Raw genomic sequence first — 72,089 nt, 5'->3', positions numbered from 1 at the left:
TAAAGCCCATAGACAAATGGTTCCAAGGGCAATCCGGAATGGGAAGAGGAAGTAAGAGTCCAGGAGTCTTGCTTCGAGTACAGGTCGAGCACGCATTAAAGAATTTGTCAATGTCCCTTTGAATGCCAGGCCACCAGAAAGTTCGTTTCACAAGATCGGTGGTTCTTCTGGTACCAGGATGTCCAGATGATTTGGAGGAATGACCCCATTCTAGAACTTTCCTCCGGAATCGTGGTGAGATAAAAAGGCAGCCCTCCGGGACTTTGAGATCCTCAGGGATACGAGATTGGCCTAATAGAATGTCGTCTAGTACATCAAACGTGTTGGCGGAGAGAATGTACGTAGAAGGAAGAATTATCTGAAGATCTTCAGATTTATCGTCCATCATGAACTGTCGTGAAAGAGCATCAGCTTTGACATTTTTGGAACCTGGTAAAAAGGAAATAATATAATTGAAGCGGGGGGGAAAAAAGCGACCAGTGGGCTTGTCGAGCACCTAGGCGACAAGCATCCTCTATGAAGAGCAGATTTTTGTGATCGGTTAAGATGGTAATCGGGTTCTCCGTACCTTCCAACAGATTTCTCAATTCTTCGAGAGCAAGCTTGATGGCCAGGAGTTCCCTGTTCCCTACGTCATAATTCTGCTCGGCAGAAGAAATTTTTTTAGAACAAAAAAGCACAAGGGTGAAGCCTGGCCTGAGGTGATCTTCTTTCTGATAAGATGGCTCCGGCCCAACATCAGATGCGTCTACCTCCAAGGGGAATGGAAGTTTGGGATCCGGATGTATGAGGATGGGGGCAGACACGAAGGCTCCTTTCAGGAGATCAAAGGCTTGAATGGCAATTGGCAGCCTGGAAGCAGAATCCACTCCTTTCGTGGTCAAGGTGGTAATGGGAGCTACCGTAGAGGAGAAATTCCGAATAAATCTGCGTTAATAATTCGCGAAGCCTAAAAATCGTTGGATGGCCTTAAGTGTAGTAGGGCGAGGCCAATCCAGGACTGCCTTTAGTTTGGCTGCATCCATGGTAAACCGGAGTCAGAGATGATATATCCCAAAAATGACGTAGAAGTTTGATGGAACTGGCATTTCTACAAAAAGATAATTTTCACGAAGGCGTAATAGTACCTGTTTGACATGGTTGATGTGTTCTTGGAGAGATTTGGAACAAATTGACGGATTAACAAGAATTTTTGAGGAAATCTCGTTATTTAATTTCTTCTCAAACTACAAAATAAACAACAAAAAATTAGAGGCTGGGAGGTGCATGCGTGACCTGGAAGGGAATGGAGGCATAATCCCGCTGATCCGCTAAAGCACGGCGCATTAACAAAAATAAAAGTATACACACCGGAATTCAAGACTCCAAACAGTGCACCTGAAAACACTAAGAACGGAGGATGACAACTAGGTCGCAACAAAAACGGCAGACTTTGGATCTAAAAGCATTTTTTCATGGAGAAATGCAGAGTCTATGTAAAGACCTTAATGGTATTGGTGAAAGCACTGATGTACTGGAGGAAAAATTAGAGTGCACAATTAGCGTGCACAAAGACACAGAACACAAGCTGGCCACCCTGAAGAAAAAGGTGGATGAGATAGCAGAAAGACAGGAGGACACAGAAAATAGGGAACGCGGTATCCCTGAGGCTGTCCTAGATGTTGAGGAGTAGGTGGGAAGATGGCTGTCTTTAATGCTACCTGATAAAACTGATGCAGAATTAATGATGGACCGGTGCCATAGGGCATTGCGCTTCAAACCTCTTCCAAATAACCCACCAAGGGATGTCATAATTCGATTGCATTACTTCAGAATGAAGGAAGAAATATCACAAATCACAAGGGCATCTTCCACAAATACTTTTGAGGGAATAAAAATATTGATCTTCCAGGACATTTCCCCGATTGCGCTGGGTAGGAGAAAGGCCCTTCAACCTATTACTAAGATCCTAAGTGAGGAAAGTATAGGTGGGCATTCCCTTCCGGTCTGCTTGCTATAAAAATGGCAGGGCCCATACCCGAATAGAGACCCTCCCTCGATGAGAGCTGGAGAAAAGTGAGGAGCCCTGCAAGAGAATGGAAAGACAAAAGTTGCTGATCTCAATCTTTCAATTATCCAATCAAGCGTTTAAAGGGACATGTCCACTTTGCTGCTGTACATAGTTTTGGCTCTTAAAAGGGCTACACCAGTTGTCATTGATGAACAGTTGTGATTGGTGAAAATCGATCGAAGATATACTCGATCCGGTTCTTTCAAAGACTTTGCTGAACTTTAAAGGGGAAATAATGAGAATAAAGAAAAAGACAAAAGAAGACGGTGGTTCCGCATGGCGGCTTGGCGGGAAACCAGCGGAAGAGATGCAGTGACCCAAGTTCAAAGAAGACAGAACTTCAAGACCCCGGAGAGAGCAGTGGAGCAAGTCCATGTCACAGAGGCACTCGATGGGGGAGTGTGTGTGTGTTTGTGGGACACGGACTCCCTGGCAGACTGCGGCCATACCGGCGGGACACTTTGGGATGCCAGTGAAACGGTGAAGGAAAGAGACCCCAGAGAGATGAATGGTGAGCATCCAGAGGCAAGAGACTGAGAATCGACTGACCTTCTGATCCTAGCAGGGGTTCGCGTACTCCTCTGTTGGGTGATGAGGGGGGGGAGAGGATGCAGTGCTGGGAATGGGGCTATCAAGTATGGGATCAGGGGCTGAAGAGAGGCGGAGGGGAATGGTTTCAAGTGGGTGAGGGGTGCGGAGGAAGGTGGCAGACTGGAGGGGTATGGTGGGGGGGATTAGTGAGGAAAGGCAGGAGAGATAGCGATGATTAATATACAGATAATGGAAGAGGAGGGAGAGTGGTAAGGGTCGAAGGAGAGGGTCAGAGCGGCAGAGGCTAGGGGAGAGGGGGGTTCGGCATATGGAAGAGGGGATATAGGACGAGTAGTTGTGAGAAAGGTAAGGGGTTGGTAGGGGACAGAGGGGAGAGAAGAGGCAGGAGATTTGGGGTTTTAGGTCCTAGACAGGGTACATAGGAGAGAGGGGGCAAGATACATGGTCACAAAGTTGTGGGCAGAATCCTACAGCAGGGAATTTGGGGGCAAGAGGTTAGGGCCTGAGGGTCTGCAAAGAGCCATTAGATTAAAAAGATTTGGGAATGTGGTTCTGAGAGGGGAAGGAGGTACAGGAATCAGGTACAGGTGAGTTCATTCTAGGTTTAAGAGGTGTTATAGATAAGATAGTTGGGAATGATAACAAGGAGTGAATAGGGTTCATTATAGTTTAACAGGTTGGGGGGTTTGTTGAGTGGGTGTTTTATACTGATAATAATGAGAGATGCGCCAGGGGTTAGGCGAGAGTGTCACCACCCTGACCGTCGACATGGGTTGGCAGCCCATTGTTGTGAGGCCACAGAGAAGGTGGTTTCCCTAGGGTAAATGAGCCAAGTCTTGCATGACCAAAAGAGGCTCAGTTAGTTTTGTATGTCTTTTCTCCCCTGTCCACCCTTTTGTGTGATCCTTTTCCCATCCCCTGTCCCAGTCAAGAGGGTGAGGAAAGTGTGGTGAGAAGTTCTCAGAAAAAAATGGATCTGGAGTTCCAGGCGGCATCAGAGGGTGAGTGTGAATTGGGTAAGAGAGACACGTAGTAGACATAAATGGCAGTACATTTTATTTCCCACAACGTTAAGGCCTTTAATAGCCCACACAAAAGGCGCATAGCTTTCTCGGAATACAAGACGCACTTTAGTGAAACAAATTCCCCTAAATTTTTGGGCAAAAGCTTCAGACATTTCCACCTAGCACCCGCTAAAGAGAAAAAGAGAGGAGTAGCTATATTGATTCATAAGTTACCCTTTCTGGTAGATAAAATCAGGAGAGACAAGGAAGGCAGATTTTTAATAATAGTAGGTACACTTCAAAGTAGTTGTCTTACACTGGCGAATATCTACGCCCCTTGTGAGAATGTCCACAATTCTTCAATTCCTTTTTCACAATACTGAGTAAGATAGCGGAGGGTAACATTGTTTTGGCAGGGGATTTCAACAAACCATTGACCCGACACTCGACAAAACATCTCCGAAAAAGAGGGGTAAGAATGAGGGTACTGTAGCGCTTCTCACAGGACTAAGAGACAGACAATTAGTCGACATATGAAGAGAACAGCATCCCGGAGAAAAACATTTAACTTTTTACTCACACCCACACAATAGTTACACTAGAATTGATTACATCTTTGTATCTAATAGACTGGTTCCACAGATCGCCTACTCTAGGATCCATGATATTTCATGGTCAGAGCACGCACCCATAGAGCTAAGGTGTCCACAAATTAGACTAGATAGTCCGGGAGCAAATTGGAAACTCAATGCATCAATGTTGCAGGGTACATGCAACTACACACGCGGGTTTCTTGACAAGGCTTATTTATTTAGCCTTAAAAGATATACAGCACACAAAACAAAAATAGCTATTCATCAGCAAACAAAAGGAAAAATGGCTTTTCATCAGCAAACAAAAGAAAAATGGCTTTTTCTTCAGTAGACCAAACAAAACAGTTTCTCTTTAGCAGACAGTCTAAAAATAAGGCAGCTACCCTTTTCTATGCAGGGGACAGAGAGTTCATAATTCATCTACTTTGCTCACAGACCTTGTATCAGTAATCTCTTCAGTAGCTTACTCCTCTCTCCTCAACAGCCAACACCCATGTGTCTACAGCCTGGGGTTTTAACACACCTTGATTAGGCAGCTGGGATCCAACTAATCGTCCTGAGGTTCCCAGCTGAAGTTAACCTAGTCACTGCTGCACTGCAGACTAGACATAGGTTTTCCAGGCATATAGCTGGTGGCTTTTATTTACCCTGCCACATTCCTTCCCTGTTAGTGTGTGGCTGGGGCTAAGCACGGCAGAAGCCCGACCATCCACCCCTTCTCTAGAAAAGAAGTCAGCATTTGCGTTCTCTTTTCCCGGCCTGTGCTGAATCTCAAATGAGAAGGGTTGGAGGGCCATATACCACCTAGTCAATCTAGCATTGGAATCCTTCATACTATTTAACCACTTCAGTGGAGCATGATCCGTCACCAAAGTAAAATGGACTCCTGCCAGGTAATGCCTCAAAGCCTCGATTGCCCAATTTACTGCGAGGCACTCTTTCTCAATCACTGAGTAGTTTTTTTCCCTCAGGAACAATTTCCTACTCAGGAAAAGGAGAGGGTGTTCAACTCCCTCAAACTGTTGTGACAATACTGCCCCTAGCCCTATCTCTGATGCATCTGTTTGCACTATAAAAGGGCTGTTGAAGTCCGGGCTTCTAAGGATGGGACCCTCTGATAGACACCTTTTTATGTCCTCAAAGGCTCTCTGACAATACCTTGACCATACCACTTGTGTAGGGGCACACTTTTTTGTGAGGTCCGTTAAAGGGGCTGCCACTTCCGAATAGTTGGATGAACCGCCGGTAGTACCCTGCTAAACCCAGCAGAGAGCGTACCTGCGTTTTTGTTTGGGGGGTCGGAAATTCTTTCAGGGCAACTACCTTGTCGGCTAGTGGCCTTACTTTTCCACCTTCCACTACATACCCTAAGTATTTAGTTTCCGCCTTACCCAAGGCACATTTCTTAGGGTTGGCTGTGAGCCCTGCCTCTCTTAGAGATTTGAGGACCGCTTTCAGCCTATTTAGATGGGCCCGCCAGTGTTTACTATAAATGACAATGTCATCTAGGTAGGCTGCGGCATAATTCCTATGGGGCCTCAGTACCTTATCCATGAGTCTCTGAAATGTGGCTGGGGCTCCATGCAGTCCAAATGGCATTGTCACAAACTGGTATAAACCCATGGGAGTGGCATAGGCTGTTTTGCATTTGGACTTTTCCTCTAAGGGTATTTGCCAGTATCCTTTTGTCAAGTCCAGCGTGGATATATATTCCGCGTAACCAAGGGCGTCTATTAATTCGTCCACCCTTGGCATCTGATATGCGTCAAACTTGGATACCGCATTGACCTTTCGGAGGTCCACACAAAATCTTACCTTCCCATCGGGTTTAGGGACCATAATTAGTGGACTACACCACTCACTGCATAATTCCTCAATCACTCCTAAGTGTAACATTTCTTGTACCTCCTTCTCTACCAGAGCCCTACGACTTTCAGGCAACCTATAAGGACGGGAACGTACTTTTACCCCAGGTGCTGTCTCGATCGCATGTGAAATTAAGTTAGTTTGCCCTGGTAAATCAGAAAAAACATCATGGAATTGTGTAATTATTGCTAACAAGTCCCCTTTTTGTTCAGAGGACAACTGTTTACCCATTGGGATTTTATCGTCACTCACAATGTTCTCCCGTGGAGGCTGAGGACCCAAGTCCGTTTCCTCCTCCACCGGGTGGATGAATAGAGACCGCTGCATCTTCCAGGGTTTCAGCAAGTTCACATGGTAAATTTGTTTACCCTTCCTGGACCCTGGTTGAGCGATCTGGTAATCCACATCACCCGTACGGCGGAGTACTTCGAATGGGCCCTGCCATTTGGTCAGGAGTTTACTCTCGCAACTGGGTAACAATAACATCACCTGGTCTCCTGGGTGAAAAACTCTCATGCGTGCATTCTGATTGTAATGTCTCTCCTGACTGTCCTGGGCTGACCTAAGATTCTCCCTGGCAAAATGGCCGACCACATCTAGGCGCTTCCTAAGGTCTAGTACATATTGCAGGGTATTCTTAGAAGGGGACCGCTGTTCCTCCCAGGACTCCTTTAGGAGGTCTAGGATACCCCGGGGTTGGCGGCCATAGAGCAATTCAAATGGAGAGAATCCCGTGGAGGCTTGGGGAACTTCCCGCACTGCAAACAGCAGAAAAGGGAGAAGTTCATCCCAGGCTCTCTTCTCTGAATCTACAAATTTCCTCAGCATCCCTTTTAGAGTTCGGTTAAATCTTTCCACCAATCCGTCAGTCTGTGTATGGTAGACCGATGTCCGAACAGACTTGACCTCTAGTAACTTTAAGACATCCTGCATCAATTTAGCCATGAAATTTGTACCTTGGTCTGTCAACATAACCTGGGGAAGTCCAACCCGTGAGAACAGTTACAACAACTTGTTGGCTACTTACTTCGCCGTTGCTGTTCTCAGGGGGAACGCCTCAGGATATCTTGTTGCATAATCAACTGTTACAAGAATAAACCTGTGTCCTTTCGCAGAAGGTTCTAGAGGTCCTACCAAGTCTACCCCAATCCTCTCAAAGGGAACTGACACCAAGGGTAGAGGAACCAAAGGGGCTGGTTTTGGTCCTTTTGGACTAGTTAGATGGCACTCCGGACATGCCGCACATAGCTTAGCAAAATCACTATGCATCCCTGGCCAATAGAATCGGGATGAAATACGGTCCAATGTTTTATCCCTGCCCAGGTGACCACCCCAATGGACAGTATGGGCTAGAGTGAACACAGATTTAACAAACGCCTTGGGAACCAATATCTGTCTGGTGACCTCCCCTGTTTGTGTCTGCCTATTCACCCTAGACAGGATATCATTTGATAGCTCAAAATGGGGGAATACTATCACCGCCTGTGCATCTACAATCTGCTCATCAATTTTCACCACCTTGTCATACTGTCTAGCAAGGACTGGTTCTTCCCTTTGCTTCTGGCGAAAGTCAGGGAGGTACAGGTCTGGTAAATCTCCAGGGCCCATATCCCCCTCCCTCTGGCCATCCCCAGCCATCACTTGTGATCTCTGACTACTAGAATGGTCACCTTGAGACCCAGATTTCTGCAACCAGTCCTGTTTGTCCGAGCGTCTTTGCTTCCGAGTCTTTTGAACCCGGTGTCTACTGGGAAAAAGGTCTGCCGAGAAGGGGAACAGTTTGCCAGGGTTCTCCTGAGACCTAGAAGGTGGCTCCTCGTGAAAAACTGAGGCCATTCGGTCCAAAAAGAAAGGCCAGTACCGACCGAGCACAACGGGGGCAGGGAGCCAAGGAGCAACTCCTACTTCGAGGTAAGCCTCCTGACCTTTTACCTGTAGCCGGATTTTGGCCGTCGGATAGCGTTTTACATCGCCGTGTATACATTCTATGCTCCATGGGAAGTCAAAAGAACACACGTTAGGCGGTAACAGTTCCTGGCGGACCAGAGTTTTCCAAGAGCCTGAATCTACAAGGGCCTGGACGGTTTTTCCCCCAATCAGGGCTGGAAGTAGCCAGGGCTTGTAATTTTCCCCAGTAAAGGCAGAGGCGACGGTTCTGCTGAATGAACAATCCATCTGTGGACAGTCCACATACCGGTGGCCTTGTTCTCCGCAGGTGGAACATGGAGAGGGTTCCCTCGCAGGAAGGGGCTGTGGATAGCGCTCCGCTGGACCTATTACTGGAGACCAGGCATCTGGTGGGTCCTGTGGGCGACATCCTCGGAAGTTCCTCTCATTTTGCGACGAGCCGACATCCGGAAGGATATGAGGGTCTTGGCGGGGACCAGCATTTGGACTCCGTCCTTGCTGGAACGACTGCTCCTTCCGTTGGACTTGGCAGTTGCGTATGAACGGGCCGTAGGTTCCCCATTGATCCGACCTCCCTCTTTGGGCATCCGCAAGTGCCGGTGGAGTCGGGTCCAGGACACTCTCCTGCTGCTCAGCCCCAAGGAAGTTCTCCACGAGTCGGACCGCCAAAGCTAGGGTTTCAGCAGCGTGGTGTTTTACCCACGAGCGTGCGGAAGGGGGTATTATTTGTAGAAATTGTTCCAAAACCACCTGCTCCAGAATTGCCTCCTTAGTGCACTCCTCGGGTTGTATCCAGCGCGTATACAAGTCCAATAATCGCTGAGCGAGGACCCGGGGTCTCATCTTAGCGGTGTAATTCATGTTCCGGAACTGCTGCCGGTAGGTCTCTGGGGTCAGACCTAAGCAATCCCGTATGGCGGCTTTTACTTGGCGGTAGTCCATTGCCTTATCTGCTGGGAGACCTTGATATGAGGCCTGGGCTTCTCCTATGAGGAGCGGGGCCAAAGCAGTTGCCCAGCGATCTGTAGCCCAGCCTTGAGCTTAGGCAACTCTTTCAAATGTCAGTAAAAAAGCCTCTGGATCCTCATTCGGCGCCATTTTCCTCAGGAGTATCGGGGGTCTGTTTGTAAGTTCTGGACTGGCAGACCCTTGGAAATGGGTCAGCAGCTTGGCAATCCACTCATCTTGTGCTGCCTGTAGTCTTTCATCTCTCTCCGCTTGCAGCCGGGCCTGCTCCTGCATTAACTGTCCCTGCTGTCTGGTCTGCTCAACACGTAAAGAAAAACCCGCACTGCTATAAATTAACCTGTGAGGTGCTGACTGGATGGAGACGTGATAGTATCTATTGGAGAAAAAGAACCCAGTCTTATAGCACTCATTCACAACAAAGTGTATAGTGATAAATTTAAAATACTTTATTAATAACTATGAATAAAAAATAGGGTGTTAAAACGTAATTAAATACTGTATAGAACAGCACGTGACTGTATCCTTTGGTGACCCACCTTAGTATAGGTGGGTGGATATGGTATGATCCCTGATTGATACTAGAGATCAGATGCTATGATTTATAGCCTCCTAAATATAGGAACGGAGCCAAAGAGAGCCCACCGGATTGACTGTCTTTAATAGAGTGTATCTAGACGTATAGTGCACTCTAAAAAGATACAATCATAGTGAAATGGCATGTACTGCGCTCAGTAAGACCTATAGATATCTCCCCCCCCCAAATTAGAGATTGCACTGGTTTCTGTGTATTTTCACCAGCACTATAAGAGCTAGATCTCTATTGGGGATAAAAGGTTCCTTGTTCTCTTAGGTGCAGACTATTGGGCAAGGTCTGTGATGTTGATGAGCTTAAAGCAGGCAAGTATCTGTATTTAAATTTTGCTGAGTAGCTTCTCAGCTGTCTATGTGCCTACACTTACCCATACAGTCAGCGCTACTATTACAATACCCACGCTACACTGTGGATGTTGCTCATACATTAGCCTCCACCTATTGCGCTCTATCTGACCCTGCTATGATAAGGGTGATTACTCCTGAGTGCAGAGTAGTTTTATGTGGCAGCTTAGCATTTTGTGCCTAGACTGTAAGGGGTACTGCACATACATTATAGCACAGCAGAGATCACCATCACCCCACTTACAGTATTAGAGGTGTTTTGGTGTTTTTATAGCTGCTTTAAGCTCATCAACATCACAGACCTTGCCCAATAGTCTGCACCTAAGAGAACAAGGAACCTTTTATCCCCAATAGAGATCTAGCTCTTATAGTGCTGGTGAAAATACACAGAAACCAGTGCAATCTCTAATTTGGGGGGGGGAGATATCTATAGGTCTTACTGAGCGCAGTACATGCCATTTCACTATGATTGTATCTTTTTAGAGTGCACTATACGTCTAGATACACTCTATTAAAGACAGTCAATCCGGTGGGCTCTCTTTGGCTCCGTTCCTATATTTAGGAGGCTATAAATCATAGCATCTGATCTCTAGTATCAATCAGGGATCATACCATATCCACCCACCTATACTAAGGTGGGTCACCAAAGGATACAGTCACGTGCTGTTCTATACAGTATTTAATTACGTTTTAACACCCTATTTTTTATTCATAGTTATTAATAAAGTATTTTAAATTTATCACTATACACTTTGTTGTGAATGAGTGCTATAAGACTGGGTTCTTTTTCTCCAATAGATACTGTCTGGTCTGCTCACACAGAAACTCTTTCAACATTTCTTCAATTCTTGTGTGTGTGTGTGTGTGGCCCTTTAACTGCAGGAGCCTTTTGAAAAAATCCCAGGACTTCTGAACACCATATGTTGCAGGGTACATGCAACTACACACGCGGGTTTCTTGACAAGGCTTATTTATTTAGCCTTAAAAGATATACAGCACACAAAACAAAAATAGCTTTTCATCAGCAAACAAAAGGAAAAAATGGCTTTTCATCAGCAAACAAAAGAAAAATGGCTTTTTCTTCAGCAGACAAAACAGTTTCTCTTTAGCAGACAGTCTAAAAATAAGGCAGCTACCCTTTTCTATGAAGGGGACAGACAGTTCATAATTCATCTACTTTGCTCACAGACCTTGTATCAGTAATCTCTTCTGTAGCTTACTCCTCTCTCCTGAACAGCCAGCACCCAGCACTGCAGACTAGACATAGGTTTTCCAGGCATATAGCTGGTGGCTTTTATTTACCCTGTCACAATCAATTATAAAGATCCCTGAGATAATAGAAAAGGAACATGAGTCCCTAATGGGGGGCTCAATCACTACACTCTGAGGGTGCAAAAGTGACTTATCCACTTAGACATGTGTGTGTAGGAACAGGTATTGCATGTATACAGTCTCTTTAAGTGGCACAGCGCCTATAAGCCCAATGATGTGTGGTGTGTGCGCATATTGTGTATTCATAGCAGACACCTTGAAGTATCCCTGAGATAACGCAAACTCTTGAATTAGTGCAAATTTTCAGGATTAATAGAGATAGCTTGAACTCTCACACAACCTTATGGGAGGCTCACAAAGCTACTCTTAGAGGCACATTAATTAATATAGCGGCCGGTAGGAAAAAGAAGAGGAGATGTAAAATTAAACGAGTTAAAAACTAAGCTTCACAAGCTCTATCCTATATAGCAGAAATGGTAGAGAGGAGTTAAAAGATGCAAGAATTGAACTTAACTTGCTCCTCACCTCCTAGGCTGAGACAATGTTGACTTGGTCAAAGAGGAATTTTTTTGAAAAAGCAAACAAGCCAGATACCAGGCTTGCTAACAAAATCCGTAATAGGCAACCAAATTATATTCACTCCATTAGTACCCACAAGGGAGACGTGATGTCTAACCCCAAACTCATAGTGGAAGAGTTTAAAACATACTATGAAAAGCTGTACAACGGGGAGAAGGTGATACGTAATGCAAATACGAGTAAAGCGCCAGAGAGTTTCTTGGTGGATTCGGCACTGCCGAGATTGAGTGGGTTGGAGCGAGAGATTTTACAGTTGAAGAGTTAGTAGAGGTAGTAAAGAATCTTAAACCCTCTAAAGATCCAGGCCTGGATGGACTCTCTAACCTATATTACAAAAAATGTATGGGGATCCTGGCCTCACACATTCTAAGGATGTTCAATTCAGTCCTAGCAGGGGCTCCGTTTCCGGATCAGATGCTCCAGGCGTCCATCTTGTTAAATCATAAAAAGGGTAAAAAACCCACAAATTGTCAAAGATATAGGCCGATTATCATTAATAAATTTGGATATTAAAATCTATTCAAAATGATTGGCCAACAGATTGAGCTCTATACTGCCTAGGCTGATTCACCCGGATCAAGTTGGATTGATTAGCGATAGACAAGCGTCCGACAATACTAGGAGAATTATTGATGTAATTGAGTTTATTAATGCCAACAAGATTCCGGGGATAGTGTTAAACTTAAATGCTGAAAAAGCCTTTGACAGAATAGATTGGTCATATCTAGATGCCATGCTTGGGGCGTTCGGTTTCGGGGAATAGAATCTTAAGGGCAATCAAAACATTATATGCTAAGCCAGCAGCGAGGGTCCTCCATCAAGGCTTTCCATCAGAGCTTTTCAGAATTAAAAGTGGCATGAGACAGGGCTGCCCGCTCTCGCCCCTGTTGCTCGCCCTATGCATGGAGCCACTAGCTGCCCAAATCAGGTGCAATCAGTACATATCGGGAATCCAAATTCAGTCGCAATCCCACAAAGTGGCGTTATATGCGGATGATGTTGTTCTGCCATTATCGCGACCTCTTATCTCTCTACCCAACCTCTTCTACCTGCTGGGGAAATTTAACAGGGTGTCGGGATTTAAAATTAACAAATCCAAATCGGCAGCCCTTAGTATAAATATCCCAAAAGATATGGAAAAATTAAGAGATTAATTTCAATCGGCAGCCCAAAGCTATCAAATATTTAGGGGTAAATATCACAAAAAGTGTTAAAATCACTTGTAAGGGACTCAAGGAGTTAAACTCCCGTGGCAAGCATTAGGATACTGCAATGGTGTCGGGTTTCCTACTTAAGCTGGGAGATGGATATAATTGACTCCTGATTGCACAGGGTTTATAAGACAGGAAGTAACTGCTTGTCAGAATCTCTGTTGGAGGCTCCGTGAGAAGATCACAGATCACAGAGCTCCCGCCCGCAGGGATCAAGGCCTTGTTGACCAGAAGGTTTTGCCTGGCAACAGTGGGGAACCAAACGCCCCAGATAAGAGAGAAGCCTGCACGAATAGGGCAAAGGACGTTCCTGACTTGCAGAAGGAGCTACATAGAGACACTGTGAAGGAATCCCTGCGACATACCAGATGAGATCTAAAAATATACTACTATGCCTAAAGACTGTTTTGTTTGCACACAATAGGACATGTTTTGGGGCTGACAACCAGCTTAGCTGACAGCCCGTTAGATAGGGCTGATGTAGTGAGTTAGTTTCCCTAAAGGGGATAGGTGTTGATTGTATGTTTTGTTTTGCCTTAAAGGGGAAGTAGCCCAAATGTTTTAGTTGTTTATGTGAGACTAAAATCATGCATTAAGATGGTTGACCTAGAAATGCATGTGTAGCCTTGTATCTAACCTCACCCATAGGCCGCTCCGTCAAATCGCTATATATGGCAAATTATCCTAAACTCTTGCAATCCTGGAGAAGAGATCTGGGGGAGCGGTCCTCATATGGAATCTCATGGATTGGAAGAATTTACAGCGATAAAATGAACCTTCTACCTCGTATCCTACATTTGTTTCAGACTCTTCCGATCCCTGTAGTTACCGCTGACATTTTGTCCATGGAATCTCAGATTTCAAAATGTATCTGGAGGAACAAGAAACGACGTATTAAAGAAAGAATTCTTCAAAGACCTAAGGCGGCTGGTGGGTTAGCGGTACCTTGCTCTCATATTACAAAGCGGCTCAATTATGTCAAATTATACACATATTATATATAATATATGCCATAGACCCTGGCATGCGGAGATGGGTGGCTTTAGAGAGCGAATTATGCGCCCCATTGGAACTTTGTAACCTAATCTGGTACCCCAAATTAAGACTTAAAGCACTAAACAAACCACTGTCCTTGATGCTCAATTCACTCGCAGTCTCATTTTTGTCTCATGAGGCATGGATCTGGCATTTATTTAAGAGAGCTCAGGTGACAAAATGTATGACTGTCTGTTATGCCTTAAGGAAAAATTCAATAAAATTTGAAGTTGGGGGAAAAAAAAAATTATAATAATTTTTAGAGGCCCTGGCATTGGGAGTGGAGACAAGGATGCTAAAATTGTTGAAGCTTAATTTTAACTTCAGATGGAAGGAGGACAGCATCAAATACTTGGGGGTGTACTTGACAACCAGGTATTCGGAGCTTAACAAACCCAATTATCCAGAGATGTTCTTGTCACTCAAAAGAGATCTGGAGAAGTGTAACAGGTATTGCATATCATGGATTGGTAGAATAACATCAGTTAAGATGAATTCCATCCCCAGACTGCTCTATCTGTTGCATAGCCTCCCGATCAATATCCCAATGAAAATCATGAATGATATGCAAAGCAAAATTCATTTGGGGTAAGAAAAAACAAGAATAAAAGTGTACTTGGCGCATTAAAGATAGATGGTGGTCTGGCCTTAACGTCATTAAATAAGTACTATGCTGCAGCACAATCGAGTCACTTGCCAGCCTAGCATAGACCCAAACAGGCAATCAAATGGGTGGAGATAGAAGTGGCTGAGATTCCTGTAAAGAATATGGATTCGCTGCTGTGGATCCCCAAAAAGAATAGAACTACAGAGGTGTATAACCATCTGGTCATTAAATTCACTTTAAATGTTTGGGATACCTGGGAGAAAAAGAAAAAAAAAGAGGTTAAGGGGACAACCCTCCCTCATGACCCCCTAATGGAGGAATGAGGAATGCCCACCAGGCTGTATACCAGGAAGAAACAATATCTGGATTGCAAAAGGTATAGTTAGGATCAAAGATGCCATATTTTTTGGTAAACGCAATACATTTGAAGAAATACAAGAGATACAATATTCTACCAGAACATTTCAGATGTTCAGACACAAATTAGTAATTTTATCTCCTCGAAATTCCTCCCACGAAGGGATACACAACCTACCTCATTTGAAGAGATTTGCACAGCACAAACGCATCAAAGAGGGCTGATCTCAAGTATATACTCTACCTCGAGTCTCCTGGATAAAAATGAAAAGCACACATATAGGACCCTGTGGGAGAAGGATATTAGAAAATAAATTCCTATAGAAGATTGAGCAGATATATGAGAGACTGCAGCACGCTCACCTGTCTGCACAATTATAAAAAAAAAACAGGTACAAGATCATAAGGAGATGGTATATAACACCAGACCACCAGACAGATTATCATATATATATATATAGTGGAGAATAAATGAGTTCTTCAGTATTCGGTGATACCTTTTTTATTGGACTAACAATTTATGTCATAGGACATAAATTGTTAGTCCAATAAAAAAGGTATCACCGAATACTGAAGAACTCATTTGTTCTGCACTATCGCAACTGGACTAACACGGCTATTTTCTGCTTTATATATATATATATATAATATATATATATATTGTGTAAAGGGGCAAGGTCGCTGTGCTGGAGAAATTGTGTCATAGGGGCACATTATATCATATATTCTGGACATGCCCAAAGGTCATTCCCTTTTGGGGAAGAATTAAGAGACAGCTCTCCAGAACACTGGGCATTGTTTTACCACTAGACCCCGTGATAATGATTCTAGGGAAACCTGTGCCAAACGTGTCCTATGCCATGAACAAATTAGTAGCACATCTTTTAGCAGCAGCAAGACGTACAATAGCGCTTCAATGGAAGCGGGTGAATATACCGTCTCATCAGATCTTCCAAGAAAAAGTTAGACATGTTCTAGAAATGGAAAAACTTACCACACTCGTAAACAACTCTATGATTACATTCGAGAAGACCCGAGTCCCTGGATAAGTGCCTTTCCAGAAGACATATCGACAATGCAAGGTATACAAATCTAAAGATATAAAGGGAATAGAAGTAGGTCCTTGAAAATCCTAAGGTTATTAACCACATTATATTGAAGGTACTGAAAAATGATTGCGACTGCTATTTCCTCTTCACTCCCCCTCATTTTATTATTATTATTGTATTTTTTATTTATGTATGTTGGCTGTTCTATTACTCTTTACCCAGCCTGTGATTTTTTATTTCTGTATCCATCACCTGCCCTCAACAATAAAAGACAAAGAACTAATAAAATTGTTCGGGTATTTTTTAAGCACTCATATATTCTATTCCTTTATTGCTCATCTGGTTTTTTTGGACACACTTGTGTTTTTTTCTTTAAACACTTTTTTTTTTTTTTTACAAGAATACAGAATCTCTCTTTAGGATGGGGAAGGTAGGCTTGGACCCGACCGAATATCTGTCACAAAGCGAAGTGCTCACAGCAGCAGTATAAGACACATTAAATAAAAAAAATTAACTGTGTTTTTTTTTTTTTTTTTTACGTTTTGTTAGTACAGATGCACAAAAAAGAACCAGACCACATGCAGAAAGGAGACTCTGCCCCTAGCATTTCGTTAAGGGCCACAGATATCCTGTAGCTGGCACTACAAGGAACAAGACAGGGCATAAAATCCCCACAAGAACAAGAAGCACTGCAGTATGCATGGTCCCAGTACCATTATTCTCACATCTATAAGAGTGCCAAGAGGACCAGCTACATGTCACTGTGCGAGACAATGGAGAAAATCCAGAGTTCTGTGCCACTTCTTCAAGGCTAGACCATAGTGCAAATACCTTAGGTTCTCCATAGGTCCAAGGTTGATCTGAAGCAACAATAAGTCAGGATGGAAGATAAGAAAGCTCATACCTCTCAGCGGGGTAGCACATGAATAACTGACCGTGTTGGAATGAATGCCCTTTAAGAATTACAGTAAGTCAAACATCCATGTCCAATCCCAAACTGAAGGGGGTTTATTTCCATTACTTTATGCTATAATGGGAGAAGCAGAAAGAAATACATTTTTGTAAAAACACGTTCATTAAAGAAATACAATCTGCCCCTGGAACATCTGGTCCAAAACAAAAGAGAAACTCAAACTCTCACTGCCCATATCCCAACGTACTCCCCTTTTTGATAACCCTAACTTCCCATGGGAGGTGATACAAAACTTTTCGACTAATTTAAGGAAAAAAAATATCAAAACGATCGCAGACTTTCTGTACAGAGGGAAACTATTATGTTTCCAAGACCTCCGGGTCAAAAACAATGTGTGGTAATTGAAAGGCTTTAGGAGAAAGGGGGGAAAAAAGAGGAAATATTTTTTTCTGCCTGAGCCAGTGGGTGTGGTTGGCTGATTGCTAACCAAGCACACCTGGTGGGTGTCCCTATTTAAACAAAGGTTGCTCACGAATCCTGAGCTTGCATGTCCTGATCTGTGTGACTGGTTGATTTCAAGTGCTGGTTGTATTAAGTGTGCAGTTAGAACTAGAGGCAGTTAGAACAAGGAAGGGGTTAAACAAAGTATAGTACAGGCATACCCCGGTTTAAGGACACTCACTTTAAGTACACTCACGAGTAAGTACATATCGCCCAATAGGCAAACGGCAGCTCACGCATGCGACTGTCAGCACGTCCTGAACAGCAATACCGGCTCCCTACCTGTACCGAAGCTGTGCGCAAGCGGGGAGACTATAGAGCCTGTTACACATGCGTTATTTACATCAGTTATGCACGTATATAACAATTGCAGTACAGTACATGCATCGATAAGTGGGAAAAAGGGAGTGCTTCACTTTAAGTACATTTTCACTTTACATACATGCTCCGGTCCCCATTGCGTACGTTAATGCGGGGTATGCCTGTATATTGAAGTAAAGTTTATTGTTAGTAATTATAAACTTCATAGTTGCTACAATGAGCAGGATTGAAGATGCCACTCAATGCACATCTTGCCACATGTATGTGCACTTGGAGCAGCCGTTCCAGGGAGCATACCGCTGTGGGAAGTGTGAGCAGGTGGTCTCTTTAGAGTCAGAGACTGCTGATCTGAAGAGGAAACTTGCAATATTGATGGATATTGACAATTTTGAAAGGGGTTTAGTGCTCACTGAGCAGGCTCTTGCTTCAACTAGTGGTGCAGATGGTGGCGCTGTTAGTGAGGAGCAGGCAGATATCTGGGTAACAGAAGGGGAAGCAAGTAAATTATCAAAGTAGTAGTAGTTACCCAAGTAAATTATCAAAAAACAGATTACTTGGGTTCAACAAAAACCTTAAACTTTAGAAAGGCAGATTTTAATAAACTGTGGTTTAATCTACAAATAATACACTGGGATGATGTTTTTGCAGGGAAAAATGTAGAAGATAAATGGGCAGTCTTTAAAACATTGTTAGAAAAACACACTCATCAGTGTATAAAATATAATAATAAGTATAAAAGAAATAGGTCAAAACCAATGTGGCTAAATAAACAGGTAGGGGAGGAAATGGAAAAGAAGAGGAAGGCGTTTAGATTATTTAAGTCACAAGGGACGGAGACATCGTATCAGAATTATAAGGAATGTAACAAAAATTGCAAACGGGCAATCAAATGAGCAAAAATGGATAATTTATAAAAAATTGTGTGTGGGCAGATCACGCGCATTTTAAGTGAAACTTCTTTGTCTTTTGTTATGGTTTTGTCACAGAAATTGTATTTGTAATGGTGATGTTTTTAATTAATAATCAAACACAATTTCAGTGCCAAAACGCAAAGAAGTTTGACTTTGACTTAGCTATTTGCACTTCTATATTTATAGTAGCTGAATTCCTTGTGTGTGTTTTTCAGTCAGTGTGTGTGTGAGTCAGTAGAGGGGGAGAAGGGATCAGTGGGTGCAGCAGTGGGGGAGAAGGGATCAGTGGGTGCAGGAGAGGGGGAGAAGGGATCAGTGTGTGCAGTAGAGGTGGAGCAGGGATCAGTGGATGCAGGAGGGAGAGAGGGAATTAGTGGATGCAGTAGAGGGGGAGAGAGGATCAGTGAATGCAGGAGGGAGAGAGGGGGTCAGTGGATGCAGGAGGAGAGGGGATCAGTGGGTGTAGTAGAGGGGGAGAGGGGTCAGTGGATGCAGGAGGAGAGGGGATCAATGGGTGTAGAAGAGGGGGAGAGGGGGTCAGTGGATGCCGGAGGAAGAGAGGGGATCAGTGGGTGTAGTAGAGGGGTAGAGAGGGGATCAGTGGATGCAGGAGGGTGAGAGGGGATCAGTGGATGCAGGAGGGAGAGGATCAGTGGTTGCAGCAGGGTGAGAAGGGATCAGTGGATGCAGGAGGGAGAGAGGGAATTAGTGGATGCAGGAGAGGGGGAGAGAGGATCAGTGAATGCAGGAGGGAGAGAGGGGGTCAGTGGATGCAGGAGGAGAGGTGATCAGTGGGTGTAGTAGAGGGGGAGAGGGGGTCAGTGGACGCAGGAGGAGAGGGGATCAGTGGGTGTAGAAGAGGGGGAGAGGGGGTCAGTGGATGCCGGAGGAAGAGAGGGGATCAGTGGGTGTAGTAGAGGGGGAGAGAGGGGATCAGTGGATGCAGGAGGGTGAGAGGGGATCAGTGGATGCAGGAGGGAGAGGATCAGTGGTTGCAGCAGGGTGAGAAGGGATCAGTGGATGCAGGAGGGAGAGAGGGGATCAGTGGATGCACGAGGGAGAGGATCAGTAGTTGCAGCAGGGTGAGAAGGGATCAGTGTGTGCAGTAGAGGTGGAGCAGGGATCAGTGGATGCAGTAGGGAGGGAATTAGTGGATGCAGGAGAGGGGGAGAGAGGATCAGTGAATGCAGGAGGGAGAGAGGGGGTCAGTGGATGCAGGAGGAGAGGGGATCAGTGGGTGTAGTAGAGGAGGAGAGGGGTTCAGTGGATGCAGGAGGAGAGGGGATCAGTGGGTGTAGTAGAGGGGTAGAGAGGGGGTCAGTGGATGCCGGAGGAAGAGAGGGGATCAGTGGGTGTAGTAGAGGGGGAGAGAGGGGATCAGTGGATGCAGGAGGGTGAGAGGGGATCAGTGGATGCAGGAGGGAGAGGATCAGTGGTTGCTGCAGGGTGAGAAGGGATCAGTGGATGCAGGAGGGAGAGAGGGGATCAGTGGATGCAGGAGGGAGAGGATCAGTAGTTGCAGCAGGGTGAGAAGGGATCAGTGTGTGCAGTAGAGGTGGAGCAGGGATCAGTGGATGCAGGAGGGAGGGAATTAGTGGATGCAGGAGAGGGGGAGAGAGGATCAGTGAATGCAGGAGGGAGAGAGGGGGTCAGTGGATGCAGGAGGAGAGGGGATCAGTGGGTGTAGTAGAGGAGGAGAGGGGTTCAGTGGATGCAGGAGGAGAGGGGATCAGTGGGTGTAGAAGAGGGGGAGAGGGGGTCAGTGGATGCCGGAGGAAGAGAGGGGATCAGTGGGTGTAGTAGAGGGGGAGAGAGGGGATCAGTGGATGCAGGAGGGTGAGAGGGGATCAGTGGATGCAGGAGGGAGAGGATCAGTGGTTGCAGCAGGGTGAGAAGCGATCAGTGGATGCAGGAGGGAGAGGATCAGTAGTTGCAGCAAGGTGAGAGGGGATCAGTGCATGCAGGAGAAGGGGAGAGAGAGATCAGTGTCTATAGCAGGGAGATAGGGGATCAGTGGGTGCAACATGGAGGGGCAGGAGGGTTGATCAGCATCGGCGGCTCACGGGGGGACGGTGGGAGGGTTGATCGGCGACGGCGGCCCACAGGGGTGCCGGGCAGGGGGGTTGATCGGCGGCTCACGGGGTGGCGGGCGGGAGGGTTGATCGACGGCTCACGGGAGTGGCGATCGGCGGCTCACGGGAGTAGCGGGCAGGTGTATTGATCGGCAGCTCACAGGGGTTTTCATCAGCAGCTGTGTGTGTGATGTGTGCTTTCCTCTTCTCGCTGCCTTTCTCCTCTCTGGTGACTCCTACTGCCAGCTGGCAATACTGACAGCCTCATCTGCCAGCAGTGACATCACTTCTGTCACCACTGACTTCCGCATCAATCAACTGCATTCACTGCAAGGGAATTTTGCTGATGTGGTAGGTGCCGCTAAAGAAGTTTTACTTCAAAAGGATTGCAATAGAAATTAAGATCAATCCTAAAAAGTTCTTTAAGTACCTTAATAAAAAAATAAGAAAAGAAAATATAGGACCCTGTCAGTGTGAGATGGACAGGCAGATTATTGGAGATAAGGAAAAAGCAGAGGTATTAAACAAATTCTTTGCCTCTGTTTACCAGTGAAGATTTCATTTCAATTGTAGTGCCGCAGGAGGAAGCCACAACCTCCATATTAATGAACAATTGGTTAACAGAGGAAGAAGTTCCTAGGCAACTTGAAAAAATGAAAGAAAGTCTTGAGTGAGCTACAGAAAAAGCAAAGGTTGCAAGGAGGCAGGACGGTTGGAGGTTCCTAGAGCATGACAGCTTTCGGCGATCGGGAGTCACTCGGCACTCCCCCACTTCCCTTCACCCCCCCCCCTCAGTCCCTTCCCCCCCCCCTCCCTGTCTGTTTCGTCTGGTCTGTCATGGTATGTAAAGTACGTGGTAGTAACTAGTATATGTATAGTTGATACGTTTGTTAGAGCAAAAAATTGGAGATTGTATGCAATGGGCTGTGATACAGTGTACGAATTTGTTTCTCCAATAAAAAATTGGAAGTTGAAAAAATGAAAGAAAACAAAGCACCCCGATGGCATACATCCAAGATTTCTCATGGAGCAAAGTTCAGTAATAACCAAACCATTACATTTAATATTCAAGGACTCCATTTCCACAAGCTCAGCACCACAAGATTGGTGTAAAGCAGATGTAGTGCCTATATTTAAAAAGGGAGCTAGTTCACAACGGGGGAATTACAGACCTGTAAGCCTGACTTCAATAGTGGGGAAACTACTTGAAGGTATAATACAGGATTATATTCAGGAATACCTAATGGAAAACAAAATTATTAGTAATAGTCAGCATGGATTTATGAAGGATAGATCATGCCAAAGTAACCTTATTTGCTTAATTGAGGAGGTAAGTAGGAATTTAGACCAGGGTAATGCAGTTGATGTGGTCTACTTAGATTTTGCAAAGGCTTTTGATATGGTTCCACACAAGAGGTTGGTGTACAAAATAAAGCAAATTGGAAATATATGCACCTGTATTGAATACTGGTTAAAGGATAGACAACAGAGGGTTGTCATAAATGTAACTTTTACAGGTTGGGCTAAGGCCGTGAGTGGAGTACCTTAGGCACAGTCTCCATCTTTGCTGATGATACTAAATTGTGTAAGGTAGTAGAATCCGAGCAGGATGTAATTTCTCTCCAGGACTTGGAGAGACTGGAAACTTGGGCAGGTAAATGGCAGGTGAGATTTAATACAGATAAATGTAAGGCTATGCATTTGGGAAGTAAGAATAAACAGGCAACTTACAAATTAAATGGGGATACATTGGGGGAATCCTTGATGGAGAAGGATTTATGAGTGCTTGTAGACAACAGGCTTACCAATAGTGCCCAAAGTCATGCAGTAGATGCAAAGGCAAACAAGATCTTATCTTGCATTAAATGGGCAATGGATGGAAGGGAAGTAAACATTATTATGCCCCTTTACAATGCATTAGTAAGACAACACCTTTAATATGGAGTACAATTTTGGGCACCACTCCTTAGAAAATACATTATGGAACTAGAGAGAGTGCAGAGAAGCGCCACCAAATTAATAAAGGGAATGGACAATGTAACTTATAAGAGGCTAGCTAAATTAGATTTATTTACATTAGAAAAAAGGAATCTAAGAGGGGATATGATAACTATATACAAATATATTCGGGGTCAGTACAGGGAGCTTTCAAAAGAACTATTCATCCCACGGGCAGTACAAAGGACTCGGGGGCATCCCTCAAGTTTGGAGGAAAGGAGATTTCACCAGCAACAAAGGAAAGAGTTCTTTACAGTAAGGGCAGTTAAAATGTGGAATTCATTACCCATGGAGACTGTGATGGCAGATACAATAGATTTGTTAAAAAAAAAAAAGGTTGGACATGTTTTTAGAAAGGAAAGGTATACAGGGATATACCAAATAAGTAAACATGAGAAGAATGTTGATCCAGGGAGTAAACTGATTGCCAATTCTTGGAGTCAGGAGGGAATTTATTTTTCCCCTTATGAGATTTCATTGGATGATATTACACTGGTTTTTGTTTTGTTTGCCTTCCTCTGGATCAATACGAAAGTAGAGATATAGGATCAAGTGTTTTGTCTAAATTTAGCATAGGTTGAACTTGATGGACGTATGTCTTTTTTCAATCTCATCTACTATGTAACAATGCTCCAGACCTTTATCTGTTCAAGTACCTACAAATTAGGCACTTTCTGTACAAAATGTCTAAGAAACTCGAATTTCCTGAATTATCAAACTTCGTGTCGCTCTGTAGAATATACCTAGGGATGGAAGCAGCAGCTAACACCCCTGATCACGGCTATATGGTCAGGTGGGGCAGGGACCTAAAAGTGGAAATTGACAGAGGACTAGGAAGATATCTAGGAATTTGCGGCTAAAACCTCCATATGCACAACGATGAAAGAAAATACATACAAGATTCTGTACCAATGGTACCTCGCCCCAAGTAAGCTAAAACAAATATACTCTGAAACATCTGATTTGTGTTGGAGGGGTTGTGGACTGAAGGGCGACATGGTCCACATCTGGTGAAACTGCCCAGCCATCCCAAATTATTGTCTAACTATTTAAGATATGATTAGTCACAACAGGGCTAACAATACCCATATTGATCCAAGATCCATTAATTTACCTATTAGCTAAACCAGTGGAGGATTGGAGTCACGCCTTAAAACGTTTGATCTCATTTATTCTAACAGCGGCCAGATGCGCAATCGCGGCTGCATTGAAATAACAAGCTCCCCCATCCAAATGGTAGAAAAAAGGATAAACTAAGTGATGTTGATGGAAAAACTAACCGCTTTTCTGAAAAACTCCACTAATGAATCTTACAGAACCTGGGACCCATGGCTGGAGAGCTGAGCTGAACTAAACCGAGTGGCTTAGCCAAACAACCATACAGGGGTGGGAGGCCTATTAGCCCCCCCCCCCTTCCTAAACAAGACGGTGGAAAACTGGACTGGTTTCAGTCAACATTCTATAGAAGTATAAACATGATTTCATCCATAGTGGAGGCGAAGCGGGTGGATGATGGAACCACCCCTCCTCCCGTTACTCTTTACTAGTCTTACATTCTTCGAATCTAGTCTAAATTCAACACAATGTAACGCCAGATCAGTCAAGGAAATATATATATATATATGTCATTGGTATGGCAGTTAGCACTCACGTTTATGTAGAAGGCAGATGCTTGTCCCATAGCGTAGAAATAAGCGTGTAGAAACCAGGGGGATCCTGATAACAAATTGAGACAGCATACCGCAGATGTAGAAAAGAAAGTGTATTAAAAACACCAGGCAGCCAACGTTTCGGTCCTCGTTGAGGGACCTTCCTCGCACTGCCCTGAGAAAACTCCCTCAACGAGGACCGAAACGTTGGCTGCCTGGTGTTCTTAATACTTTCTTTTCTACATCTGCGGTATGCTGTCTCAATTTGTTATCAGGATCCCACTGACACACACACACTTTGCTCAATGCTTGCCCATATACCCGTGTTGTTTTATTTTTACCATCATTGCTGTTTTTCTCCATTAACTGTTCTATTTATGTTAACCGTGTTAGGTTTTTCAAAATAATAAAAATGTTTGGAAAAAAATAAAATTGTATTTGTGTATACACACACACACACACACACACACACACACACACACACACACACACACACACACACACACACACACACACACACACACATACACACACACACACACACACACACCCCCCCCCCCCCCCCTTAAAGCCAAGTCTCCCCACTTCACTTTGTTGGAATTACTTGTCGGTTGTCCCCTTCCTCACCATCAATACTTAACCAATAGACTTACCCTAATCATTGGTTCACTTAGATCAGGATTCACCAAGCTCCGATACATTGGTGTTACAGTTAAATGGCGCTAAAAATGTGATTTGTGGTACGATTTCTGGTATCAGATTGTTCAACCCTCCCCCCAAACCTTGCTCCTACATAGAATGTGCTCTTTAACCCTTTGGGTGCCCCAATACATAGCTACTAGTTCATAGGGTGTAGCACTACAGGAGGCCAATGATGTAGTGGCTATGTCATGCCCTTGGAGTGTTTATTTGCAGGGGAGGTCGCATCCTGTGCTTTTATAGAGCACAGGATGCGATCTGTTGTGCAGGGAAATGGAAGAGAACGCCTCCTGTTTCCGGTTCAGGGTCGCCGTGATCACTTGATGGCTCAGAGGAGCAGACACGTCCATCGAGTTCAACCTATGTAAAATCTAGATGACAGATACTTATCCTATATTTGTATTTACAATCTATTGATCAAAAGGAAGGGAAACAAAAAAAAAACGCAATGAAACATTAACTTAGGCTTCAATTATACAAAAAAACGCCCGTGGTGTCACTAGCGGCGAAAAAACAAATGTTGAAAGCGCATCAACTGTCTCCCACTTTGCAGTAGCAAGCAGGGAGACAGTTGAATTTGGTATAGCCACTTGTCATGTATGTATGACACTTGTTTTTTTGCACCGCGCAGTGTTGCTACGGGCGACACCATGGGCATTTTTCTGTATAAATAGCAGCCAAAAGGACGTCTTATAAAAGGAAAAAAATTAATTAATTCCGACTCCAAATAATGGCAGATTTCTCCCTGTATACTTTTCTAAAAAGATGTCCAACCTTTTTTTTTAACGATATCTATTGCATCTGCCATCATAGTCGGACTGGCTAATGAATGCCACATTTTAACTGCCCTTACTGTAAAAGAACCCTTTCCTTTGATGCTGGTGAAATCTCCTTTCCTCCAACCTTAGGAAATAATTCTCTTTCCATCAGGGGCTCTCCAATTATGGATTTCCCCAGTGTTTACTTCTAACCACTAACCTGTTGTGTCCATGTTAGAGGCAATCAAGATGAGGAAGGAGAGGGGAGTTTGCCTGTGCAATCTCCTGCTCTGCGATATCAGAGAAAATAAAGAACTCAGAGGAAATCAAACCCCCACTCAAATGGTTCTCAAACATTTTAAATATTTTAAAGTACTTATAGGAGTCAGATTTGGATTTCAATAAAAAAAAAAAAAAAGTAAAATCACCTATAACTTTTTTAACGTCACTGGTGCATTTTGGTGCTAAAACAGACAGTACCTTTAGCCACTCTGCTACCCCACTTTCCCAGTAAAAAAATAAGAATTTGCAATAATTTCCACACCTTTAAAAATGTTTGAGTCTGAAACCAGGGAAAACAAACCAAACAAAACATTAGTTAAAAACTAGGTTTACAATTTCCTATTTTATTGGCATGAGTATTTAACTTAAAAACTTTTTTTTTCTGGTATGGTAAATCAATCTTGTATGACAAAAAAAAAAAAACAAGAGATCCTCAAAACACACATATTTACAATAGTATATACACTTAGTTCTTTCTATACATGGGAGAGTGACTGACTGTCATAGGTTACCACAGAACAAAAACTGTGACTGCATTAAACGGTTCATTAAACGGTCAGAAGTAAATTCAAATGTTTCAGTCCGTTGTAGCCTTATCAAAGTGCAACAGAAGAGAGACAAAAAAATGTTTTTTCTTTTTTTACAGCTGCATTTCATTGGGTACATTTCGGTCTCGTCACATTTTGTTATTTCACAGCATTTTCTTCCATGAAAAAAAAAATAAGCACCAATTATTCTTGCAAAGAACAATTTTATCTAAAAAAAAAAAAAAAAAAAAGTGTTGAAAAGTGTTAAATACAAGGTTTTTTTTGTCTTTAATTTATATAACAAGCAATAAATACACCATATCCAAACTTTTATTCATTCTGCATACGGCTACCCCTTTACATATAATGTGCTAAAAAGATCAGCAAACGTAACATCTTTTCTTTTTTTCCCCCACTTTCCTTTTCTGCTTTTGTCTTAAAGAACTCAATTTGACTTCTAAATGAACAGTTTGCTACTAACGAAGGCCACAGACAGTACTTTCAGGATAGCATTACAGTATAAAACTGACAGACTTCTGACGGGGAGAAGTTACGGGGGGGGGGGGGGTCAAAACATCTAGCAAAATCAATTTGAAAGCAGTAAATTCATTGCTGGTGATAATAACATACTAGAAAAGTGTATTATGTCGCTACTGTGATTTTTGTTACAAGTATTTCTGATATTATAGAGCGGGTTATGGCTATGAGTTAAAAATAAATGATTGGGTAGCCACAATATTAGATTTTATTGTCCTGTGTGGAAAGTTTGCTATTTACGTACAATTTCCTCCTGTAACATACAATAGGGTTCAATTGCTTTTTTTCAGCTCAGAATTGCACATAAGACTGTTAAAAAGTACAAGAAAAATCAAAAAGTTAAGAGTTGGTATGCTGTACACTTTCTACAATTGTCATCTTCATAGTGGACTAACAATACAGAAGTGCTGTCTCTAAAATTTACAGAAAGTTCTTCAGTTGAGCAATAACTCAATGGAATAGAATTGGTTTCCTAATTCACTAGTAGAAATGAGTGTCCTGGTCGATCTAAAAATCGGTGTTTTACGCATTCAGCCTTAAAGACTGATCTTCTCTCCGCCTGGAAGATATATCAATGTCTATCGAGTCCTTTCCAACAATGAGTCTCAAACGTTTTGCTGGTGGGAGAGGAATGAAATCGTCTTCAAACTCATCGTCATACTCGTCGTCTTCTTCACCCTCCTCCTCCGATGAGGATTCTTCTACACTCTCTTCCTCGTAGTGATCGTAATCATCCACTTCCATTCTTGTTCCCAGCAGAGACAAGGTGTCACTACAATACATGCCCTTCTCATGCAGCTCCTCAGGAAAAGACGTTCTGTTTTCCTCATCTCGCTTTAGCTGTATCTTCAATTTTGTCGAACTGCTCCCTGATCCTGAGTTAAAACCATTGTTGAGTTTTGCTACGTACAAACCATTCTTGTCCTTTTCATGATCTTTGCTCAATTTAATGCTTATTTTTGACGAGCTCATGCCATCGTTTTCCTTCTCGTTAGTCTTGCTGCTGCTGCTGTCGTGGCGTCTACGAAGAGTCAGTTTAGGAATTCCAGTGCTGTTTTCAAGAATTAATTGTGCGTCATACCTTGTGATTCGTCTGCTTTTTTTACTTTTGACAGTTCGAATGGTTTCTTTTGTCTTTATTATTTCTGAAGTGACAACAGAACACCCATCTGAGGAGGTTTTGAAGTCCTGGTAATCAACAGGACCATCTGAAATGGTCTTTATTTCACCCGGTTCACAATGAGAACTTATTAAATCTGGCACTGCATCATCATTGCCAGTTGATTCAAATACAACATTTGACCCTTCCACGTTTGAAGTCAGTTTCATGTGTCTGGCTTGCCGGGACTTTCTTTTAGAAGTGCACAAACCATTCTTCTGACATCTGGTTTCCTGTCTTTTTGAGGTTTCGGGAGTAAGTTCATTTTTATGAATGGACTGAGTCGGCAGTTCAGTCCTGTCTAATTGTATACCAGTCCCACGGCTGCTTTTGTAACCATCCAAAGTATTTGGTTGAAACGGAGCATCAGATGTCTCCATGGAATTCATCCTTGTTCTCATAGAACGCCGAGTGATATACGTACATGGTGTAGACTCACCATGCTCATGAGCACCTTTCAAGGAATTTAGTTTATACTCTCTTGCTGCGTGTCTCGTTAAACAACCAGTAGTTTCTATGATTTTTACTGGTCCCTCGCTCTCTCTATCCCTTTTAATGGCCAAGTTTTTATACAATACTACTTTAGGTTCCTTAAGAACTAGGTTTCCTACTTCTAGCTTTCTAGACGCATTCTTTTGTTCTGGTCTTTTGCACTGATTTCTCAACTTTATTTTCGAAAGTAAAGGCTTCACAGGCTTTTTCAGTCTCTTTGGTACCCTGGAATTATTTATATGAGTAAGCTTGGATGAGGTAGAATTGGATGAAACTGGAATTCTTGACATAGACCGTCTAAATGTTCTACTTCTGCTGTTCTTTTTCACACCAACAGAAGATTTTCTGTTCATTGCTGCAAGACACAAACAGTTTCATCAGAATTAATCTAACTATCTTCCGCCTGTAGATATATGAAATATTGTAATACAGAGGTAGCAAGATTCATTGCTGTGATAACATATTGTCATAGGATTCAATGGCGGTTTTAATGCAATATCACACAACACAGAGTGAACATTGTAGCCTGCTACATCTGTACCTTACAGTGGACCAGCACGAGAGATTTTTCACAAATCTACTTCAATACAAGGTGAATTAGAAATTAGCAGCAAGGATGGTCCACTCACCCTGCCCATCCAGATCACCTAAATAAGGTGAAATAATTAATAAGTGTGTTCAAACGAAATTTGTATTGCTCTCTCACACTGGCTCACTGAAACTTGCAAAAAAGCTACACGTTCCCTACAGATGTTGATAATACAGCTCTCTCATTCATTTACAACCGCAGAGAATCAGACTATGAAACCTAAAATCTGTATTCAGTGGAAGAATATCAAGGAATAAAAAAAAAAAATGAAGTGTTAAGCCATAAATCCCTTTACGGCCTAGTCAAATAAATGAGCCATAAGGTGCCTTGTGGCTTAGCACCATTTAGTAAACATGGTATTCTATATATTGCAGTGTTTTTCAACCTTTTTTTCATTAAGGAGCACCAGAATAAGATTGTGAAATTCTGGGGAACTCCAAACCTCGTCTCTCGTGCAACCCCCCCACCACCCCCACTTTACACATACACAAAAACACACACTTTAAGGAAGCTGCCGCTACGCAGCAAAATAGCCCTGCAGTGAGAGCGTGCGCTCTTACCTGATCCTTCTTCTCCCTCCTGTCAGACGGAAGTTCAACGTGACTTCCGGTGCCAACAGGAGCAGGCAGGGAGTGGAAGGATAGCAGTGACCAGAGGGCTGCTGCTGCCGAGCTCAGGAGCCACAGGGTCACTGCATGTGGGGTAGCCCCAGCTCACCACTCCCCCCCCACCCCCCCGGCGGCCATGGAACCAGAGGGTGGCTCGTCAATGAAAATAACTGATAAATTGTATGCCAGAAGTGTAAACAACTATGTAGCAGCTAAGTATGAACTAGAAACATTGTGTTTGCATATGTAATCAAAATCTAGGTGCACTGCCAATATTATTAAAGTTATACTCCTGGCTAATGCAGGGTGCGATATTTCAGCGTGCCTGCCTATTTATAGTTGACCTGTCATTTATGATTGTAACCTGCCTTTAGCACACTCCCGTCCAACTACAACTTAGTTGTGGTAAAATAAGAAAGTCTTATTTTTATATTCTCCTTTAAGAAAAGTAAATGTATTTTTAAAGAAACACCTTTCTACGGGCATCTGGAGCAAGGATGACCTCAACTGCCATATTATTCTCGCAGACGAGTATTATTGTTCAGGACATTAATGTGTAAATAACCCCCTGAGCTGGGAGCATCACAGACCCTCTCCCTCCATTCTAACAAGGTAAGGAAAGTGAGTGCGACTTTAACTCCTGACTTGTTTGTTCTTACACGTGTTGGATTTTTCCTGAGATGTGTCTGCGTCCGTGTTGGAGCTGACCGACTGGCTGTCTGAGTTTTTGCTGCCGTCCCCAAGTTTTTTGAGTCTGTTTAAACGCTTGTCCGTTTCTCGCAGTCCATATTTGCTGTTGATCACAGGGGTCGGCTCGTTGAGTCCAAGTCGTGATTTAAAAGCACCTGTTCCACGCCTGATAAGAGAAGAACGGCTATTACTGTTCAAATCACAGTCTCTCTCTGATTTTCACATTCATATTTTTCTTCTTGATCGCAAATTCTTGACAATCAAATTAAACCAGGTGCATCTGCACTTAGAAATATCTATTGACTATATGTTAATAAAAACAATGTACCACATGTATTATATTAATACGAGAAGCTCAAACCTATGTTGGATAATAAAGTACTCTACTTTATATCCATATACATCAAGAGGTGAAAGTAGGCCGGTCCTGTATGCAATACCGGTAAAACAATAAGTGCCGGTACTGCGTACCAGTATGAATTTCAGGAGATTTTAGTACTAACCCGCCTCTTCCCATCTTTCTGTTTCTCTGCACGTCTCCTCACAGAGCCAGCTTTGGATCAGTGATGTATGATGTCTGAATATAGATATGCATATATTAGGGCATCTATGTCACTGACTGGAGCCAGCTCTGTATGGGGAGACACGCGGAGAAGCAGAGAGAGGCACAAAGAGGCAGAGAGACAGGTTAGTGTTGCTGCTGATTATTGTGGGTGGAGGGTATTAAATTGTGGTGTGGGGGGTAGTGTGTGTATTTTCGGCTGCTATTATCTTGTGTGTAATTTGGGGAGTTATTATTGTGGGGGTATTTTATTAGGTGTTCTGAGGGGTATTATTCTGGAGGGGGTAATTAGTTATGGTGGGGGGAATTGTGTGTGTGTGTGTGTGTGTGAGGGGGGGAGGAACAGTGAGAGGGGGAAGTGCGGTGAGAAAGAGGAGGAGGTGAGGAAGGGTGAGGGGGAGAGTGAGGAAGAGAGAAATACATGCGGATGGCGGGGGGGGGGGGGGGGAGAATAGAAAAAGGGTGAGAGCGAGGTGGTGTGAGAAAGGGTGGGGGTGGGGGGGCCCGGTGGAAACTCCAGTGTTTTAAATGCCGGGGTGATTAACTTTAAGAATATAAATATACTTTCACCACTATATACATCAAATCAACTAGGCCAGGGGTCGGCAACCTGCAGCTCCCGAGTCGCATGCGGCTCTTTCCGCTCCTACTTGCGGCGCTCTGCAGGTTGCTGACCCCCTGCTGCTGCCTGTGAGGAGAGCAGGAGTGGCCTGGCAGCAGTAGCAACAGAGGCTGGGGGCGGGGTCAGCAGCAGAGGAGATGATTGGCCTGGCAGCGGAGGGTGGGGGCTGGGTTAGCAGCATAGGAGCTTTTTGGTAAGACCCGGAAGTCAGTGAGTATGTCAAGCTGAGAGAAGAGGAGAGAGGAAAGAGAGAAGAGAGAGAGACACACACACTGACTGGGGACAAAAAGAGAGACACAGACCTGGGGGGAGAGATATATTGGAAAAGGATGGAGGCATATAAGTAGTTCTGCAAATATATTCTAAGTTTTACTGCATAGTAATAGGAAGAGCTGCAGTAATGTTTCGGGGGCACAGCCCCATCTTGAGAAAAAGCTACCTGTGTGGGGGAGAGAGACACAGATTGGGGAGAGAGGGAGTGTGTCTGTACGGTAAGTGAGTGTGGATGGGGAGAAGGGGAAGAGAGATAGTGGAGAAGGTGAGGAGAGAGGATGGGGAGAGAGAAATCAGTGTGTGTGTGTGTGTGTGTGTGTGTGTGTATTTGGGGGTGCCGTGTAGGTGGTTTTTTTTGGGGGGGGGGTGGGGGGGGGGAGTGTGTGTATGTATGTATGTATGTCTAAATTACAATGTTTTGCACACAAAAACAATGAAAAAAACTAAATAGAGGACTTATTGTGAGATGCTTTTTATTTCCCCACATACTTTGTCGTATGTTAATGCTTATACAGTATATACCTACTAGCGTGTGTACAGTATATGTATGTGTTTGTGGGGGTGTAATATTCATGCATGTGTTGCGGCTCTCGGAATATTTTGGAGAAAGAATTTTTTTTTTATAAAATGCCTCCTCTTCCTTGAGAGTTGCAGACCCCTGCATGAGGGCAATGCTCAATCTACAGCATTACATATTAGTGTAAAAAAAAAAAAAAAACCTCTAATATGTCATTCTAATAATCGCTCTCCTCATAGGGCAAAATCTCTGTCCTTGTTTCACTTTGTAGTCAAACGATTTAGTTGTGTTACATGGCTGAGTGCTTGAAGCAATTGTAATATAGGTTAAGTGGGACTGCACATTCCTGATGCCATAGGGCCATTATTGCTGAAGTAGCAATAATGTGACAGTGACGCAAGGATTTCCACATCCCTCCGTTACTAAGAACATTCTAGCATTAAAAGGGTTCAACAGGTCCCTGTCATTATCAGATTGGTCCCATGTGGGATTAATCTATTAACCCATTAAAAATGTCACGGTCTTTAGGTCACTTCGTTAAATAACAATCCCAGCCCCCCAAAAAAGAAATGCACCTTTCACATGTATAACATTCACAATACTCGTTGTTTTCGCCAAAAAAGCCATCCCCGTAGTAACAAGAAATCTCTTCTCCTGGCTCAATATCCCTCAGAGCTTTCACGCACGCTGTATCACGGCCAGTCGATACAAACTGCAACAGGAAAATCAATGTTCAGTTACAGTTATCAATACAAAACTGGCAATTTTACAATGTGCAACTGAAGAATGAAAACTCAGTTCTCGCTCTTACCTTACAATTAGGTCTGCAATCTGGGGAAAGAAGACAGATCGAATAGTTTAATAAGTGCTCAAATCATTTGACATGTATCCCTTTGAGTGGCCCAGGACGTAACCACCACGTCATGAGGTCCGACATGCCAAGGGCCCCGTAACAAACTGCATACGTTTCCAGCTCATTTTCCACGGGAGATCGCGTGTTGCTCTCCCGTGGAACTCTGAACATGATCTAGCAGGCAGAGCAACCATCCCAGTCAGTAAATTAAAAAAAAAATATATATATATCTATATTTCACAAGAAGATATGGCTTTTAACCCCTCAACGTGGGAGGAGGTGGCTCAAATGCAATGTTCCAAATAAGACCAGTTTGTGTTATGGCAGCGGTGCGAAAACTTTTTGAGCTGCGCCCCCTTCCTTCCTATATATATATATATATACACACACACACACACGTAAAAATATATATACACACACACACACACACACACACACACACAAACTTTAAGCATTTAATTACATCACTGCCATTAGGTCACTTTGGCCAATAACTCCTAAAACATATTACGAACATTGAGTTCAGTATCATAAGACAGTGGTGCGCAAACTGGGGGCGGTTACAGAGGCCCCGCGCTCTTCCCCACGGCATTTAAATTAAATGCCAGGGGAGGCGTGAGGCCTCTGTAAATCACTTAACTGCTGCCAGCCAAGTCTTCGACGACGCGTCGCCATGGCAACGTGCGTCAAATGACGCGGTGGGGTTCACGTGACGTCACGATCCGCGACGTCATTTGACGCCGAGCCATTGGGAGAGGGGGTCGTGAACGCTGCGGCTCCCTGGAAGGGGGCGCAGCTCAAAAAGTTTGCGCACCGCTGCCATAACACATACTGGTCTTATGTGGAACTATGCATTTGAGCCACCTCCTCCCACGTTGAGGGGTTAAAAGCCATATCTTCTTGTGAAACACTTCCAACGTTCAAAATAATGAAAAGCACAAACATACATACATACATACATACGCAACATTCATATATTACAGACAAAACAAAGTACTTCAGCGCATGCGGCACAATCTTCTTAAATGGCAAAAATATTTATTCCATAAAAACATAGAACATGCGAAAGAACTGACGTCTCAAAACGCGTCAGGGGATGGTATTGCTAGGGTTTTTTCTTTAACATTCACCATGTTTTTCTTTGTGTTTATGAAAAAGGGCATTTAAAAAGCGTGTGTCCCATTTCTGAATGACGCTCTTTATTTTGCCTGAGCCCTGGCAGTGGGCCTCTTTGCAGCAAGCACGCATCTGGAGATTTTACCTGCTCAATAAAATTTAAATAGCGTTTTTATTCCTACAAATTGAGACCCAAACCGAAGTTAACAAGGCTGCCACATCACTTAGCTCCAGATAATAATAATAATAAAAATAGCATGTTCTTGTATAGCGCTGCTAGTTTTAAGTAGCGCTTTTCAGAGACATTTTGCAGGCACAGGTCCCTACCCCACAGAGCTTACAGTCTATGTTTTTGGTGCCTAAGGCTCAGGGAGATAAAGTGACCAAAAATACAGAGACCTCCACCATCATCACCAGTGTTTATAAGCTCAGTTTGAGAACTTCTGCATTAGAATTAAACACTTCAAAAAGTTATGAACGGTCAGTGGTGCAAAAATCTTCAACTCAAACACACAGAACTAACTTTCACGCTGGTTAGATCGGACTGGCTTACCGTGGTTGATGAAGGCGGCAGGGCCGAGCCACAGCTGAGCACAGTTCTTCCTCGTGGAATACATGACGCTGAAGTCGTTTTCCCCGTGATGAAGAAGCATGTTCTCTTCGATTTCAGAGAGCTCAGCGATGCAGCCCACGAGAAGCTCAATTTTGTCATTACGTTTCCTATTGCAGGAAAAACACAAACAAAATTTTAAACCTCTATCGCAATTAGTCTTCGGATACCTTACAGAAGATTTTGCATGTGTATTTTTGTAGAAGGAACCCTGATGGTCCGTTATTTTCCCTCAATCCTTTAGTGCCGAAAGGCACATGCAACAAAAGTATTACATGATTTCTTTAACCAGGACGAAGGCCTGCAAGTAATTTGTCCACCTGTCAACCTCTACTTCTTATTCCCACTTGAGCAATTCAAATAGACAGCACAGAGCTGGTTCCTATGCAGACTTTAGGGACTTTTCAGAGAAGCTATTTTATCCTGAGATTTTCTGATAAAGCTCCTTGAAGTCCAGTGACGTAGCAAAGTGGAAGGAGCTTAGCAGCCATTTTAGTATTGGGCTCTTTTTTTTTGAAGATTAAAACACCGTCAGTTTAAAAATCTGTGAGAAGCAGGGGGGAGAGAAACAGACCATATTGCCCTCTTGTACAGCATGAAGAAATCTTGATCAAATATTACACAGGCTGGGGAAACTGCACATTTAAAGACAAAATATAACTTAAAGGTGTTGTCCTACTGTTCTATCTTATTAAACATGGGGGTGGATTTGGAGGGTGAAGCAGTATGCAGGGCCAGCCATAGCGAGGCCCAAGGCGGCACACTGGCAGCTGGCCACCCCTGTCGAAGTAGGTAAGGGTACTTAACTGCAGACCCGGGCGATTCCTTGAAGTGCGGCCCTTCTCATGCAGCATTGCGGTGTCATGACGGCACGTCATCATGGCCACGCGTTGTCATTTGTCTTTGGGGCACCATGACAATGCGGTGCTGCACGTGGGGGCCCGCTCCTTGTAAGACCTCCCCCCCTCTCTCTCTCTCTCTCAACACGCAAACCTCTCTTACCTTGGGGTGAGAAGCAATCCTGTGCTGGTCCGGGGGCCCCATGCTCCCTCCTCCGGTCGGGCGGAGATTGGATCGTTGCGCCGACAGGACGAGGGAGCGCGAGGCCCCCCAAAGGCACGGGTCCAAAGCCGGCCCGTAGGATACATTTACCTGATCACTACTCCAGTAAGAACATATACATATTAGTGACCAGTACAAATTATTTAACTTTACAAAGTAGCAAATACCCAGCACACTGATAGTTACCAATCTTTTGTTGCAACTATTTTGGCTCCATTTTGCTCTGAAGAATATCGACAGCAAGGCAAAATTTCAAACCCGCTATCAGTTGCAAACATTTTCAAGTAGATAAACACCTGTGAGAAAAATAAATAAATAAAAACAGCGTTCAGAGCCTTCATTAAACATGGGTGATGGGAAAATGCGCTGCTGGCATGTCTGGCGGTGTAGGGGTTAATGATGCCCTCTACTAATAACTGCTGACCCCTAATGCTAGTCCTGATGTTCTTTGAAATAGTGCACCAATTGACAAGCACACACACACACACACACACACACACACACACACACACACACACACACACACACACACACACACACACACACACACACACACACACACACACACACACACACACACACACCACCATGTTAGGCCGCGCGTATAGTGCCCGTGATGGGTGACGTCCCCAGTTGCCGTTGCCGCAGGCGTACTGGCATTTGATTGGTTCAGGGGCTGTCACATGAGGCGACAGCCCTTGAAAAATCAATTATTGCCAGCTACCAAAATTCGTGACGTCACGTCACATTGTCGCCGTCGCGCTTACTATAAGCGCACGCGGCGGCAATGCATTTGTTTTTGGGCGCCGTCGCCCGTCACCGGCACTATACGCACGGCATTATGCATAGACACAAAGCACACACATTATCTCATTATTATAACACCCATGTTCACGAATATTCAGTCTGATAATGTACACAAAGATGACCAAACGATTACGAATACAGGAAATAATGCTCACATGGTATAAATAAAACACTAGAATAGACAAAGTGATATATAATGAAAGAAAAAAATCTGCACCGGGCGCTTCTAAAATAGTATGAATTGTGCAAAGTGAACTATTTAATATATGTGAACTATTTAATATAAGTCAAAACCACAAATATGGTGACAATAAATATAATAATGAAAAAATATTCCATTTGTGTAAAACCCTTCACCTTAAAATATAAAAGTGATAATGGTGAAAAGAAATGTAAAATATAATAGCTGCTCAACACCCTTAGAGGGGACTGCTCCATGTCCCAGTGGTAGTAGTATTATTCTTCCAGGTAGGGGGGAGCACTTCATAAACCGTGTAATATAGAAGGAGAAAAAAGAACCAGAATAGTATAGCCAGCATAATGTGACATTCTCAATCAAATTCGTATTGGTCTCGCTCACAATATTCCACCCATATCATATGGCATGTCAGAGATTCATCTCTCCCTGGTAGGAGCCGTTTAAGTGTGTTCTTCGGTTGGAGTCCTTAGTGTCCTCTAATAGGTATTCTCATAAATTAGTAACCCAGATAGAAAGAAGAGATATATCGCAATGGTGTAATACTGTATAAATAATGTGCTGCACAAGTAGTAGGTAGAACAATTACACTCACATTTCAGTGGTAAAAACCAAACATGGGAGAGGACCGCTGAGGTGCTCGTCTCGCCGGACTCGCGCCAAATTACTGTAACCCGCACACGTCACTTCCTGTGACGTTCAACTGTGGCCGGAAGTGGCTTCCCTGCTGTCCTCGGCTCTGCGATGCCAGTCTTTTCAGGCTCTGGTCCTCCCAGGATCATAGATTCCTGACGAAGCATCAGCGAAACGCGTTGAAACTATGATCTTGGGAGGACCGGAGTTTCAAAGGACTGACATCGCAGAGCCGAGGAAAGCAGGGAAGCCACTTCCGGCCACAGTTGAACGTCACAGAAAGTGACGTGTGCGGGTTACAGTGATTTGGCGCGAGTCCGGCGAGACGAGCACCTCAGCGGTCATCTCCCATGTTTGTTTTTTACCACTGAAATGTGAGTGTAATTGTTCTACCTACTACTTGTGCAATACATTATTTATACAGTATTACACCATTGCGATATATCTCTTCTTTCTATCTGGGTTACGAATTGACGAGAATACCTATTAGAGGACACTAAGGACTACAACCGAAGAACACACTTAAACGGCTCCTATCAGGGAGAGATTCATCTCTGACATGCCATATGATATGGGAGGAATATTGTGAGTGAGACCAATACGAATTTGATTGAGAGCATTACATTCTCTTTGCTGGCTATACTAAACTGATATATGCACATACAAATGACACAGATGCAGTTGAAAAAAAAAAAAAACCCATACTGATGTACACAGATATTCACACATACAAAGATTCAGTGTCCAACATGCTTATGTACACACACACACCATTTTTTTTCTTTGCCTCTCTATATGTACAATAAAAGTAGATTCTAAATGCACCTACATGTTCCTTGAACAACTTTTCCTGCATTTTGTTCTTGTTAAGAAAATAGTGTCGTGCCCAGTCGCCTGCTGTCAGACTTTTAAAGGTTTTTTCGAAGTGTTCGTTTTTCTTGAAACGCTCTATCACCTCCTTGAGCTCCTCTTGTCTCCCTTTTATTGGCCGAAATCTAAAAAGAACCAAAAATTATAGTGTCTGTTTTACTGCAGAACGCCTTTGTGCTCCAACTCGCAGCGAGAGAAAAAGCATTATGCCATAGGACACCTTCCAGGGCGTGAAGGAGTCTTATGGGATAGCACTGCTTCGTAAATATGGTATAAACGTTATCAGACTAAAGTCGTAGTAACTTCATTTCATGTAGCTCTTTTCTCCCTCTGGCATGGAGAGCGCTTAATATAACGCAAAGTACACAGCGCTTTACACAGATTGTAAGCTCTACGGTGCAGGGTCTATGCCTGTAGAATTAGCTTTGCTGCCTGAGACACGAGGAGATACAGGGACTTTGCCCACGGTTACAAAGAGCTGACATCGACATTTTAACCATGCCTCCCTTCTTCAACCGTCAGTATTCTTGTTTGCAGACTTCTGTTTAAAGCAGCAGTCTATGCACTTTTTTGTTTTTCTTTTCTTACAAAATTGGAAGCAGGGTGTCATTCAGACCAAAACCATTTTATATTCAGCTACAGGGACCTCCTAGTTCAGGGGTAGCCAACTCCACTACTCAAGGGCCACCATCAGGTTACCTGTGCTGAAGCAGGGATATCCCCAATACCTGGCCTGTTGGTGGTCCTTAAGGACTGGAGTTGGCAACCAGTGCCATAGTTACAGACATAATTACCACTGTACCCATCTGTGCTTCAGACCTGGGAAGCAATATGTCCACCAATTCTAGCAGGACTTGCAACCAATAAGAAGCTGTAACATCTTTGGTTGCGGCTTCCTACTGGTCGACAGTGGTGGCCATGTTGGACCCTCCAGGTAATGCACTAGCGCAGAAAACGGCAATTTTCTCAGGAACCTCAAGTTAAAATAAAAACTACACGGCTCATAAAACGACAAAACACACAAAAAAAAAAAAAAAAAACACAATGGTTCCAATTATGTGTGTGTGTGTAAAAAAAAAAAAGTTAACATGCTGCAATGCTAAACAATACAAAGTATGACTGCACGCTTTCAAACAGCTGTGACAGCGTTGGCTGGCATGCATATGGTTACATGAAAGGTTTCATGCTTTGAGCCCATCAGAGGCTGGGGTATCCAGTGCCATCTTTGGGATTGACTGCCCATAACGTTGTTAGGAGCATAATTATCAAGTGACGTTGCAGGTTAGCACAGCCGACCCCCATGTTAACTCCCTCTGACTTGAGAGTTTACGCCAGAACGGGCGCACTTAGCCATATTGACATTGGATGAATCTGCCATGTAAGGCATAAGGGCAGAAATGATTGTAGACCGGAGGAAGCCCTTGTGTGCGAGTCGAAACGTCGACTATATTACCGCGAGGAATAATTTATTTTGTTTGGGTGTTCTGCTGCCTTTGAACTGTTGCTCTTTATTAGGGAAGAATACAAATTTTAAAAGGTAACTTGCACTTTTATTTTACGGTTCACCTGTTTTTTCCTCCATCTCTTTACTTTTACGAATTACCAAAGAAGGCTCAATTCTCTTGGTTTACAAAAAAAATAAAAAATATTGAATAAAAAAATTAACATTTAGTTTAGGTTTAGGCATTATTAAATTTCTTTAAAAATGCATACATTTGTTTATTTTAGCTTCTTTGGAAATTAACATATTTTCTTTCATCTGGAATATGGACGTGGAATGTTAATTATTTACTCAACCGCCAGCCCAGCATGCCTCTATTAAAGCCAAAACAAATAAAAGTGGGAGCAGAGAGAGGGGAGCTTTGCGTGTGCAAACTCCTGTTCAGCACAGTGACATCACAAAAAAATAAATAAATAAAGGGAGTAGCCTGAGGAAATTACATTCCTTCCACACATTCAGCTTCCCGTGTTTACAAATTAACATTAAAGTGATTTAAACACATTCTGTGCAGCAAATAAAACGTGACATTCACCCAGATTTAACCGCTTAAATCTGCTCTTAGGACCAAAGTGTACTAATTACAGTAACAGCTAAAATCACTTGTGCAGCAGGTAGGTGGGGAGCTCCTTAGCTAAAAAATGGGGTCCAAGAATAAACTTGCTGGGAAAAACAAAATGTATTGAAGGACAAAGCACTGCATGGCAGCCGAGATGTGACGAGCTACTCTTTGGTCCGGGCCATGGTGCCTTCGCCCGCGCGGAGGCAGTGAAGTCACCCGCGTGAAGCGGGTGCCTTCCCTGTCCATGTTGGACGGGCCTTGGTAGGCGTTTCTAGGGGCATCACGGAGCTGGTTCGCCCTCATTGGGCGGACCTCACGTGACCTGCGTGTCGCGCGCCCCCTCCTGCCTCCGCCCGCGTGGTCTATGGGTGCAATCAATGCCTTAAGGCAATCTAATTGCCTCTGCGCTGTCTCCCACACCATGGACTCAGCCTAATGCGTTTCACGCACAAGGCGCTTTATGAGATTCAGGGGACTCTCACTCTCATCTGTAGTGCATGATTCTGTGGATCTTTGTCGCAATGCTTCAGAAATGTGGTTTGAAGTAATGCGATATGGAAATGTGCCCATGGCACTGCTTCCATGGCCTAGGTGAAGAGACCCAGCACAATTAAAAACCGTCCTACTGAAGTAGGATGGCTCCGATGCAGTTTCTTTGCTGCTCTGGAAATCTTGAGGGTTTTTTCTTGAGACGAGGGGGAGAGGCTCAGCCCTTGACTGCACTCGCTTCCAATAGTGTAGAAATGATGGTCAGACTACCTCCAAAATTGATTAGTTGATTGGTTGCACTTTAATGAACAGACTATAGCTGTGTGTTGTCCCAGTTATAGAAAATCTTGATATGACTTGTCTGTTAATAAGTGCAAAATAGCAAAAAAGGAGGAAAATAAAATACATTTTAATGCTACCAAAATAAAATAAGTCGTGCTAACGAAATGGACATACGATTACATACGGTAAGAGAGAAAAGTGTATGGAACCCTAGGTATAGAGAACACAAACGTTTCAAAGATATATTGGCTAGGATACTTAACTAATATTGCTAAAAAAAAATAGGAACAGTAAGCGAGTGATAATCACACTCAGTTGCACAGCTGATGATGGTACTTATCTTAAACAGTATTGGTGGTAACGTTAACGTAATAGATGTTGGTTCATTTCAGTTATCAGATACTTTAATGATGTATTGTCAGATCCTTGATAAGTCTAGGGGATCTAAAATTCTCCATGCTCAGATCTCCTAGTCACCAGAAGCAATCAGAGATAAGTCTGGAATATTTGCCGGAAAGTGTCAGATTGTGAACAAGTCTGGCTATAATAGATCGGACTTAAGTAGCGATCCGGAGAATATAGTAGATAGATAGAGATTGCTTATATAAAAGATCAAGTTTAAAAGCTGCAGTTCAAGCAATATCCTGCATGTGTGGTTTTTTTACATAAATCTGTTCTGTAGTAAGAAAAAATACTTTTAGCATTTTCTGTTTTAAAAAAACAACAACTTTGAAAGACCAATTTTCCTGTATTCTATTTTAACAAGCATGTTTGTTCCTATAGCAACCATTTACATTCCCCAGATCTAAAGATGTCGCCAAACTTTGCCGATCAATAGACGGAGAACGAATTGACCGGCAGCTATGCAGTTCTTTAGGTAATTAGAGATTGCCCACATGAAACTATTGAAGTAAAAAGAAATAAATAAAATAAAAAACGGAAGCTTGAACTGCAGCTTTAAGTATAAAATAAAGTACTCAATTGGATAGTGTGGCTGAATAGCCCAGTATAAAAGTAGATTGTATAAGCTAACTTATACAATTATTACTTATCATGGATGATAAGAGCGATAAATGTAATTACTAGCCATATGGGTTTAACACATAGCCGGGGTAGGAGAGTGGTGGAGTAAAGAGATGCCCTGCAGCTATAGCCAAGTCTTGGAATCGCAAAGATAGCAGGCTGAATTGCCAAGAGGATAATAAGCTCAGTCACTGCACCGTGCAGGCTGCAGACCTGCTACACGGCTACAGCTTCACTCTCTTGATCCGACACTGAAACCGCAATGATATCAGCGCTAGCGCATCAGAACCGACGGCCGTATCACGTGTCATTGCTTTGTCAAGGTAACGTCCACCTGGTGTTCCTGCCGGGGGAGTATAAGTAGCGTCCCGTTACTATGGGAACACAGGTCATGTGATCGTACTGGCCAATGAAATTTGACTACTATTAAAAGATTTTATTAAAGTTCCTATCAGCTACTGGAGGTAAATAGGAGCATCTGAATAGAGTTGCTTGTTAAAAGATTAAGTGATACAGATTAGATACAAGTCACAATGGCATACAGAATTATGATCACTAAAATGTCACCCCAAAATAGATATTAACCCAAAATAAAGAAGGGGGATGGTAACAGGGGCAGAAAGTATTTAACCCTATCCACAGGACAATGCAAAATGATGGTTGGTCTGGTGATTTAAACAAAAACTGCATTTTTAATCCAGCTGGAAGCGCATATCACAAAAATGGTGCTTGTGGATTGCCTCGTCTTTAGTCAGAGGAGCTTTTTAAATGCTTTGGCAAAGGCGGTCCTACCATGCACAAAGGAGGGGCATAAACACCATCGTGTGTACGGTCATGGGGAACGATAGAGATATTTTACATACACACAGGATTGGAACCAGACCTAAACAAGGCTATTTTCAGCTCCGGTGACACCCGTTTTCAAGGTACTTACAGGTGAAAGTTACCAGTATTACTTCCTGGTTTTTAAGGGGGATTTAACCAGCTGTCCAATAGGAAGCCACAACCGATGAGGTCGAAGCTTCCTATTGGCCCAGAATTTGTCAGCCATTTCGTTTCCCCTGGAGGAAGATTTAAACCCAGTGACTTCACAGGTTAGCAGCCAGGAAAACACGAGTTCTCAGGAGCTGAAAATAACGTGGTTCCCACCCACACAACTTGAAAAATAAATTACGGGATTTTTTTTTTCTTTTTTGAAAGGAAATCAATTACAACATGTTGCACACATATTAGCAATGTAAGATAGTGCACCTTTAAAACAGTGTCGCTTGACAAAGTGTCCGACATTCCGCGGCCTGTCCTCGTATTAACGTAGAATTACCTGGTGTTCATTTTGTGTGTCTGAAATCCCAAGTAAGGGTCCAGCACCAAACTGGTTGCTAGGTCATCGTTTTCACACAGCTCCTTGGCAGACATGCCAGACGAAGGTACATAGCGACTCTGGGCTTCAAATATAGGGGAAGTGCTAACAGCTCCGCTACCTGTCAATACAGTTTGGAGATTCAAAATCTTATTTGTTTTAAATGCCAAGTAATCACTTTTTTTAAAACGTCATTCATCTCGTTAAAAAGGTTTGAAGGTTAAAACCAAGACATAAATCAGACAAGTTTAGTTACAGCAAGGAAACATAATAAAACGGACGTGTCTGCAGCTTAGCCACTGCTTCATAAGCGACAATGAGGTGAATGGTGTAGGAACATGTAGATACACTTCAGTGTATCTTTGCAAAATCATTTTTGAAAGTCAGAATACCTCTTACTTTAATTTACAGTGGCATTCTGACAACCAAATCCCCTCCCCCCTTTCAATCTTTTATGCTCCACCCCAATGATAAAAAAAGAGCATCAACATGAATAAATCTAATTAATTTTTTTTTATATATTTATATATATGTATACATATATACACACACACACACACACACACACACACACACACACACACACACACACACACACACACAGTAAAAGCCAACAACAAATGTAAGTTACAATATTTGCAAACACTCCCATGATAAAAAAGTGGGACTGACCATATAAAGACCAAGAAGTGCACCGCCATGAGGAGACAAACTTACATCTACTAGATCTACGGTCCGGTACATTTTTGCTGGCTCTCAAGTTCTCTCTTCCACTCGTCTGCAGTTGGTTCTGTAAATGCTCGGAGGACAACCTGCTCCCATGCCTCCTGCCATTCAAGACCATGTTCTTGGATTCGCCCAACCACTTCATGCCAACATACAAACTGGACCAGTTGCATTTAGTCACCCCTGAATAGGCCCTGAGAAATGGGTCAAGAAGTATGGCTGCACCTGCAGGGGAAAAAACACAGGGATCAAAGTTTGTAAAATATATCTTCTTGACTCTATAAATATGAAATTGCAACCAATATCCAAGTCTAATCATAAAGCACAGAAATGTACACCTTCAGGCAGCAATTCCCAAATTGTATGTACATTTTTAGGCATCGGTTTTACCCTCTAGAATCTAGATTGTAAGCTCTCGCGAGCAGGGTCCTCATTACCTTCTGTATCTGTGCTTGGTTGTCCTTATTTGTATGTCACTCTGTTTATGCAATTGATGTCTCCCCCCTCTCCATTGCAGAATATGCTGGCGCTTTACAAATAAACAATGATAATAATACATAGCTCCCAAAATAAAAATAAAACATTTGAGAAATAATCAATGTACTTCGCTTCCTCTAAACTAATTTTACCAACAGTGTGTGAGGGGGGGGGGGAATCAGAAGAGTAACAGAAAGGGGGGAGGGAGAAGAAATCAGACTAACGGGACAGACATACAGGAAAGGAGGGCATAGAATAACAAATAGGCAGAGATGGAGGGGCAAGAGTGTGGAAAAAAACAAACAAAAAAACCCCAGTTTTCCAGCATCAATTGCAACTAATATATCCAACTATGTGAAACCCTAAGTTTATAGCATGTGATCTTTTCTTTTGTGGGGTGGGGGTTAAGGACTCAAATATTGGTCATCTTGGAAGCCAAATACCAAAGAAACAGGAGTGGGGGCCCAAAGAGACTGGGTAACCCTGCTTCAACCCCTTAACTGGCAGAGGACAATCTTTGCAGTGTAATATGTTGCCAGATCAAGTGGCAGTAAAACAAGTCAACAAATCAAAATACCCCTTAAAAACACAATTTTACATAAAGTGTAGATGCCACACACCACAAGAGCAATGAAAGTGTTCAACCGCCTTCAGTACAAGAAGGCCCATCCTAGCCCCCGCGGCTCTTATTCACACTATGCAGCCATGACTTGGCCCTAATGGTCTTGGCTCTACCAAGCCTGTTATTTTGCGATTTAATCTTCTATACGGACTATGTAATAAGTAACTTATTTCACTCTCCACCCTTTTAGAGCCAAACACAGTCACCATGCCAAGTCATCCATATATAATAAGGACATAAATTCCATGAAAAGGTTCTTCTATGACATCAATGCTACATAGCAAAAGGCTCAAAAGAACTGCTAGACACAGACTAGCCAGTCAGATTCTGTACTTAGCCAGGTTCAGTTAATCAAACTAATTTGGATTCCTTAAATGTAATCCCCCTAAAATAATTGTTTCATTCATTCATTTCTTTGCTTGATCAGGTCTGTTTAGTGAGATAGTTAGATTTCTTTTTCCCCCAAAAGGTAGGCGCACTCACATCACAAGCTGGAAATTGCCTCGGGTGCACAGTTACACCCCATAGGGGTAATCACTGCAAGCCGAATCCTGTCAAGGAAAAAACGGCACTCCTCCGGTCTTTTCCATATATAAAAAAAAATTGCTTTGTGAACAGATCAACGTTTTGGACAAAACGCAGACCTTTGTGAAGAGGACAAAAGGTCCGTGTTTGTACCAAAACGTCCTCAATAAAGCCACTTTTTCTTTTACATCGAAAAGACCTGTGGAGTGAAAGTTTTTCCTTGACAGAATATATAGCGCCATCCATGTACACAGCACTTTACTGCAGAAATACAAGCAACATAATAGGAATAAGCACTTCAACATAAAAAGTAGACATTAGGAAAAGGAGTCACTGCCCCGAAGAGCTTACAATCAAAGTGTTATCTTGTCATTATTTTTCTTCCCAACTAGCTCTTAAAATCAATTATAATCAATGATGTGCTATCCCTAGATGAGCAATCTGCCTGCATACACAACAGTTTACAGTCTTGTCAAAGAGAGATTAGTAAGTACTGTATAGTAAAAAACTCCCAAAGCATTTGGTTACTATGGAGATGTTTAAACACACAAGACAGGTCTATAGATCTATAAATGATTTGATTAAAAATGCTGCCTTTCACAGACTACATACCAGGTCAGCTCTCTTTATGGCCAGTGAACTAAAGCAGTGGTGCGTAAACTGGGGAGGGGGCACAAAACGTTCTACTGGGGGGTGCCAAACCGAGCCCTGTGCTTACAGAGCCTTCACACTCTTCCCCACAATATTTAAATTGACTGCCGGAGGAGAGTGTGGAGCCTCTATAACTGCATCTTACCTTCTATCCGGCTTCTCCTCCCGCATCTTCTGATAGAGACGATGCGTCACTACGACAACGCAGTGTCAAATGGCGACGCGTTGCCGTGACACGCAACACGACCCCCCCCCAAAGGATGCTGGAGAGCAGGTAAGAAGGCAGGGGGCGCCACAAAAAAAGTTTGAGCACCCCTGAGCTAAAGTACGGATGTATTTGTTTGAACATCCTGGGATTCTGGTGTCACTGATGCATTCATTATTGGGTTGTTTACGTTTCCCGAGGCCTCTAAGAAACTTGATTTGTAATTAATTTCCAAAGGGGAAAAAAAAGCATACAAATGTTAGCTTATTAGTATTGTTAAAAAATTACTTTTAGGAAGACCGTTACATTTATTTATCTTACGCTGGCTACATTTGATTGCACCTTTATGGGTGATTAAAGCTTTCTAAGGCAGTCAATTACATCAAGTTTTTGCTCACTGTGTGTAGCAGTCAAATTACAGTACATCAGTCAACAACACTGTTCTTAATACACTGTTCATTCTTATGCAGCAATTTCATAACATTTTATTGATAGAGTTGTGTCAATTTCATTAATTGAACATTGAATATCTGCGCTAACTAAATGTATCAAAAAAAATACATAAATACAAATGCTTTATTATTTTTTTTGCTAAGAAATTCAGAATTGGGGATATTTTCTTTGACTACAAATACATGAAAATATTAGACTGCCATTTCTTGCATTCTGCTGCCACCTTGTGGCCATTTGTGTAAAAGGCTATACTGGAGTATCAATAAAGTGAAAGCTCTCAGGCAGTGAACACCTCTTTTTACATTCACTGCCAGAAGAAGTCATCAATACTTTGCAGAGCAATGCCTTGCTGGATCCACTAGCAGCATTTAAAATACACAAACACACAAACACACACAGACACAGGTTAACTCTGGCACGTTATTCCACAGCAACACTATTAAAAACAATGGTTACAGAGATAACGCGTTAATTATTTTACGTGTTTTATTTATTTTAACGGGCGTAATAACGCCTGCTAAATCTGTGTATATGTATATCGTCCAGTGAAACATTTCTGCAGGGAATGTCTTAATGCAGTTGTGGGAGATCTGACAATGCGTACATCAGGGACTGGATATTTAAACTCTCTACCTTAATGGGAAGTCAGAAAACAGTATCCAGAGAGACATTTTACAAGGTAAGAGATGCAGCAGAAAATAAATAAAAGGCAATTTGTACATTGTAGTAACTAGGCAGAACTGCGCCCTTACACTTTACGCCTGCTTAACTGAACACTTTCAGACATCTTTATGATATACTTCCAACGTCTACCACTAGGAAGCTAAACATGCACCATATCCGGCCGTGATGCATAGAAACCCTCACCTTGCGCCCAGCCAATCACACAGCACCATTACACAGTCCATTTAAATGTCCTTAAACACATACAGATGTTCCGAGTTGCATACCTGCTTTACTGAGGTCTATCAACCAAAATGCCGGCTGACAAACACAGCAGAATAATACATTGCTACATTTATTATGCCAAAACTCAGAGACTGCACACCAAAGTGAACAAACATGTTTGTCCCACATTTTACAGCAACATCACTTAGTGGCCCTATGTATTTTTTTTTTTCTTAAAAGGGTATTAAAATAATTGTGCTATATTAAAAAAAGGTACTGACACGGTTATTTGTTGTATAAAAATAGGAACAGGCAAAAAAAATGGGTGCTGGTTAGATCATAGCTCACATATTTAAATGCTGGGATTGGCAATCTCAACCCAGAAATGTAATATTTGGCATGTTGCAATGCATTTATGGCCCATCTGGTCATGAACGGGTTAACAGGGCCCTGCCTAAACCTAGGAAAGCTACTTTGTAAACCAGGAATTGATGCCTAGATTAAAAAAAAAAAAAAGGAAGGGCAACATGGGAACAGTTTAACCCCTTTGCTTCCAGATGGGGGATGGAATTTTTTTTGTCAACCAAGTGATTTTTTTTTTTTTAACCTTATCCCACTCTGTCCTTATTAAGCAGCCAATACAGGGAGGGGGAAAGAGGGGGCTTTGCGTGTGCGAACTCCTATTTAACACACAGCTACGTCAGACAAAAGGGAGCAGCCAGAGGAAACCCAAAACCCTCCCACGTCTCACCGTCTTTACAAACTTTTACACAAAGGATTTCAAAATATTTGTGTCAGAATTTTGATCCGAAAGGCGTCAAATCAAACAGATGTGACCTCCCCCCCTTAAAGCATGTCACTGACATTAGTACACTTGGGTCCGAGGAGGGACTGACTCTAAATCTAGCAGGGTTGAACTTGAACTCTAGCGGTCTAAACTCAGGATGGAAGATCCTATTTAAAAACTATTACCAACTAAACAAAGGAATGGGGGATCCGATATACGGTTTGAACATGGGAAAGGACATTTAAATCTTAGACTGTGGATTTGAAAGAGGAACGGAAAATCTGAATGTGTAAATCAGGTGTGTGAAACAAATGAAGGGGGGGGGGGGAGGTATTATTATATTAGATATTCCGAAGGGAATTCAATAACTTCAGCAGATATAGAATAAGGTCCCAAGTAGGACAGGAGATGTGATAAAACGGGAGGCAAGGGGCATTTAAATCTAGGAAGTGAGATCTGGTGAGGGCAGTGTAAATATTAGGATGGGACAAGTTGTCTAAAGTCTAAACCATGGGTCCGAGATCTGATAAGGACAGTCTAATTACTCAAGAATGTTGACACTAAACCAAGTCTGTCTAATATCTTATCCTGAAATTAATGGCACATTAGCAATGCGTGAGCTGATAAAATGACAGTGTAAATATTAGGATAAGACCAATTCAGGAAAACACCGTAAAGAACAGATGGGACACTTATATAGGGGTATATTAAAGTCTGTAGTGGGACATGTGAACCAAGGAGATCCTACATCATATTTTAGCTTGTAGATCTAAATCAGGGATAGGGGATATGATAAGGGCAACAACAAAAAGAGACAATTACATCCATCATAGCAGTTCAGAACTAGAGCTGGGTAACTCAGGCATGGGAAATCTCAAAGCAAGGAATCCTAAATAAGGGAATAGGTCGTTAAACCCTGGCCAATATGGACGGTGTAAATAAAAGGATGGGACATGTAAATCCATGGTAGTAGATCTGAATGAGGGACAGTAAATACGGTATTTCAATCTAGGACATCCCTGCATAAGGGGACAATTGCACCCTGTACAGGAGATCTGATAAAAGACAAATGTATATAAAGACATGGGGCATTTAACTCCACACACACACACAATGTCAGGGATGGGACATTTAAATGCAGGGCATCCGTATACCTCAGAGGTAACAACACACTGTATAGGAGATCTGATATATACAGTTAAATCCCTATGTAAAAAAGGGACGATTACACCTTACAGCAGTTCTGATATAGGGACATTTAAAATCAGACATGGGACATTTAAATACAGTTCATCCCCTATGTAAATGGGGCAATTAGATCTGATATAAGAACATTTAAACCCAGGATGGCAGCTCTCCTGTATACAGCAGGGATCAGCTACCCCAGCCCTCCACCACATGTAGCAAACCTTTGTCCACCCCCAGGATATAGGATCAGGCCCCGATCCCATGATGAAGCAGGACGGGGGGGGGATCATGCGAGGGATGAGGGAGCCAGGACAGGCCACATCAGGGGGGGGGGGGGGGGAATACACACAACAACAACAAAAACCTGGCAAAATACAAATAAATTCAGAAATTAACTCTGTACCCCCCACAACCCACAAAAAAAAACTATCCCCACCTCCTCGTTTTCTACGTTTGTAAATAAAAAATAAAATCACCATTAAAAAATAAAGACGGGGAAAAAAAAAATATATATAAAGACAAATATAATGGGGGAGAAAAAAAGTACCTGGGGTTAAGTTTGATGGTAGATTTGTTTGGGGGTTTGTTTTTTTTCCCCCCGCCGGGGTCGCTTCTCCCTCCAGACGTGTCCGGCAACCGAAAAAATAATAACCACCTCCCTTTTAATTAATTTACATTTAAAAAAAAGTGTTTTTTTTTTTTTTCGTTCAACCCGATATAAAAATAAGAAAGCGGGATAGGGGATTTATTCGGTATAAAAATGAAAAGAAGAGGGGGGTGGGAAGGGCATTAAAAAATATATAGAAATCGGTTGGGAGAATGTGCGGGTTTTATATATATATTTATATATATAAACATTAACATTCAAGATGGCGGCGGGGCCGCAGCACCGGGCAGGCGGGAAGTAGTCCCTGCTTGGGGTGTCCTTCCGCCGGTGACGCAGCTGCCCCCGTCATGTTGGTAGACGGGGATTTCGAGGGAGGTGGGGCTGGAGAGGAGTAGGGTGATGATGGGCAGTGTTACCGGTGTGTGTGTGGCCGGCTCCCGGGGTGTGGCGCGGCTCGGGACTCGGGGCCGGGCGATGGTTGCTTCCGCCGGCCTCGGTACGCGGTGGGGATGAGGCGGCGCGTTGTGAGGAGGGACGAAGAGCGCGGAGGGATACGGGATGTAGGGCCGGCAGCGGCGGAGGAAGCGAAGAAATGAGGCTCCCACCCACAGTGTGATACACAACAACATGACAACTCGTGCAACACGCCTCCACAGTGTGATACACAACACGCCTCCAGTGTAATACACTAAATCAGGCAACTCACCCATGTGTGGTACACAACAACATGACAACTATACAGTACAAGCACATTGTGATACATAACACGCCTCCACAGTGTCAGTCATAAAAAAAACAACACACCCAGTGTGGTACACAACATGACAGCTATGCAACACAACCACAGTGTGATACACAATACACCTCCATAGATGATACCCAACAGCTTGACAACTATACAACACGCCTTCAGTGTGATACACAAGATCATGACAACACACCTCCACAGTGTGATACACAGCAAGACAACTATACAACACGCCTCCACAGTGATACACATCACCATGACAACAATACAACACACCTCCACAGTGTGATAAACACTGTGACAATATGCCTCCGCAGTGTAATACTAACAGCGATACACCACCACAGTGTGATACACAACATGACAACTCTTTGCTATACAGTAACTGAAACTTGGCTCACTCAATCTGACTGCTCTGGAAGCTGCCCACTCTTATGGTGGCCTTTCTTTCTCCCACACTCGTGCCCTGATGGCAGGGGTGGAGGCATGGGGCTTCTGCTCTCCTGTATCTGCCGCTACCGTACCCTTCTTATTCCTCCCTCTCTTGCTTTTCCCTCCTTTGAGGCTCACACTATCCAGATCTCCTCTCCCTGTCCATATGGCGGTCATCTATCACCCAGCTACCCCTACCCAGCCCCCTTCTGCCTTTCTCACTTTGAATCCTGGCTCTCTTTCTTTCTCTCCTCAGACTCTTGAGGACTTCAACTGCCATATTGATGACCCCTCTCTCCCTTGGCTTCCCGCTTTCTATCTCTAACCTCTTCCTTTGGCCTTCAACAGTGGACTGCAGCTAGCACCCACAAATATGGCCACTACCTAGACCTGGTTTTCACAAAAAAACTTTTCTCTCTGATTTCTCCATTTCCCCCTTTCCTCTCTCTGACCATCACCTCATCTCATTCTCTCTCACTCGCTTCTCCCCTTCTCCATCTCCACCTCGTTTCTACAGAGACCTGCTCTCTATTAACCTACCAGCTTTTGATTCCACTTTACGCTCCTCTCTCCTGTCTCAGCTCTGCAACAGACCCTGACAACCTGGTCAGGAACTACAACTCTGCCCTATCCTCCTCTCTTGATCTACATGCCCCGCTTTCTCTCTGCCGTTCTCGCCCTTTGAACCCCAGACCCAGGCTAAATTCCCACACGTGCATGCTGTGTTCCTGTTCTCGTTCATCTGAACGCCTCTGGAGGAAATCTCACACTCTCGCAGACTTCTTTCACTACAAACTTATGCTATCCCGTTTGAACTCTGCCCTCAGGCTAAACAAACCTACTTTTCCTCACTAATCAACGCACACAAGTCTAACCCACGCCAACTCTTCTCTGTCTTTGATTCCCTACTCAGACCACCCTCTGCTGCCTGTTCTTCATCCAGCTCACCTCAGGACTATTTCAAGGAAAAGGTAGAATCCATACGTCAGGCCATCCCTTCTGTATCCTCCTCCCATCCTACACCTCTTCCTAACTCTCCTCCTGCCTTCCTTGACTCTTTATCCGCTATCACAGGAGGAGGATGTGCCGTTGCTGCTCTCCTCCCTCTACCACATGACCTCTTGATCCCATTCCCTCCCATCTCCTAAAACCTCTTGCTCCTACTATAATCCCTACGCTCACACACATTTTTAACTCCTCCCTCTACTCTGGTACCTTCCCCTCTTCCTTCAAACATGCAACAGTTATACCATTACTCAAAAATAGCAAGCTTGACCCTACCTGTCTTTATAACTATCGACCTGTCTCCCTCCTACTATTTGTCTCTAAACTCCTTGAACGTCTTGTATTATCTTGCTTGATCCATTTTCTCAACACCTATTCTCTCCTAGACCCTCTACAATCTGGCTTCCGCACTGCTCACTCCACTGAAACAGCCCTCACTAAAATAACTAATGACCTCCATGCTGCCAAAGACAGAGGTCATCACTCTTCTCATATTACTCGATCTCTCTGCTGCATTTGATACTGTGGACCACCCTCTTCTTCACATTCTACATACTCTTGGCATTCTTAACAAAGCTCTTTCCTGGATCTCCTCTTACCTCTCCCATCGTATTTTCAGTTTCTCTTTTGCAAACACCTCCTCCTCTATCGATTTCTCTGTGGGTGTACCACAGGGCTCTGTCCTGGGACCCCTTCTCTTTTCTCTTTATACACTCTCTAGGTGACCTAATCACATCTCTTGGGTTTAAATATCACCTCTATGCTGACGACACACAAATTTACTTTTCTACCCCTGACCTTACACCTACTGTACAGACTAAAGTTTCTGAATGTCTGGCGGCTTTATCATCCTGGGTGGCCCTCCGCCGACTTAAACTAAACATGGAAAAAACAGAGCTCCTCATACTTTCTCCCAAACACCTGGTCCTATTTCCACCTTCCACATTACTGTTGAAAGTACTATCATTTACCCAGTAGCCCAAGCACGCTGCTTAGGGGTCACACTCGACTCCTCTCTCACATTCTCTTCTCACATTGAGAACGTTTCTAAAACCTGTCACTTATTCCTCCGCAATGTTACAAAGATACACCCTTTCCTCTGTTGCTCGACTGCTAAAACTTTGACTCAGGCCCTCATTTTCTCCCATCTCGATTACTGTAACATCCTGCTGTCCGGCCTTCCTGCCTCTCACCTGTCTCCCCTACAATCTATCCTTAGTGCTGCCGCCAGAATCACTCTACTCTTTCCTAAATCTGTCTCAGCGTCTCCCCTGCTGAAATCCCTCTCCTGGCTTCCTATCAAATCCCGTATCACACACTCAATTCTCCTCACTTTTAAAACTTTACACTCTTCTGCTCCTCCTTACATCTCAGCTCTAATTTCTTGCTATACACCATCCCGGCTCTTGCGTTCTGCTCAAGGATGTCTTCTCTCTACCCCTTCTGTATCTAAAGCCCTCTCCCGCCTTAAACCCTTCGCAGGGACTGCCCCATACCTCTGGAATGCCCTTCCCCTCAATATCCGACAAGCACCCTCTCTATCCACTTTTAAGACACACCTTAAAACACACCTGATTAAGGAAGCATGAGTAGCTCCATGGCTGATAAATAACACATCATACATTAACCTTTGCTCCTTGCAGACGCACTTACCAGTATACCCTCCTACTGTCTCTGTACGTTCTTCCTACCAACAAAATTAGATTGTAAGCTCTCAGGAGCAGGGACTCCTCTTTCTACATGTTACTTTTATGTCTGAAGCACTTCTACCCTTTGTGTTATTTATATAATTTATTATTGATATGATTGTCACGTATTACTGCTGTGAAGCACTATGCACATTAATGGCGCTATATAAATAAAGACATACATACATACAACACACCTCCACAGTGTGATACAGAACACAATTATAACTACACAACCCACATTGTGATACACATGACAACTACACAACACACACACAGTATAACTAGAGGAAAACAGAGCGTGGGGCAGAATCTTCTTCCCACAGTACGATACTACACAACGTGTCAACTACACAACATGACACGGGGGAGCTGAGTGTGAGGCTAAGGCTCTCACCCACTGCATCATACACATGACACCTACACAATAAACACGCAACATAACAATTACACAGCATGACTCCAGAAACTTTCTTTATTAATCCCTTCTCAGGGCTGACTTGTGCTTTTGCGGGGCTCGGTACAGGGGACGTCACTGCGCCATGCGGCATCATTGTAACGCGACACCATGGAATATCTGAAAGAGGATATGCCGCCGGACAGGTAACAGAGGCCCCACACTCTCCCCCGGCAATCAGTTTATTTGTTTTGGGACGAAAGCGCAGAGCCTCTAAGCGTGGGGCTCGGTGGCACTGCTATCAAGCCGGCCCTGCCCTGCCCCTTCCATGTAAGGGGACTGTGCCTATTTGTACACTCTTCTGTGTACATTTATATATATTTATATATATATATATATATATTTATATATATATATATATACACATACACACACTTTACGTTATGGTGGGTGAAAAAGACGACAAAAAACCCTCAACCGTTAGCATATAGCCAATAAAGAATATCACTTGTGAGCACATTCACATGTCTTAAACAGGTCTGCAACCCTGCCTTTCATCCATTATCACCTAGCATACAGTGCTCCCACTGCAGCAAGGGATTCTGGGAAATTACATGCAAATGAGCACACAATGTGTCACCTTTTGCCTGAAATCCATTTACATCCCTTTGATAAAGCGCTTAATGCATGAAACGCGTTAGGGAATCCGCCAGCACTCTATTGTCATGCTGCTTTTTTAACCAATAAACTTTTCTATGGTTACTGAGTCCAGCTGTTGCTCTGTTTGGCGGTGCACCATTTTTTCTACATCCGTGGAACCTCCATTTGGTGCAAAGGCAAGCCTCACCCTGAAATGTGCTTGGTTCGGCGCGAAAGCTGAAGCAGCGCCCATGTTATATGTGCCTATACGTGTGGATCCACCAGGGGGAGGAGGCAAGTGATTACGTGTCACCATTTGGGGCATATTCTCAGATGCACGGGGTGAGACCAAGAAGCAGGAGCTGTACGAGACTGTTCCCGCTTAATACTGCTGCTACTATGGCCGAGAAAGCTGCTCCCTTGTATACCATACCAGGAGGCATCCTGTTGGTACATATCAATGGGGAGGACTTTTTACAGGGCGTGTGTTGTTCCCGCTGTGATTCCCCCAGCGGGAATTAACCGTGAAATCCTGCTGCAAGAGGTGCAAGACGCCTCATCTGCAGCCTGTGTTGCCGCCACAACCTGCGCCTTCTCAGAAAGACGTGCGGTACTTCTACGAACTGTTTTGTGGCCTGCAAAAACTTATGGAGACGACTTCTTCATGAGATAAGCAGGGCAGCATGCTGGCTCTTTATGACCTGTACCACGCGGATCGGCAGTGCACTAGAAAGGGCCACAGCTATGATTATCTGGCCTGGATTGAGGAGTTGGGAGTAGGTTCCCTGGAAGTGGCTGCTGAAGAGTAACGGCGAGGCCCCAATCCTAATCCCGTAACGAACTATGAGTGCGAGTTACCTGAGGAAATGGTTGGGGAGAATGGACCCTTTTCACCCTTCTTAGTGGATCAAGCGTGGGCCTACTACCTGAGAGCCACGATCGGCACTATGCTGCCTCCGAGGTCTTCCTCGACTGCGGTCGCACCTGAAAAATCCTTACCTGACATCTCAGTATTGAGTGTGGCTTCTTCACAGAAGCTACTCACCCAAGTATCCGACGCTGTGCTGTACGAGATCGAGATGGGAGTCTCCATTTCAGTAATCCTGCTGGAGTGTCACCATATCATACCTGCAGTGGTGAGAACAGCCGTCTGGTGCGAGAGAGCAATCGCAGACAGTCGGTGACGTCAACGGAGCCGACCCCACCCGAGCGGAAGTGACCGGGGACCTGGAGGATCTTCGCGAGGCATTGCAGGTGCCTGCTCCCGGTCAGGAGTACCATGAGATGACATCAGCCCAGCAGAACGGTGAGGTGACATCTGATTCACAGGTTCCGGTGATGACTACAGCCCCGCTGAACGACGAGGGTGCTTTGGCCCAGCTGGCTCCTGCGGAGGCTGCCATCTTGGAGGTACAGGCAGGTACTTCTTTCCCAGTTGTTGCTGCCACCCTTCCGGTGCAACCAGAAATCGTCATCCTGACTTCGGCCACCGGAGCAGATACGTAAGTCGTGACCTCCGGTGCGTAAGGCCGAAGCCGTCCCATTTCCCAAGCCATGCTGTACCCGAGGCAAAGCCATAGATCGACCCGGTGCCACGGACTCTACCTCTAACAAGGTGTTGGAAGTGATGGGTCGAGGTAGGTGCAAGGCCTCACCAACCGCTGCCCATGACACTGACATTTTAACAAGCGCTACCCAGGACAATATTTGTGGGATGCCTTTGATACCAAAAATGCATTGCCATGGTTGGACCCCTTGTTTCAGGGATTTGTGCCACATACGAATTAGGACTAGGTTCCTATTAATGAAAAACACCATAGTTGATCACTGGTAGGAAGAGGGAGAATTTACACCAGAGGAAACTGCAGCGATCCTTAAGGATCGTAGCAAGGATATCAGACAAGGGATGGTAACTCCTTTAGGACTGGAGGGGGTTAAAAAAGAGGTCTCAGTGTCAGAGACACTATTTTGGGTACTGCTAGGTGAAGTTGGTGGGCAGAGGTTAACCATGAATAGCTGGGCGGATTGTATTGTGGTCCAACAGAAAGACACATGGGTTTGACTACGCTTACCTTCCTGAACCCCTTATGAGAGAGGCAGAGGCCCATAGGGAGAAATGGCTTAGAGATGGTGTATTATACTACGTAGCTGGTCGCTGTGTAGAGGCATCTACTATATATTTCTGAAAGCACTGTATGTCTGCGTCCCTAGCGGCAATCTCATTGGTCCCTTGGCCCGCCCGCCCCCGCACACCTCTCATTGGCCTGAGGCGGAGTGACGGGCCAAAGGACACACAGGGACACACACACACACACCTCTCTCTCTGTCCTCTCCCCCCCCATCACACTCACCTCCCTCTACACTCACCTCCCTCCCGCTCAACTCCCTCCACCTCCCGCGCCACTCACCTCCCTCTCCACTCACCTCCCTCCCGCTCAACTCCCTCCCCGGCGCGGGGACAGGCAGTGGGCAGGGCAGCCTGCCGCTGCCTCCACTCACCTCCCGCTGCCTCTACTCACCTCCCGCTCCACTCACCTCCCCGGCGCGGGGACAGGCAGTGGGCAGGGCAGCCTGCTGCTGCCTCCACTCACCTCCCGCTCCCTCCATTCACCTCCTGCTCCCCTCACCTCCCGCTCACCTCCCGCTCACCTCCCCTCACCTCCCGCTCACCTCCCCTCACCTCCCGCTCACCTCCCTCCCGCTCACCTCCCTGGCGCGGGGACAGGCATTGGCCAGGGCAGCCTACCGCTGCCACGCGGCACCTAAGATGGCGGCGGACGGACCCCTTCCTCCCTCGCGGACTAACTAACATGGCGGCGGCCAGAAGGAGAGGTGAGTGTGTGTGTGTGAGTGAGTGAGTGTGTGTGTGTGTGTGGGATACTGTGTGTGTGTCTGTGTGCGTGTGTGTTACACTCTGTCTCAGACACTGTAGAGTGGGGACCGGAGCTACACATGGGGGGGGGTGGGTCAGGAGCGGAGAAAGATACAGGGGGAGTGGAGAGGAGGGACCCGTCAATTTAAAGCAAACCAACCCCCCTCCTGTCCACTGCCCCCCCTCCTCCTGTCCACTGCCCCCCCCTCCTGCCCACTCTCCCCCCTCCTGTCCACTGTCACCCCCCCCTCCTGTCCACTCTCCCCCCCTCCTGTCCACTGTCACCCCCCTCCTGTCCACTGTCACCCCCCCTCCTGTCCACTGTCACCCCCCCTCCTGTCCACTCTCCCCCCCTGTCCACTCTCCCCCCCTCCTGTCCACTCTCCCCCCCCCTCCTGTCCACTCTCCCCCCTCCCATCCCCTCCTGTCCACTGTCCTTTCACCTCTCCCCCCCCTCCTGTCCACTCTCCCCCCCCTCCCATCCCCTCCTGTCCACTGTCCCCCCCCACTGTCCCCCCCTCCTGTCCACTGTCCCCCCTTCCTGTCCACTGTCCCCCCCTCCTTTTCCCCCATCCCCCTCCCCTCCTTTTCCCCCCCTCTCCCCCCCCTTTCCCCCCCCTCCCCCCCCCCTTTTCCTTGCGCTAAATGTAACTCACTGGCAACGCCGGCTCTCCCCCCCCCGCTCCCCTTTGTCCCCCCCCCCGCTCCCCTTTCTCCCCCCCCGCTCCCCTTTCTCCCCCCCCCACTCCCCTTTCTCCCCCTCCCGCTCCCCTTTCTCCCCCCCCGCTCCCCTTTCTCCCCCCCCCGCTCCCCTTTCTCCCCCCCCCCGCTCCCCTTTCTCCCCCCCGCTCCCCTTTCTCCCCCCCGCTCCCCTTTCTCCCCCCCCCGCTCCCCTTTCCCCCCCCTCTCCCCTTTCTCCCCTCCCCCCGCTCCCCTTTCTCCCCTCCCCCCTTCTCCCCTCCTCCCCTCCCCCCTCCTCCCTTCTCCCCTCCCCCCTCCTACCTTCTCCCCTCCTCCCTCCTCCCCTCCCCCCTCCTCCCTCCTCCCCTCCCCCCTCCTCCCCTCCCCCCTCCTCCCTTCTCCCCTCCCCCCTCCTCCCTTCCCCCCTCCTCCCCTTTCCCTCCCCCCTCCTCCCCTTTCCCTCCCCCTCCTCCCCTCCCACCCCCTTCCCCCCTCCCACACCCTTCCCCTCTCCCACACCCTTCCCCACACCCTACCCCCTTCCCCCCCTCCCACCCCCTTCTCCCCCCTCCCACACCCTTCCCCCCCTTCCCACCAATCTTCGCCTTCCTGGCCGCCTTCCTGCCTCCTCGCCTCTGCATTCGCGCCCACCCGCCTCTGCCTTTCACCCGCCCTTACTCCGCCCGCCTCTGCCTTTCACCCACCGCCTCACAGCCGCTGCATGCACTCAACAGACTCCCGCCACACTCGACACATACCTGCCGCCACACACCTGCTGCCTCCCGCCCCTACGCACCAACATCACTGACCCACCGCCTCACACCCTAGCAGGACCCCCACTCACAGAGAGCACTCACAACCCACGTGACACCTGCCGCCTCACACCCTAGCAGGACCCCACTCACAGACAGCACTCACAACCCATGTGCCACCCGCCGCCTCACACCCTAGCAGGACCCCCACTCACAGACAGCACTCACAACCCACGCGCCACCTGCCACCTCACACCCTAGCAGGACCCCCACTCACAGACAGCACTCACAACCCACGCGCCACCTGCCGCCTCACACCCTAGCAGGACCCCCACTCACAGACAGCACTCACAACCCACGCGACACCTGCCGCCTCACACCCTAGCAGGACACACGCCTCACATTTTTACATCTGTTATGTCACCAAAATATACATTGTACTGTGGTGTGTTTACAATAAACCATTTTTAAACAACATCGTATTACATTTTATTCCATCTTTCTTTTCAACATTATTATCCAACCTTTACAACAAATACTCACCTATTGTTCCACGATTTATAAATAATACTACCTATTACGCATTTACATCCCGGGCAACGCCGGGTCTCTCAGCTAGTATTATTATAATGATGAAAAAGTGTCATATTTAATGTGTTTGGAAGGTAGGCCGGAACATCTATATGGACCGGGTCGAATATATATCTGAAGGGGGCCAGAAGCGTTGCTATTTGGTCACTGTACCGGATAGTGAGGGCAGGAAGGTCCGCAAGCCTGATCCAAAACACTACTATTAAAGGGGGTACAGATTCTCTATGTTATGGGAGAGATCCAGAAGTATTTAATCGGTTCAAATGTTATGCCATAAACTGTTATGCATTGTTTTCATGTTATCCAAATGTAGGATGGTCCTTAGATTTGGAGGTCTCAGGGTGGATGTGAGAGTTTCACCAGGGGGAGTGTTTAGCCATGTATCCCCTTGGCTTCTAATCTGCCCTACCTAACACATAAGCCTTGGTACCAGTCAGGCAGTGTTAGGGTTAAATCTATGCCCTTGCTGCTGCAGCAGTAAACAACTCCCTTGAGTGACAGGGGGAGTGGGCCTAAGGCCTGGGTACTGCCTTATCAAGGGCTCAGACCTAGGAACCTCTCCTGGATACAAAAGGGACTGCAGATCCAAATTTAGAGAGTTCTCCTACCTCAGGGAAGAGAGAGAGATCACTCCCACAGGGGAGTGGTAACAACTACCCCATATTCCACCAGGGGATATGGGAGTCAGGGATAGACCATTGGGGCCTCAAGCCATGGGGGTTGAGTCCAGGAACCAGAAGAAAGGCATTGTTGATGTGTACGGCTGTACTCAATAAAGACCAGTTGCTGTTTTTATACTCCTGCTGTGACTGCAGTTTATCAGGGGGAGTGCAAGATGGTTTTCCTGCAGAGGCTGCACCCAGCACTAATGGGGCCTGCTGGGAATGGAGGCGCTGCACCCAGAACGAGATGAGAGCTCTATATCCAAAAGTCTGTCCTGGCTTCCCACCTACCATCGGCAGACACTCGGCAATCCTGTAAGCCTCACAGGTGCAGCACAACGACAGTACAGGTAGCAGTGAAAACTTGCAGAGGGTGGGGGAACACATGTTATATATATATATATATACAGCTAAACCCCGTTATAACGCGCCTCGTTATACCGCGATTCGGTTATAACGCGGTTTTCCCGTGGCTCCCGTTTTTTTTTTAAAAAAAAAAAAAAAAAAAAAAAAAAATTTAAAAAAAAAATTTTTTTACATTTTTTTTTTTGCACACTGCACACACTCACTGCACACACACTGCTCATTGCTCACACTGCCACACTGCACACACACTGCACACTGCACACACACTGCTCATTGCTCACACTGACACACTGCACACACTCACTGCACACACACTGCTCATTGCTCACTGCCACACTGCACACACACTGCACACTGCACACACTCACTGCACACACACTGCTCATTGCTCACACTGCCACACTGCACACACACTGCACACTGCACACACACTGCTCATTGCTCACACTGACACACTGCACACACACACTGCTCATTGCTCACTGCCACACTGCACACACACTGCACACTGCACACACACTGCTCATTGCTCACACTGACACACTGCACACACACTGACCACACTCACGCACACTCACACACACTTACGCACACTCACGCACACTTACGCACACTTACAGACACTCACACACACACACACACACACACACTTACACACACTTAGACACTCACACACACTCACACACACTTACACACACTTACACACACTTAGACACTCACAGACACACACTCACACACACTCACACACACTTACACACTCACAGACACTCACACACACTCACACACACTTAGACACTCACAGACACTCACAGACACTCACAGACACTCACACACACTCACACACACTTACACACTCACAGACACTCACACACACTCACACACACTTACACACACACTCAGACACTTACCCACACTCACACACCCATATACACACACACACTTTCTCTCCCATATATACATACACACACACTCTCTCACTCTACACAGACGGGCCGCGACCAGCACCACCACCCGCTCCCCCCCCTCCTCCCGCGCAGGCAGCGGGAGCACCGGGGACAGCGGTGGGGAGAAGAAACCCCCCGCTACAACCTCCATGCAGGCAGCATGGTTCTGAGGTAAGCGGCGACCTGAGGGGACATCCCCACTCCCATCTCCTGCCCCGCGGCCTGTCCCGAGGTGACAGGGGGAAGCGGGGACAGGAGAGACATCCCCGCTCCCATCTCCTGCCCCGCGGCCTGTCCCGAGGTGACAGGGGGAAGCGGGGACAGGAGGGACATCCCCGCTCCCATCTCCTGCCCCGCGGCCTGTCCCGAGGTGACAGGGGGAAGCGGGGACAGGAGAGACATCCCCGCTCCCATCTCCTGCCCCGCGGCCTGTCCCGAGGTGACAGGGGGAAGCGGGGACAGGAGAGACATCCCCGCTCCCATCTCCTGCCCCGCGGCCTGTCCCGAGGTGACAGGGGGAAGCGGGGACAGGAGAGACATCCCCGCTCCCATCTCCTGCCCCGCGGCCTGTCCCGCGGTGACAGGGGGAAGCGGGGAGCGGAGGGACATGCCCGCTCCCATCTCCTGTCCCGCGGGATGAATATGCGCTAAAGCGCGGCGGCCATTTTTTTTTCTCGCGACCCCGTTAGTAACGCGGTGGTCTCGGGGTGGACCCCGAGACCCGCGTTATAACGGGGTTTAGCTGTATATATATGTATATATATATATATATATATATATATATATATATATATACACATATATATACACATATATAATCTTCAGCCTTTGTTGATCTGATCCACTACTTGATGAAGCCTCCCCAATGATCTTCCAGTTACTGTGGTTGCAAGTCTCTCTTCCCCACGTTGCTTCAACAATTGTTCTGATTTCATCCTCCCACCTCACTTTTGGTCGTCACGTTGGTCTTCTGATATCCCTTTGAATCCATCTTTATCCAATCACGGTTATTTCTTCTTGCGATATGTCCAGTGCCCTGTCATTGTATAGCACCCTGGCAGCAAAAGGGGTTGATTGGGAAACCTTCAAAACAAAGTAGACATTGGTTTCATTACTAAATAGAGGATTTATCCAGATACAAAACATTATGGTGGGTAAAATAGTGGCAAAAACCCTTCACCGTACAGTGTACAGCAAATACAAATACCACTTATGAGCCCATTCATGTCTCAGATAGGCACAAGAGGAAGTACAGCGCACAGCCAAGAGAGTGGGTCAAAAAGTGTATCCAAAAATGAGCTTTATTCGTCCATTAAAAACGGAGGTCTGATAATCCTGCTACATGTTTCGTGCAATAGCACTTTATCAAGCATTCCTTTATAAAGTGCTATTGCACGAAACATGTAGGAGGATTGTCAGACCTCTGTTTTTAATGGACGAATAAAGCTCATTATTGGATACACTTTTTGACCCACTCTCTTGGCTGTGCACTATACTTCCTATTGTGCTTATCTTGAGTTTATCACTAGCAGCATGCTTACATAAGGCACAGGATGGTGGCATTTCTAACATGTGAGTACACTTATAATTGTTCAACTCAAATGGTTCAATAGTGGTCCTGGGACTATCCCAATGAGGTATTAAGGAGTGGGCTTATACCCCCTTACTCTTTCCCTTCATGGTTATATTTTGTCTCTTTTGAGGACTCCATACCATCATCTGGGAGTTGTTTTCAGAAGAATACTCACCATCTAATTATTATTAGCCCCATTCCCTGTGCCTTTGATCATTCTCTAATCTTTAGAATACTGTACAGTGATTCCACGCTAGAGCGCTGTAACAGGGGAGTAATCCCTGTTCAAGTAATGTGCCTTTAATCTAGCAGTGTGGTGGTTAACCGCTGGTAGTCAATTAATAAATACCACCTGCCTGATTTAGATTGCTTACAAAAGCCTGTCTGTTGAGACAGGAAGTGATTCCTTAGCTCTGACTGAGAGCTGAACTTTGGAGACAGAGCAGTGGTTCTTGAGTCTCCCAGGAGAGACTGACTAAGAGAACACAGATCTCTGGAGCTGACAAATAAGACTTCTAAACCTGGATGCTGACATTTTCTGTGCATGCACGGGTGCGGTTCCAGGAGAGCAGAGAAGCTTACTCTACAGCAGCTAACAGATAAGACTTTCATTCTTAAGAGACTTCTTATATCTGCTTATTTCATGCTATGTGGGTGGGGCTGGGAGAAATGCTTGACTAAGGGAGATGTGAATTAATTGCATAGTGTTTCACTAGGAATACTCCCAGGTGAATAGAAGCTTTGTTCCCCCCCCTGTGTTTGGATGTTTTCCTGATGAAAAGGAAAAGGCACAATAAAGCCTTATTATAATTTCACCTTACAAAAGTTTCCAATTGTGTACCTCTGTGAACGTCCGTCTACATATGGTGTCCGAAGTGAGATGAGAGGTGTCTTTGAAGTTAAAAGGACCGGAGATTTTTATGTGAAATTTTTTTGTTATGCTTTTTGCCTACAAACAAGTCTGAGCAACTTAGAAAAAAAAAAAAACCTCATGCAGCAGAGATCAGAGTTAAAGGGATATACACCACTGAAACTTACAAAACCACAGATGGACTCTTTGCCCCAATCCCAAGAGGAGAGAGACTGCTGAAACAGCTAAAACTTATTTGCCTATCACAAAGTGTAATATGGTCATTGAAATAGGGGTTTTGCCTTCCAGTCATAGTCAGGGTTCAAAAGTGAGTCAGCCCTTAAAAAGGAATAGGTGTTTGTTGTTTTCAAAAGTTTCGCTGAAGCAATGAATACAGATGGTGACCCACGAGTGGTACTGATTTTGCAAATAAAGGTTGCCACACCGCATAGGGCTACCAGCTGTGAATGGAGTATATGCAGAAAAGTGTGAAAATTGATACAAGACTGTACTGAAGCAGGGGAATTTTTAGCAAACAAATGCTGAGTGTAAAATTGCCCTGTAGGGGAAAAAGGGATTACTGAACTGTGTAAAAGGTATTTCAAAAGCCAATTGCTGAGTGTTGAGTCACCCTGCCGGGAATGAAAGAAATAGTCCACGGCAAAGAATGTTTTTTTTTCTGCAAGTAAAAAAGTCTGCCTATATATATCTTGGGAGCAAAACCCAAAGTGTGAAGTGTGAATGCCATAATACCCAAAGATGAGACTGAAAATTACTGAACACAGGCAGAAAACCAAATCCTGTTGCTGAAGCGGAGAGATTGCATCTAGCAAGTAAATGGTGTAAAGCAAACAGAAGTTTTTTTCCTAGCAACTACACATTCAGCATACCTAATGAGAGATTATACCTAGCAAGTAAATGGTATAAAGCAAATAGACTTTTTTACCTAGCAACTGCACATCTTGTATACCTGATAAGAGAAAATGCATGCACAGCATTGCTGATATTGAAAAAAAAAAAAAAATTTACCCAAGAAAGAAAAGTCTACAGAGATGCCTGTGAGAGCTACGACCTCTACCAGCAAAATATGCCCATCTGTAGGACTACCACAATTGGGGGTTCTAGCAAATACAGTGGCAACAGCTGCAATAGTGCCTCCTGAGGTCAGGAAGAAAATTACACCTGATAGCCTAAAAATGGAGGACAAGATGCAGCGTTCCTGTAATGAACCCTACCCCACTGAAGAGTGGCCCTTCCAGTCCAATAAAGAGGAAGACATCTCTTACGGGGAACCCGAACCGAGTCACACCCACAAAACACTCCAAGAATGGTGGGGGTGCCTGAACTCGGCATGAACAGAAAAGACCGCTCCCTTTGATGACGAATATGATCAGCAGGAGACAGAGCGGGAGCAGTGGATCACCGAATATTTCCGTCAGCTATTACAGTTGCAAGAAAAGCCGGGTGGATCCAGTGACGCTGCTAAAATTTCAAATAAAGGAGACCCCAGTATTCCTGATGGGACGGAGTCATCCAAAACAAAAAAGCAGATAAAGAAAAAGAAAAGCGGTTCTTCACTTACCGTGGAAGGAACAGATACGTCCGCAGATCCTGTGGAGGAAAAGGGGGACCAAGTTGCCCTGCAGCCTAGAGAAAATGGAGAATTCGTCCCGCGCTTAACCGAATATCCAGAGGGCCCAAGGCAGAAGTCGTGTACCCCAAAGAAGTGTCTGTCCAGTGCCAACAGTGAGGAACCCTCAACCAACCATCCCAGGGAAGTGGAGCCGGAACCATTGAGTGACGATCCCTTGACCAACCCTGAAGATGCCCTGAAAAATGCCAGGCATGACTGTGATATGCTCCGTGAACAATTGAAACAAAAGGAAGATGGTTACACAGAGCTACAGAAAAATAACGTGAAGCTACAGGAATATGTGCTCGCAATGTACTCTGCAGCCAGGACAGGATTGGACGATCTCAAGACTGAGCTAGATACTGCAAATGCTACTATTTCCGCCATGAATGAAAAGCAGAGCCAATCTGATAAAATGGTGGCTACGCTAAAGCGGAAGTATGAGGAGGCACTGAAGCAGATGACAGTCTTCCAGGAAGAGGTTCACACTCTTCGCATAGAGCTGAATGCCTCACAACAGGAGGTCAACAGTGTCCGGATACAGGTGGACGTATCTCAGAAAGAGGTTCAGACATTCCGCAGAGCACTGGATGCCTCACATCATGAGACCAACAGCTGCCGCACAGACCTGGAAGTTTCCAGAAAGGAACTACACAGTCTCACTGAGGAGCTGGACATTGTCAAAGAAACTATTGGTAATCTTGATACAGATCTCAAAGTCTCTCAGAAGGAGCTTCAGACCCTCAACCTAGAGAAGGAAGTCTCACGCCAGGAGAGTGTCATTCTCAAAGCAGATGTGCGTAAATGGAAGGAGGACTGCAAAGAAGCCCTGAAGAATACAGAGACTGAAAAAGGAGAAAATTCAAGATTAAACAAAGAAAACGTAAAACTGAAAGAAGAAGGAGGTGGATGCGCGACGGCAAGGAGTATGGCAGCCTAGTCTGATAGCTCCCTGCCTCGCTTCCCAGAATATAGCGCATAAACCACTGAATTTCTCACTAAACAGCACATAAAAGCACACCAAGTTCGAATAAATACCCAGGATGTCGCGGAAGACCCCCAAAACCACAAAAAAACGAGGGCTACCGGAGTATTTTGGCAGAGCAGGACCGCGCGGTGCAGGCTCAGAAATGGCGCCGGTTTCAAACGCCGGCTCAGAGACAGAGCCCGATGGAGAGGAGGAGGAATTAAGCATACAGGAGCAAATGCCGGCAAGACAATGTGATATAACCAGACTCTGCACAGACCTTAAAGCATTTTTTCAAGCTGAAATAAGAGAGCTGAAGAGGGAAGTGTCCGGGCTGGGAGAAAGGACAGGAGTCCTGGAAACCAAAGTGGATCAATCCATAAGGGCAATCCGGAGACAGGATAAAAAATCTTCAGACCTGCAGGAGCAAATAAATGAACTAAAAGAGCGTCAATAGGACGCTGAAAACCGCGACAGGCGGAATAACCTCAGGATAAGAGGGGTCCCAGAGAGTGTACTGGACTGTGAGGAGTACATCATGCACTGGATGGAAACACTGCTCCCTGAGACCCCTAAAGACACCCTGGCAATGGACAGATGCCATAGGGCTCTGCGGGCTAAGCCACTACAAAATGAACAACCGAGAGACATAGTAATCCGTCTGCATTATTACAGAACAAAAGAAGCTATCCTTAATAAAACAAGGCCCCTACCGGTTGTGGAACATGAGGGAGTGCGGCTCTCAGTGTTCCAGGACTTGTCCCCAATGACGCTGGCCCACCGGAGAAACCTGCTGCCCGTTACCAGAACCCTGAGGGAGAAGGGAGTAAGATACCGGTGGACCTTCCCCTTCGGTTTACTAGTGGCTCGGGGAGGCAGATCCTTCACTATCAAGGTCCCGGAAGATGGACCCTCTTTCCTGAACAAGCTGGGTCTGGGGGAGGCCCCCGTAGCTGCTGACCCTGTGAGCCCAACCCCGGACCCCAAAGTCCCCCCGAGAGCAGAGGGATAAAGTCTAGGAGAGGGGGATATAACCCCAGTTACATGTTAAGCAGATGTTTGGTTGTGCTGCTAAGTTAGATACACCAGGTCCCAAAGTTTACCGAAAAAGGAGACCCCGCGGAGTTGTGCCCTAATGGGCTGGTCAAAGTTGCTACACAATGAACATTAAAATGACTTACCTCCTGAGAGTCCAGACCGCACCGAAGAAGAAGTAGCGGATTCCCTCATAGCGCTCAAGGTGGACCCCGATGAGGAAGATGGCGGAGACGCACGAGGCTGCTGAAGTCCAAGGTGGCACGCAGGAGCCGGAAGGCAGGTTCTGGCGGGAGATCTGGGAGAACGCGCACGCACCTCTGTCCATGGTGAAAGCTGGATCCAAAATGGCGGCGGTCCGGAAGGACGTCAGCAAGAGGGGGGCGGAGCCGGTAAAAGAGACACCATCTTGGAGGAGGCAAGACGCGACAGAAGGACACGAGAGGTGGCCGAGGCGCGCCGGAGCGGGGAACTCAAAAAGGCCGGTGCAGGCATAAACCAGACAGCTATATCTAGTGGCGGGCATTTTCAAATGGGACGCGGTTGCGGAGGAGAGACACAGACGGCAGCAGGAAGGAGGAGAAGGTTTGGGAGGTAGCGGGGCAAGGTAGGGGGGAGGAGATGAGGGCAGGAGCCATAGGGGAGAAGGCAGGAGTAGAAGATGGAGGTCCCAGCTTGATACAGGGGCAGGGGGGAGTTGTGGAGGGCAGTACGGAGGTAGGGGAGAAGAAGGCGGAAGTAGGTGAGATTAGAAGGAGACGACAGAAGGTTACAAGATAATAGAGCGGAAGGGGAAGGTAGGATCGCGGTGGGGAGTGACAGGAGATAGATAGAGGGAGCAGAGGGAGCGGAACGGGAACAGACGGAGCCTAGGGAAGTGATATGGTTAGTGAAGGGAGTGGAAGGATAAGGCACGTCGGAGGAGGGGGGGAACATACTAGGGGGGCACTAAAGGAGGAAGGTGAGAAGAAAATGATAGAGCAGGAAGGGGGAAGTAGATAAGAGGGACGCAGAGGGACGGAGGGAAGCGGAAGGTATAAGCAAGTAGTATAAGAGAAGGAAGAGAGGGTGGAACCGAGAGCGGTGGGTATTAAGTAAGTGACAGCGGGTCTAAGGGAATGTAAGCTAAGGAAAGTGTGCCAAGGAGGGAAACATGACAGTGAGGTGGAGAGAGACAGAGAAAGGGCCCGACGCTAAGAGGAGCGACAGTTTAGAGGAGTGTCAAAAGCGGACGTCACAGGGACAGACAAGTTGGGGACACAACAGGGGGTCTTCTCACGAGGGCACTGATAGAGCTACTATAGAAGGGGCGACAAGACAAATGGGACCTGGTTGGGTTACCCAAAATTCAGTGGGTAGGAAGTTATAGATGCTAAGGGAAGCGAGGGGGGGGGCGGCTGGGGGAGGCCTGCTCCGAAGTCTGCATGGGCCAGGCGCTAGGGAGGGGGAGAAAAGCCCCTAGGTGTACTAGCGCAACCCTTCGGGTTAGATGTTCAGGGAGGGGTGTTAACCAACTCACCCCAAGACTGGACATCCGGCACAAGAGCCACGAACCCAAAGGCGGACGTCTCGGCGAGAGGAGAGATGCAAGAGAGTGCCGAGAATTGTTAAATGTTAATGCATGTTGTGTTGTGTATTTGTCTACCCCCCCATCCCTTGGTGTATGTTCCCTTTCCCTTGTCCTTTCAGGCGGGCCCGGAGAGAGTAGGGCGGGCAGAGTAAGTTGGAGACCCACGAGCAGACAAGTCTGGAAAGACATGATGAAACTACGTCAGACGGTCCGGCTTATCTCTTCTTATGAGTAAGGACATAGTGTTAGTATCCCATAATGTTAAGGGTCTTAATAGCCCCCTGCTAAAAGGAGGGTCACGTTCAGAGACTACAGATGCAAAGGTGCAGATGTGCTCTTCTTACAGGAGACCCACTTCTCCCAAGCTAACTTCCCCAAGTATTTTGATAAAGACTTCCGGACACACTTCCTAGCCTCAGCTCGGGTTAAAAAAAGAGGAGTCGCCATCCTAATTCACAATCATATACCATTCAGACATGACAAAACATACAGAGATAGGAAGGGGAGATATCTGATAATTACAGGCTCCATTAGAGAGTATCCCATAACATTGGCTACAATCTATGCCCCGAATGACAATGCGACACATTTTTTCAGTAGTTTCTTTGAGAAGTTAAGTAAAGTCGCGAAGGGGAACATCATAGTAGCGGGTGACCTGAACAGAGTTCTCAACCCAAGCCTAGACCGATGCACGACCACTAACAAGCCACACAGACAGGATGTATTAACTCTGACAAAAAACCTCACAGATTGTCAGCTTATAGACATCTGGAGAGAACAACACCAAGGAGTACGCGAGTACACGTTCTAATCCCACCCCCATAATACATACAGCCGGATAGACTACTTCCTAGTGTCCCATAGATTGGTCCCTGGGGTCTCTCGTTCAGAGATCCATGATATTTTATGGTCTGACCATGCACCTATAGAGCTGCGGTGCACATTGGCTCCGCTGGACAGACCTAGAGCGAACTGGCAACTAAATGAGATCCTTTTAAAGGTCCCGGACCTCGGGCGGGAGGTGGGGGAACATATTAGAGAATATTTTGAGGAGAATGAGGGAAGCGTGGAGTCACAAGGCACACTGTGGGAAGCCCATAAGGCAACCCTCAGGGGAATATTGATGAATCTGGCCTCCAAACGGAAGCGGGAAAGAGAGAAAAAAACTAAAGATCTGGAATCACAAATAGCTGAGCTCTCTGCTCTGCACAAATCTAATAAGCAGGAACGTACGCTTAAACAACTATTAGACACCAAAATTAAACTCAACCTCCTTACCTCCCAGGCTGAGAAGGAAATGGCGTGGTCTGAGCGAAAATCTTATGAAAAAGCAAACAAACCTGATACACTACTTGCCAATAAGCTAAAAAAGAAGCTTCAAAATTACTCTATTCACGCAATTCGGGAGACCTTACCTCCATACCTGGGAAAATCGTAGAGGAATTCAAAACCTACTACGAAAAACTATATAATGGAGACAAGGTCACTCATAATACTAAAACGGGAGAGTTACTGAACACCTTCCT

At 45.1% G+C, this 72,089-nt stretch overlaps 1 protein-coding gene across 4 annotated transcripts; it reads right to left on the bottom strand.

The window, feature by feature from the left end:
- Positions 1 to 26,404: 26,404 nt before the first annotated feature.
- On the bottom strand, positions 26,405 to 51,727 carry KMT5B (lysine methyltransferase 5B). Of its 4 annotated transcripts, none has more exons than XM_075566746.1 (10): positions 51,099 to 51,727; positions 44,702 to 44,980; positions 43,991 to 44,150; positions 38,775 to 38,940; positions 36,496 to 36,605; positions 35,191 to 35,357; positions 33,480 to 33,499; positions 33,244 to 33,380; positions 30,664 to 30,860; positions 26,405 to 29,162 (listed from the first exon to the last, which is right to left on the bottom strand). In XM_075566746.1, exons 2-10 carry the CDS (start codon positions 44,898 to 44,900, stop codon positions 27,679 to 27,681), a joined length of 2,640 nt encoding a protein of 879 aa, XP_075422861.1. In that variant the 5' UTR covers positions 44,901 to 44,980; positions 51,099 to 51,727; the 3' UTR covers positions 26,405 to 27,678. The 4 variants fall into 4 exon arrangements, with proteins under 4 accessions (XP_075422861.1, XP_075422864.1, XP_075422862.1 ...); XM_075566749.1 differs by having other exon boundaries at positions 44,747 to 44,980; positions 51,099 to 51,726; XM_075566747.1 differs by having other exon boundaries at positions 51,575 to 51,724.
- Between the last annotated feature and the right edge of the window lie 20,362 nt (positions 51,728 to 72,089).

The sequence above is a fragment of the Ascaphus truei genome, chromosome 12 (genome assembly GCF_040206685.1).
Source record: "Ascaphus truei isolate aAscTru1 chromosome 12, aAscTru1.hap1, whole genome shotgun sequence".
Classification (NCBI taxonomy): Eukaryota; Metazoa; Chordata; class Amphibia; order Anura; family Ascaphidae; genus Ascaphus; species Ascaphus truei.
Note: the sequence above shows the minus strand (reverse complement) of the source record. Positions and strands in the feature narration are given on the sequence as shown.

Bases quoted from the DNA above. Each gene is read 5' to 3' on its own strand.
- KMT5B (XM_075566746.1), bottom strand. From the start codon at position 44,900: ATGAAGTGGTTGGGCGAATCCAAGAACATGGTCTTGAATGGCAGGAGG. The intron at 36,606-38,774 runs GTAGGTGCATTT...TTTTTCTCACAG, and splicing joins AAAAGTTGTTCAAGGAACAT to GTGTTTATCTACTTGAAAAT. The intron at 35,358-36,495 runs GTAACTATCAGT...TTCCTGCAATAG, and splicing joins ATAGTTGCAACAAAAGATTG to GAAACGTAATGACAAAATTG.